The sequence below is a fragment of the Tamandua tetradactyla genome, chromosome 17 (genome assembly GCF_023851605.1).
Source record: "Tamandua tetradactyla isolate mTamTet1 chromosome 17, mTamTet1.pri, whole genome shotgun sequence".
Taxonomy (NCBI): domain Eukaryota; kingdom Metazoa; phylum Chordata; class Mammalia; order Pilosa; family Myrmecophagidae; genus Tamandua; species Tamandua tetradactyla.
Genome location: NC_135343.1, coordinates 38,374,078 through 38,446,166, shown reverse-complemented (window position 1 = coordinate 38,446,166; position 72,089 = coordinate 38,374,078). Strand labels below are relative to the sequence as shown.

Sequence of the window (72,089 nt, the reverse complement as noted above, 5' to 3'; positions counted from 1 at the left end):
ACCCAAATAGGCGTTCTCCAAGACACTTACTAGTTAGAATGTCAGAGGTCAAAGAGAAAGAGAGGATCTTGAAAGCAGCAAGAGAAAAACAATCCATCACATACAAGGGAAACCCAATAAGGCTATGTGTAGATTTCTCAGCAGAAACCATGGAGGCTAGAAGACAGTGGGATGATATATTTAAATTACTAAAAGAGAAAAACTGCCAACCAAGACTCCTATATCCAGCAAAATTGTCCTTCAAAAATGAGAGAGAAATTAAAACATTCTCAGACAAAAAGTCACTGAGAGAATTTGTGACCAAGAGACCAGCTCTGCAAGAAATACTAAAGGGAGCACTAGAGTCAGAACCGAAAAGACAGAAGAGAGAGGTATGGAGAAGAGTGTAGAAAGAAGGAAAGTCAGATATGATATATATAATACAAAAGGCAAAATGGTAGAGGAAAATATTATCCAAACAATAATAACACTAAATGTTAATGGACTGAATTCCCCAATCAAAAGGCATAGAATGGCAGAATGGATTAAAAAACAGGATCCTTCTATATGCTGTCTACAGGAAACACATCTTAGACCCAAAGATAAACATAGGTTGAAAGTGAAAGGTTGGGAAAAGATATTTCATGCAAATAACAACCAGAAAAGAGCAGGAGTGGCTATACTAATATCCAACAAGTTAGACTTCAAATGTAAAACAGTTAAAAGAGACAAAGAAGGACACTATATACTGATAAAAGGAACAATTAAACAAGAAGACATAACAATCATAAATATTTACGCACCGAACCAGAATGCCCCAAAATACGTGAGGAATACACTGCAAACACTGAAAAAGGAAATAGACACAAATACCATAATAGTTGGAGACTTCAATTCCCCACTCTCATCAATGGACAGAACATCTAGACAGAGGATCAATAAAGAAATAGAGAATCTGAATATTACTATAAATGAGCTAGACTTAACAGACATTTATAGGACATTACATCCCACAACAGCAGGATACACCTTTTTCTCAAGTGCTCATGGATCATTCTCAAAGATAGACCATATGCTGGGTCACAAAGCAAGTCTTAACAAATTTAAAAAGATTGAAATCATATACAACACTTTCTCAGATCATAAAGGAATGAAGTTGGAAATCAATAATAGGCGGAATGCCAGAAAATTCACAAATACGTGGAGGCTCAACAACACACTCTTAAACAACGAGTGGGTCAAAGAAGAAATTGCAAGAGAAATTAGTAAATACCTCGAGGCAATGAAAATGAAAACACAACATATCAAAACTTCTGGGATGCAGCAAAGGCAGTGCTAAGAGGGAAATTTATTGCCCTAAATGCCTATATCAGAAAAGAAGAAAAGGCAAAAATGCAGGAATTAACTGTCCACTTGGAAGAACTGGAGAAAGAACAGCAAATTAATCCCAAAGCAAGCAAAAGGAAAGAAATAACAAAGATCAGAGCAGAAATAAATGAAATTGAAAACATGAAAACAATAGAGAAAAGCAATAAGACCAGAAGTTGGTTCTATGAGAAAATCAATAAGATTGATGGGCCCTTATCAAGATTGACAAAAAGAAGAAGAGAGAGGATGCAAATAAATAAGATCAGAAATGGAAGAGGAGACATAACTACTGAACTCACAGAAATAAAGGAGGTAATAACAGGATACTATGAACAACTTTACGCTAATAAATACAACAATTTAGATGAAATGGACGGGTTCCTGGAAAGAATGAACAACCAACTTTGACCCAAGAAGACATAGATGACCTCAACAAACCAATCACAAGTAAAGAAATTGAATTAGTCATTCAAAAGCTTCCTAAAAAGAAAAGTCCAGGACCAGATGGCTTCACATGTGAATTCTACCAAACGTTCCAGAAAGAATTAGTACCAATTCTCCTCAAACTCTTCAAAAAAATCGAAGCGGAGGGAAAACTACCGAATTCATTCTATGAAGCCAACATCACCCTCATACCAAAACCAGGCAAAGATATTACAAAAAAAGAAAACTACAGACCAATCTCTCTAATGAATATAGATGCAAAAATCCTCAATAAAATTCTAGCAAATCGTATCCAACAACACATTAAAAGAATTATACATCATGACCAAGTAGGATTCATCCCAGGTATGCAAGGATGGTTCAACATAAGAAAATCAATTAATGTAATACACCATATCAACAAATCAAAGCAGAAAAATCACATGATCATCTCAATTGATGCAGAGAAGGCATTTGACAAGATTCAACATCCTTTCCTGTTGAAAACACTTCACAAGATAGGAATACAAGGGAACTTCCTTAAAATGATAGAGGGAATATATGAAAAACCCACAGCTAATATCATCCTCAATGGGGAAAAATTGAAAACTTTCCCCCTAAGATCAGGAACAAGACAAGGATGTCCACTATCACCACTATTATTCAACATTGTGTTGGAGGTTCTAGCCAGAGCAATTAGACAAGAAAAAGAAATACAAGGCATCAAAATTGGAAAGGAAGAAGTAAAACTATCACTGTTTGCAGACGATATGATACTATACGTCGAAAACCCGGAAAAATCCACAACAAAACTACTAGAGCTAATAAATGAGTACAGCAAAGTAGCAGGTTACAAGATCAACATTCAAAAATCTGTAGCATTTCTATACACTAGTAATGAACAAGCTGAGGGGGAAATCAAGAAACGAATCCCATTTACAATTGCAACTAAAAGAATAAAATACCTAGGAATAAATTTAACTAAAGAGACAAAAAAACCTATACAAAGAAAACTACAAAAAACTGTTAAAAGAAATCACAGAAGACCTAAATAGATGCAAGGGCATACTGTGTTCATGGATTGGAAGACTAAATATAGTTAAGATGTCAATCCTACCTAAATTGATTTACAGATTCAATGCAATACCAATCAAAATCCCAACAACTTATTTTTCAGAAATAGAAAAACCAATAAGCAAATTTATCTGGAAGGGCAGGGTGCCCCGAATTGCTAAAAACATCTTGAGGAAAAAAAACGAAGCCGGAGGTCTAGCGATGCCGGACTTTAAGGCATATTATGAAGCCACAGTGGTCAAAACAGCATGGTATTGGCATAAAGATAAATATATCAACCAATGGAATCGAATAGAGTGCTCAGATATAGACCCTCTCATCTATGGACATTTGATCTTTGATAAGGCAGTCAAGCCAACTCACCTGGGACAGAACAGTCTCTTCAATAAATGGTGCCTAGAGAACTGGATATCCATATGCAAAAGAATGAAAGAAGACCCATCTCTCACACCCTATACAAAAGTTAACTCAAAATGGATCAAAGATCTAAACATTAAGTCTAAGACCATAAAACAGAGGAAAATGTTGGGAGATATCTTATGGATCTTACAACTGGAGGCGGTTTTATGGACCTTAAACCTAAAGCAAGAACACTGAAGAAGGAAATAAATAAATGGGAGCTCCTCAAAATTAAACACTTTTGTGCATCAAAGAACTTCATCAAGAAAGTAGAAAGACAGCCTACACAATGGGAGACAATATTTGGAAATGATATATCAGATAAAGGTCTAGTATCCAGAATTTATAAAGAGATTGTTCATCTCAACAACAAAAAGACAGCCAACCCAATTACAAAATGGGAAAAAGACTTGAACAGACACCTATCAGAAGAGGAAATACAAATGGCCAAAAGGCACATGAAGAGATGCTCAATGTCCCTGGCCATTAGAGAAATGCAAATCAAAACCACAATGAGATATCATCTCACACCCACCAGAATGGCCATTATCAACAAAACAGAAAATGACAAGTGCTGGAGAGGATGCGGAGAAAGAGGCAAACTTATCCACTGTTGGTGGGAATGTCAAAAGGTGCAACCACTGTGGAAGGCAGTTTGGCGGTTCCTCAAAAAGCTGAATATAGAATTGCCATACGACCCAGCAATACCATTGCTGGGAATCTACTCAAAGGACTTAAGGGCAAAGACACAAACGGACATTTGCACACCAATGTTTATAGCAGCGTTATTTACAATTGCAAAGAGATGGAAACAGCCGAAATCTCCATCAACAGAAGAGTGGCTAAACAAACTGTGGTATATACATACGATGGAATACTATGCAGCTTTAAGACAGGATAAACTTATCAAGCATGTAATAACATGGATGGACCTAGAGAACATTATGCTGAGTGAGTCTAGCCAAAAACTAAAGGACAAATACTGTATGGTCCCACTGATGTGAACAGACATTCGAGAATAAATTTGGAATATGTCATTGGTAACAGAGTCCAGCAGGAGGTAGAAACAGGGTAAGATAATGGGCAATTGGAGTTGAAGGGATACAGACTGTGCAACAGGACTAGATACAAAAACTCAAAAATGGACAGCACAATAATACCTAATTGTAAAGTAATCTTGTTAAAACACTGAATGAAGCTGCATCTGAGCTATTGGTTTTTGTTTTGTTTTGTTTTGTTTTGTTTTGACTTTACTATTATTACTTTTATTTTTGTCGCTATATTAACATTCTATATCTTTTTCGGTTATGTTGCTAGTTCTTCTAAACCGATGCAAATGTACTAAGAATTGATGATCATGCATCTATGTAATGATGTTAAGAATTACTGATTGCATATGTAGAATGGTATGATTTCTAAATGTTGGGTTAATTTCTTTTTTTCCGTTAATTAAAAAAAAAAAAGAGAGAGAAGGGGTAATTGGAGCTGAAGGGATGCAGACTGTACAACAGGATTGGATATAAAAACTCAGAAATGGACAGCACAATACTACCCAATTGTAATGCAATTATGTTAAAACACTGAATGAAGCTGCATGTGAGGTATACGGTTTTTTTTTTCTTTCTATTAATGTTTTAATTCTTATTCTGTTGTCTTTTTATTTCTTTTTCTAAATCGATGCAAATGTACTAAGAAATGATGAATATGCAACTATGTGATGTTATTAAGAATTACTGATTGTACATGTAGAATGGAATGATTTCTAATTGTTTTGTTAATTCTTTTTTTAATTAGTAAAAAAAACTATAAAAAAACAAAACAAAACAAAAAAAAAAACGACGGACAGCGTGCACAGGTGGTTCACTGGTGAAATGCTTGCCTTCCTTGTGGGAGACCCGAGTTCGATTCCTGAACCAGGCACCCCTCCACAAAACCAACCAACCAACAATAACAAAACACCAGACGTACATTAATTAAAACGTGACACAGGGACGTGAAGCGCGCACGTGCTGTGGGAAAAATGGACCGGACCGGTTAGACTTGCTCAACACCGGGTTGCCACAAACCTTCAATTTGTGAAAAACGTAAAGCCTGTAAGCAAGAAAGCGAAATGCATTAAAACGAGTTACGTCTGTAGTGTTGCTGTCAGTTCAACCTGCATCGGATAAATAAACCGGCAAGAAGGAAGCTCACTGGTCACACTTAAAACTTCCCACGTTGATATCCACGGTGTTACGACGCGCTCACACAGACCAAGTGTTGGCAAACTTTTTCAGTCAAGGGTCCGAGAGTGAATACTTTAGTCTTTAAGCATCACATGGTCTCTGCTACAACTACTCAGTTCTGCCATTTTCATCTAGAGCTCCAAGCCAAGAGTATATATTGGACAGGTATAGCCAAAAGGCAAACGGGAGTGGCTGTGCACCAACAACACCTGATTTATCGACCCCCAAATTTGAATTTGATGTAATTTGTACATATCATGAGATATTATTACACTTTGACTTTTTTCCCCCACCATTAAAAAAATATAAAAATCGTTCTTAACTGTTTGGAAAAGTTTTTGGTAATGGCTTGTGAGGACGGTAGTACAACATTGTGAGTATAATTAACACCACTGAATTGTATCTTGAAACCGGTTAAAATGGGAGATATAAGTTGGATATATGTTGCCACAATAAAACTTAAAAAAAACAAAGTCATTCTCAGCTTGCAGGCTGTGTTTCACCCCTGGGCTTTGGGGGGCGACTCCCGATGTGGGCGTAAACTGTGAGGAATTGCTCTTCCAGAATGCTTCTGTCCTGTTAAAATTGCAGAACGACAAAGAGTTAGGAGGGTAATGATAACTCTCGGTGTTTATTGCCTATTTGCTCACTTTTAAAGAACTCCTTTCTTTTTTTCCTATGTTTGTCCTGAGACTATTTATTGAAGTATGATTTTATGCCTGATTAATCTGATGATAAAAGCTGTGGGTCTGAAAAAAAATTAGGTAACAGTTCTTAATTTCTTCAAAATGTCTATCTGAATCCCTTTTAAAACTCTCTGTTCATATTCACATATCTTAAAGCAATCCTTTAAAAGCAGAATAACATAATAGTAGCAATCTGCAGTATTTCTCCTGTTCCTAAATAGTTAAAAAAATAGTTTTAGATTAGAATTTACCAAGTCATTGAGTAATTATAAATTTCCTTTGAATCTATTCTTAGAAAAATTATTACTTATCACTGGCATAGTCAATATGTGGGCAATATGAAGGAGAAGGGCAGAATAATTTACAAAATAGTTATTATCCCAATTTTATAAAATGGATATTTTCTTTAGAAATAAAAACATTAATCTGGAGGTGGCTTCATGCTGTAAAAATGTTAGGATTCCTTATCTCCAAAGAACCAGTTTTATATCCTAATTGATTTCATTCTTCCCTTCACCTTTTGGGGTTATGTAAATAAGGCTCATTATTCATGAGAGTTATTTTATACTACTTATTTTATTGAGGCATAATTAACACAGTAAAATGCAGAGATCTGAAGTGTATATCTCGATCAGTTTTGAAAAATGCATGGAGCTGTATAAACCACACCCCTCAGCCCACAAAGCGACTTAGGCCTCTTTGTAGCCTATTCTCTCCCTCCCCTCCCAGCCCTCGAGAATAATTACTGTTCTGATTTCTTTCACCATGGATTAACTTTGTCTCTTCTAGAACATCATGTAAATGGAATCACTCAATAAGTACTTTCGTAGTTGCCTCTTTAGTTCAACATGTTTTTGAAATTCGTTCCTGCTGTTGTATGTTAGCAGTAGTCCATTCTTTCCACTGCTGAGTAGTATTTCGCTTTCTGAATATACACAGTTTGTCTATCAGTTCTTCCTGTTGATGACCATTTATTTTGTTTCCAGTGATTGACTATTATGAGTAAAGCTACTATCAAAATTCAGATATACCTCATTTTATAGACATATATTTTAATGCTTTTCAGTGAATTCCTAGCAGTAGAACAGCTGGATCATGGGGGGGGGGGGGTAATGAATAACTTTATGAGAAGCTGATGGACGTCTCCCCAAAGCGGCTTAATCATTTTTTAAGATAAAAGCTATATTAAATTATTAATTCACTCTTCATAGAATTCACCCACTTGAAGTAGACAATTCAAAGGCTTTTAGCATATTTAGAGTTGTGCAACCATCACCACAATCAATTCTAGAACATTTTCACCACTCCAAAAAAAAAAAAAAGCAGCACATACCCATTAGCAGTCATCCCACACCACTCCATCCTAAACAAATACTAACCTACTTTCTGTCTCTGTGGATTTGCTTATTCTGGACACTTCATATAAATGGAACTATACAATACATGATCTTTTGTGACTGGCTTTTTCCCTTAGCCTAATGTCTTCAAAGTTGACCCATGTTGTAGTGTATATAGACCTTTCATTCCTTTTTATGCCTAAATAATATTCCATTGTATGAATATATCACAATTTATTTATCCAATCACCAGGTGACGGACATTTGTGTTGCTTTCACTTTTTGGCTATTATAAATAATGCTACTGTTCTAGTTTGCTAGCCACTGGAATGCGATAAACCAGAAACAGAATGGCTTTTAAAAGGAAAATTTAATGAGTTACAAGTTTACAGTTCTAAGGTCATAAAAAATTGTCCCAATTAAAGCAAGCCTATAAAAATGTCCAAATTAAGGTACCAACAAGAGGCTGCCTTCACTCAAGAAAGGCCGATGAAGTTCAGGGTTTCTCTCTCAACTGGAAAGGCACATGGCAAACATGGCAATATCTGCTAGCTTTCTCTTCATGCTTCTTGTTTCATGAAGCTCCCCCAAGGGCATTTTCCTTCTTCATCTTCAAAGGTCTCTGGCTATGTGGACTCTCGTGGCCCTTGTGGCTCTGAAGGTTTTTCCAAAATGGTTCCTGTCATGGTCAGGTTCGTGTGTGAATTTGGCCAGGTGGTGGTGCCCAGTTGTCTGGTCAGGCAAGCACTGGCCTGTCTGTTGCTGTGAGGACATTTCATGAACTTAAATCATGATCACGTCAGCTGCATCCACAGCTGATTGCATTTGTAATCAACTAAGGGGAGTGTCTTCTGCAATGAGTGATGCTTAATCTAATCACTGGAAGGCTTTTAAGGAAGATTCAGAAGAGACAGTCACTCTTCCTGCTTCAGCCAACCAGCCTCTCCTGTGGAGTTTGTCCAGACCCTTCATTGGAGTTGCCAACTTGCAGCCAGCCCTACAGAATTTGGACCCTTACATTCCCAAGGTTTCCCAGCCAGCCTCTCCTGAGAGTTCACTGAGGACCTTCATCAGAGTTGCCCATTTGTGGCCTGCCCTACAGACCCTGGACTCTACACACCCATAGCTATGTGAGACACTTTTATAAATTTTATATCTACACATATCTCGTGCTGATTCTCTTTCTCTAGAGAACCCTAGCTAATACAGTTCCCTCTTAAAGGGCTCCAGTAAGCAACCCTACCATCAATGGGTGGAGACATACCTCCATGGAAATCATCTAATTAAAAGTTATTACCCACAATTGGGTGGTTCACATCTCTGTGGAAATAATCTAATCAAAATTCCAACATACAGTGCTGAATAGGGATTAAGAGAAACGGCTGCCTCCGCAAGATGGATGAGGATTAAAACACGGCTTTTCTGGGGTTCATAGTCCTTTCGAACCAGCACAGCTGCTACAAACGTTCATGTACAAGTCTGTATGGAAAAGGTCTCCAATTCACTTGGGTTTCTATTGAGAAGCGGGATTGCGGGGTCATATGGCAACTCTGTGTCGGATGTTTTGAGGAACTGTTGGCTGTACCACTTCACACTCTAGTTGTTCCACATCCTCACCAAACTTTGGTGTTTGTAGTCTTTTTAATTTTGGGCATTTTAGTGGATATGTGGTGTTTTAATTTGATGACATAAATGTTGAGCACCTTTTCAGATATTAATTGATCATGCTTTCATCTTCCTGTGCCAAGTGCCTGTTTAAGTACTTTAACCAATTTTTAATTAGGCTGTTTGTCTTTATATTAATAATATGCAGGACTTCTTTAAATATTCTGGATATAAGTCCTTTGTCAGATTTATTACACAGGGAATTTTGTAAAAGATTTTTAAATTAAGACATTTTGTGACTCTTCTATATATATATTCAATACTCAAAACAGAGATTTTATCTTAGGCACATTGGTCACTGATACCTTTAAGTAGGTAATAGTCTTTTGTTCACACATTACCAGGTGGAGAGTTTATATGGCATTACAATGTTACCACTTTTCAGATTTTGCTTGTGCTTACGTTTCCCATTCTTTTTCCATGTCTTCTTTTTTTATAGTCATTCAGCAACCTAGGTATACCTCTCACCTCAACCACTGACTAGGCAACTGTCCTCTAGTATTTACATGATCATCAAATCCCTAGACCTCTGGGCCTCAGTTTCTCTCTCTGTAAAATAGAGAGATTAAGCACATGACCTTAATCTAGCAATCCTACTCCTAAGTAATATACTCAACAAAACACATATATATGGTTACCAAAAGACAATTTCCAGAATGTTCTTAGCAACACTGGAGCAAAAACCCAAGTGCCCATCAATATTTAGGTGGATAAATAATCCATGGAATTTATTATTTATTACTAAATAAAAAAATGAAATACCATAAAACAATAGGAATAATTTACAACTATGATTAATAACATGGATCAACCTTACAAACAATGTGGAGCGAAAGAAATCAGACATCATAAGGTACATTCTTTAGATTTGTATTAACATACAATGCAAAGAACAGTCAAAACTAATCTATGAATCAGAAATGTAAGCATTCCACAGAGTGTGGAAGGAACAGAGAAGTGGTTTTCCTGCAAGCAGATGCCGTTGTTGGTCCATTAAAAAAATATTGATAAGGGTAGTCTAAAAGAAGGGAGCAGTGTTTATTATTTCAAAGAAAAGAGCATGAGAAATGTCAGTAAGCCAACATGAAACTCTGTCCTCAAAGAGAAAGGATGTGGGCAGGCAATGGTGCACAGTGGCAAAGTTCTCGCCTGTCATGACGGAGACACCTGGTTTGATTCCTGGTGCCTGCCCATGCAAAAAAAAAAGAAAGGATGTGAGAAAAGATTGTGTGGGCTATACCAAAATGTCTCAGAGTCCTAGAACATTGTTCACACAGTGGGTTTGACAAAAAACAACAGCATTAATCTATGAGTGAGAAGTCAGCATAGAAGCTTATCTCTGTGGGAGGGATGTAGAGCTGAAAGGAGAGCTCAAGGAAACTTTGGAAACATACTGTTTCTTGATCTGGATGCTGACCCATAGTTATGTTTAGTTCACAAAACTTCGCCAAGCTTGAAACATAGGATCCATGCGCTTTTCGGTATGTATAGTATACTTCAGTAACAAGTAAAAACTTCAGTAACAAGTAAAAACAAACGGTGCAAAGCCACTACACACCCACCAGAACAGCTAAAATTAAAAACAAAAAAATACTGGGGGTTACATAGAGCTATAGCAACATGAATATTCGTATGGCTGCTGATGGAATTTTTTTTTAAACTTTTAATTCTGAAATATTTGTAGATTTGCATGCAATTGCAAGAAATAGTGCAGAGAGGACCCTTGTGTCCCTCAGTTTCCCTACATGATAACATTTTTTTTCTTTCATATAGTTTTGCATTTATCATCACAATCGACTTTTTTTCTTTTTTATGAAAAATAACATACAAAAAAGCAATAAATTTCAAAACACATTGCAACAATTAGTTTTTGAACACATTTCAGAGTTTGGTGTGGGTTAAAATTTCACAAATTTAGGTTTTTACTACTAGCTGATCTAAGATACGGGAGACTAAAAGAAATATCAACATAATGATTCAGCAATTATACTCATTTGTTTAACACTATATTCTCTTTATAACTCCACCATCACCTGTGATCTTTCTCCCACTCTTTAGGAGTACTTGAGGTGCTAATGGAATTTTAACATGGTACAATCTCTTTGAAAAAGTTTGCTAGCTTCTACTGATGCTCAAAATGTAGGCAACACACACATACACACATATATATATGTAATTTTATGTATATAACCCAGCAATTCCATTCATAGGCATAAAAACTCAAAAGAAATGTGTTTGTATGGCCATCAAAAGATATGTTTAACAAGAGAGTCACATGAAAAAAAAGAATGAAATATCACCCCGCCCCCATACAGCATAGGGGGGGGAAAAGACACATTTAAGTGTTCATAGCAACAGTATCCATAATAACCCAAAGCTGGAAACTGCACAGATGCCCAGCCATGGTGGAATGAGCAAATAAATTATGGAATATTCATGCAACGGAATGCTGTGGTCAATAAGAATTAATGAACAACAGCTGCATGCAACAAAATCAAAGAACTTCACGAACTTAAAGTTGAAAACTCAGATATAGAAACCAACAATTCCATTTATAAAAAGTTCAAAAGTAGACAAAACTAATCACTGCGTCAGAAAAGAGGATAGGATTAACCTTAGGGAAGTTAGTTATTGGAACAGGTGACAAGGGGGCTCCTGGGGTTGTGATAATGTCTTGTTTTATGATTTGTGAGCATTGCAAAGGAGAGAGTACTTCGTGGAAATTCACCAAGCCCAATTAATCTGTGCATTTTTCTGTATGTATGTTACACTTGAAATACATATTGACTTTTGAAATAGTCTCAGATCTGAGAGCCAATCTGATTTCAACACCCTTCTGAATGCTATCTTATGTCTTTGAGTCAGAGATTACGATAATATAAAAAAGGGAAGTGCTGTTTGCTCCCTGCACAGTGCAGATATAATATACCCAGATATTCTAGAACAGTCTAGTGACAGCATCAATGTACAATAGCTGACTAGTTCAGGGGAAAAAATGCAACTTTGCAGTATCATATGGCTTTGACTGCATTTAGATAAATCATTAACAGGTGCTCTCCAGAACAAGGCATGTGGCAGACCTTGTAAATCAGGCCAAGGGAGCAAAAGTAAAGCAGCCAATATTTCTGCCTGATCATACAACAGAAGAGAAAAAATTGGAGGCCCCACGTATCCACAGTCCGGTTTTGGTTCTTGTCACTAAACACGTCTTTCCTCTTTGATCTCCCAGGGGGAAATTACCTTCAAGGAACGATTTGAAATTACCATAAAGAAAAGCCCAAACAATATATCCCTTTTGCTTTTCAGTGAACCCCTGGGAAACTTTTGAGGGAGTACTGATGGGTTGTTTGTTTATCTTCTACCACGTTGAAAAATAATCTAAAGTAAGTTTTAAATGTATTACCGTGTTTTTCTTTCTTTCTTCTTATTTTTAATGAACCTTTGGCCTCCCATAGCCCACAGCAAAGGCTGCGTCAATTATTGAATTTGTCCCACAGCTGCAACCAACAAAATGGATTATTTAGTGCCGAGAGCTCACTCAGCCGGAAGGGGGCGAGCAGACCCAGTAGCTCAGGATCTGTATTTGGTAGGCAGCCTTCTGCTTGCATCCCATTTGCGCCTGCTGTATTGCAAAGCCGGGAGCCAGCCCCAGGGTGGCTTCACCCGAAACTTTGAGCAGCTCCTCACCCAGCTCCTCACCGCTGAGTTAAGTGCAAATTCAAGGTTGGTTGGAAATGAACGATTCAGTTAAGGGGTGAATTGTGACTTTGCATGTTTTGGTCTTTGGATGGTCTGAAATCATATACGAAAAAGTTGTAGGTGTGTGGGTGGTGCGAGAATGACAATTTTTGTTTGGCTTCTTCACCTCCTCCATGCCACCCAGAAATGTCAAAAAGTATGTGGCTCTTGAGAGAGGTTCTGATGAGAACAAAGCATAGAGAGCTGACACCGTAGAGAAATACCAGTGCCAAAAATGTCTCTCTCGGATGTTTAAATTTAAACAATTGCTTTAGCTATTCTCCACATTCATCTCTAAACCCGGTGTTACCTGAAAAGAAACTAGAGTATTTTCAAGGACTACCACATTCTTCAAGTAATGCAGGAAAAAAGCCACAGATAAAAATCCTCATCTGATTGCGTTTTACAAAATGGTTAATGTTTTTTCTACTTCCCGTTAACAAAATGTCAAATGATAACTTATCTGCTAGAATTATTATTATTATTTAAAAATTTAGGATCTCACCGCTTTTTTGAACGAGTCATGAATCAGAAACCTCCCCATTCAGGAAGTACAAGGGCGGGAGTCACCCCCAGGGGGTGGAAAGGGGATGCTCCTAAAGGGTCAGCAGGGAAGCAAGGGAGGAAATGTTCTGATTGACTGATATTAAGTTTCTGTGTTTCATAGGGAAGTTCTTACATACTGAGAAGCAGACACACATTGATTAGCAGGGTATGTTTGTCCATTCTGATAGAAAGCTGCCTCTGTGGAACCAAAACTAGTTTTATCATCAAAACCTTGTAAGGTATGTTCCATTTTCTCAGAAACCCCCTGCAGGTCGATTTTAATATTCTGGACAAGCCCTTCCAGGAAAGGAGTCTCCTCCTGGCAACACCCAATGCAGTTGAACATTTTATTTATTTAACAGTGTCCTCCCTTTTGTTTCCAAACACTCTGGTCACCACCACTGACTTTTTTCCCCCTTGTCAGGAGCTTGAGTAGGCTCCGTCAGTTGTTGTGTTCCATTTTTCCTTTCTATTTGTTTTCTGTGTTTGTTGCCTTCCTTGGTTGCAATGAGGTTCATGGGTGGCTGTTCAGTTACACTGAAGAACCTTGGAGTGGGTTGGTGCGATGCCCCTATATATTCCAGAGTAATTGGGGTAGTGAATAAAAAAGTATCTGCAAAGTTCACTTGGAGGACTGGGGGAAAAGGAGAAAATACTCAACTTCCCCATTTGGAGAATTCCTGACAATCTTGCAAGCAGTGCGGACAACCAATTCAATAGGCTGAGCCCTCGATCTGGGGGGTTGCCCCTATGAAACTTATTCCTGCAAAGGAGAAGCAAAGCCTACTTATAATTATGCCTAAGAGTCACCCCCAGAGACGCTCTTTTGTTGCTCAGATGTGGCCTCTCTCTCTAAGCCAACTTGGCAGGTGAACTCACTGCCCCTCTGTCCTACGTGGGACATGACTCCCAGAGGTGTAAAATCTCCCTGGCAACTTGGGACAGAAATCCTGGGATGAGCCTAATCATGGGATTGAGAAAAACTTTTTGACCAAAAGGGGAAAGAGAGAAATGAGACAAAAAGTTTCAGTGACTGAGAGATTTCAAACAGAGTCGAGAGTTTATCCTGGAATTTATTCTTATGCATTATATAGATATCCCTTTTTAGTTTATGGTGTATTGGAGTGGCTGGAGGGAAGTACTGAAACTGCTGACCTGTGTTCCAGTAGCCTTGATTCTTGAAAACTATTGTATAATGATATAGCTTTTACAATGTGACTGTGTGGTTGTGAAAACCTTGCTTCTGATGCTCATTTTATCCAGGGTATGGGCAAATGAATAAAAAATAAGGATAAAAAAGTAAGGATAAAGAATAAATAAATAATAGGGGGATAAGGGGTAAAATAAATTGGGTAGATTGAAATATTAACTGGTCAATGAGAGAAAGAAGCAAGGGATATGAGATATATGAGTTTTTCCTTTTTTCTTTTTATTTCTTTTTCTGGAATGATACAAATATTCTAAAAATGATCATGGTGATGAATACACAACTATGTGATAATATTGTGAACCGATGATTTTGCACCATGTATGGACTGTATGTGTGTGAGGATGTGTCAATAAAAATATTTTAAAAAAGAACCTTGAATGGGGTTACTTCTCAGTTGAGTGGATTATAGGGACAGCCCTCTCTCCAAGTCAGGGTGTTTATTAATTTTATTATTTGTAGACTTGGGCCACTAGAGACAGTCCCATTTCTCTCTCATTTTCCTTTTTTTTTTTTTTAAATTTTTTTTATTAATCAAAAAAAAAGAAAAGAAATTAACACAACATTTAGAAATCATTCCATTCTACAAATGCACTCAGTAATTCTTAGTATCATCACATAGATGTATGATCATCATTTCTTAGTACATTTGCATCGATTTAGGAAAAGAACTAGCAAAACAGCAGAAAAAGATATAGAATGTTAATATAGAGAAGAGAATTAAAATAATAATACTAATAATATATATATATATAAAAAGGAAAAAGAAAAAAACAAAAACAAAAGATACAAACACACACACAAACAAAAAACCATATTTCAGGTGCAGCTTCATTCAGTGTTCCAACCTAGTTACATTACACTTAGGTATTATTGTGCTGTCCATTTTTGAGTTTTTGTATCTAGTCCTGTTGCACAGTCTGTATCCCTTCAGCTCCAATTACCCATTATCTTACCCTGTTTCTAACTCCTGCTGGTCTCTGTTACCAATGATATATTCCAAGCTGATTCTCGAATGTCGGTTCACATCAGTGGGACCTTACAGTATTTGTCCTTTAGTTTTGGGCTAGACTCACTCAGCATAATGTTCTCTAGGTCCATCCATGTTATTACATGCTTCATAAGTTTAGTCTGTCTTAAAGCTGCATAATATTCCATCGTAGGTATACGCCACAGTTTGTTTAGCCACTCGTCTGTTGATGGACATTTTGGCTGTTTCCATCTCTTTGCAATTGTAGATAATGCTGCTATAAACACTGGTGTGCAAATGTCCGTCTGTGTCTTTGCCCTTAAGTCCTTTGAGTAGATACCTAGCAGTGGTATTGCTGGGTCGTAATCCATTCTGCCATTCTATGTCTTTTGATTGGGAAATTCAGTCCATTAACTTTTAGTGTTATTACTGTTTGGATAATATTTTCCTCTACCATTTTGGCTTTTGTATTATATATATCATATCTGATTTTCCTTCTTTCTACACTTTACTCCATACCTCTCTCTTCTGTCTTTTCGTATCTGACTCTAGTGCTCCCTTTAGTATTTCTTGCAGAGCTGGTCTCTCGGTCACAAATTCTCTCAGTGACTTTTTGTCTATAAATGTTTTAATTTCTCCTTCATTTTTGAAGGACAATTTTGCTGGATATAGGAGTCTTGGTTGGCAGTTTTTCTCTTTTAGTAATTTAAATATATCATCCCACTGTCTTCTAGCTTCCATGGTTTCTGCTGAGAAATCTACACATAGTCTTATTGGGTTTCCCTTGTATGTGACAGATTGTTTTTCTCTTGCTGCTTTCAAGATCCTCTCTTTCTCTTTGACCTCTGACATTCTAACTAGTAAGTGTCTTGGAGAACGCCTATTTGGGTCTATTCTCTTTGGGGTGCGCTGCACTTCTTGGATCTGCAAATTTAGGTCTTTCATAAGAGTTGGGAAATTTTCAGTGATAATTTCTTCCATTAGTTTTTCTCCTCCTTTTCCCTTCTCTTCTCCTTCTGGGACACCCACAACACGTATATTTGTGTGCTTCATATTGTCATTCAGTTCCCTGATCCCCTGCTCAAGTTTTTCCATTCTTTTCCCTATAGTTTCTGTTTCTTTTTGGAATTCAGATGTTCCATCCTCCAGTTCACTAATTGTAGCTTCTGTCTCTTTAGATCTACCATTGTAGGTATCCATTGTTTTTTCCGTTTTTTCTTCTTTGTCCTTCACTCCTATAAGTTCTGTGATTTGTTTTTTTCAGATTTTCTATTTCTTCTTTTTGTTCAGCCCATGTCTTCTTCATGTCCTCCCTCAATTTATTGATTTGGTTTTTGAAGAGTTTTTCCATTTCTGTTCGAATATTCAGCATTAGTTGTCTCAGCTCCTGTATCTCATTTGAACTATTGGTTTGTTCCTTTGACTGGGCCATATCTTCAATTTTCCGAGCGTCATCCATTATTTTCTGCTGGTGTCTGGGCATTTGATCAGATTTCCCTGGGTGTGGGACCCAGCTGGTTGAAAGCTTTTTCTGTGAAATCTCTGGGCTCTGTTTTTCTTTTCCTGCCCAGTAGGTGGCGCTCGTGGCGCTCGTCTGTCTGCACGGCAGTCGGCCCGGGAAACCGCGCGTGGAGGCTGGGGTCGCTGGCCGCTGCGGCTTGGGAGAGTGCCGGTCCTAATTGCCCAGCTGGCCCGAAACGCCAAGCGTGACGGGAGGGCCCCGCTATCCAACGTTCCCAGTCAGACCGGGGAGCCACGTGCGTGGAGGGGACCCCAGTCGCCAGCTGCCCCGGCCGGGAAAACACGCGCCCCTTGGGTATCTCACCGCAGCAGATTCTCCCTGCCCGTTCAGCCGTTCCAGAATGGGGTACGCTGTCTTTTTGGTCTCTGTCGTGACTCCGGGAGCTGTTTCGTATTGTTTCTGTTTCTTTAGTTGCTTTTCTGGAGGAGGAACTAAGACCCGTGCGTCTTACTAAGCCGCCATCTTCTCCGGAAGTCCTCTCATTTTCCTTTTAATTAGCTATCTTAAGAGTGACCATCTGTCTTGAGCGTACCAAGGAATTTGAACAAAATCAATAAAAACATTTTGTACGAGAAATAAAAACATATAGACTGAAAATCACAATTCAAAGCCTAAATCCAAAGCAAACTAGTTTGTCCTCCCATTCCATTAAGCCAAGAAGTAGGCCAGGAAACAGGTCTGTCCACTGAAATGTTTGAGCCAGACTAATAACATGAAACCCCTTAACCGGGTTCTTTAAAATATTTGTTTATCACCATGCCAGACTTACTAACATAAATGCAGCATTGTTCACGGGCAGTCAGGGTACCCAGAGCCTGTGTGTTTCACAAGAACCTCAGCTGGGAGAACCTTAAATGTTTTTATAACTGCTTGCTCTGAGTCATATACACCTGGGACAGATATGATATGAGAGGCTGTAGCCCTCTGTTATGATAGATCAAGGAATTGGGGGGCATTGTCCCTCTTGTCAGTTTGAAACCTGCTGTACAAAAGATGCTATGTTAGCTTTCTGACTGGCATTTAGGGTAGACAATATACACAAGACCACAAGATCCATTACATAATTATTTTCAGTGGTACATACATTTCTTGTTCATCAACTAAACAGGAAAAATTTGAAGGCAAATTGCCCCAATTTAGATTTCCAACCTTATTCCTCTTAAAGAGCAAATTCTCCCCCAGTCCACACCACAATACTGATTTGTATCCTGTGCAATGTCTGCTAAGATTTTTTTCAAATCCATTTAAACATATATCATCTCTATATATTAGAAATAAATTTAAGACAATACTTGTATAGCCTTGGGGATGGGGAGATCTCCTTAAGCAAGCCAGCAGACTAAGACAAGTTTGAAAAAGAGAAAGTAGCATGTTAGTGATGGTGAGGTTCTGGGGTGAATTACGCCAGGTGATGGTGCCCAGTCATCTGGTCAAGCAAGCACTGGCCAAACCATTACTGCAAGGATATTTCTTGGCTGGTTAAAAAACCAGAAGGCTGGTTTGTTAAATCATCAGTCAGTTGACTGCAGCTGTGGCTGATTCTATCCGTGATCAACTAAGGGAGAGTCTCCCACAAATGAGATCATCTCCTCTGTTGGGTTTGATTCAATCAGTCAAAAGCTTCTAAGGGAGAAGAGAGAATGTTCCCTGCTTCTTCAGCCAACCAGCTTCATACATGGAGTGTGTCAGACCCTTCATCAGACTTGCCAGCCTCACAGCCTGCCCTATGGATCTGGGACTCGTGCATTCTCACAGCTGCGTGAGACACTTTTATAAATCTTTTATTTACAGGTATCTCCTGTTGTTTGTTTCGCTAGAGAACCCTGACTAATAAAACATTTGACTACATAAAAAATTAGATGTCCTCTTGCAAGGCAGAGAAACAAAGTGAAAAGGAAAATGACAGGCTGGGAGAAAATACAGTCGCTTCTCTTTATTTGCAGTAGTTATATTCTATAAAGTCATTGCAATGGGAAACCATTGCTCCTAAGAGAAAAACTGGGTTAAGCTCATGCTGGCCCTTGGTCATATCATTTTCATCAACTGATCAATATATAACCTTTTTAATGTGTGTTTCTGTAAAACACACTTTTATTAAATATATATGGTTGGTTTCGTTCACACTGAACTCATGGCCAACACTACTGTAACTTGTGATCTAACACGTGTTCTCTGGAAGGAGCATCAGAGCCTTCTTGTGCTTAAAAATCACTAGACAGCACTTCAGCATATGCTTTGGGGACCTTTTAAAGAGCGAAATCACAAAAGCACAAATGTGAAAAATGTGGCCCCAAATATATTGCGACAAGGACGTGTGGTCACATTATAAGAACTGAAACGAGAGGGCAGAGTATCTCCTTGTTTGATCTCATCTGGGACCATGTGCACTGTGTGTCTCAAATTTTTTTCTAATTGCAGTATTCTTATTTATTTATTAATTTTTTTTAATTTAAGAAAACAATAGACTTAGAACCACCACAAGTGGATGTCTTAACTTAGCCATATGTTTATTTAAATAAAGTATCCATATATTCATTGTAAAGCCTGTGTTTGTGCAGTTGAGTTTCATAAAAAAATTTAAAATTAAGGCAACAAGGAAAAAATCTACATATTTGGATAGCAAAGTTCTTAAATTCTAGGTATTAAAAACTGACTTAGATACCATTTGATGGACTGTCAAAACTGTGAATGTTCTCAAAATATCAAGTAGAAAGTTCTTACAAATATCTGCATTGCTATAGTAATGACCTATGTTACTAAATTGTTCCCTTATTTCAGAAAAATATGAAATACAAATATTTTTACAATTAACATATGGAAATCTTAACTACCTAAAATGGATATCTTAGTTAGCTTATCCATAGGCATATTTAAAAAAAAATCTAAGTAATCATCTAAAGCCTGTTTGTATAATATGTTTCATAAACCAATTTAAAATTAAAGCGGTTGATCTCAACCAGGACAGGGTGCCTCCAAGTTTTTGCCTCTCTGTGCATATCCCTGAATGGCCATAGAAAGCACTATGAATACTGATTTTGGTGTTATGAATTCATATTAGCAATGAGGTGAATTCTCAAGCACGTCATCCATGAATAATGAGGATTGATTTTATTTACACTTAATAGGACAGAAAAACGGTTAATATCCTAATTAATATAGATTCCTTTAAATTGATAAACAAAAGATGATGCAATAGAAAAATGGACCAATGACATGAAAAGGTGATTCACAGGAGAAGGAATTAGGAGAAGGTGGTCCGTCTCACAGGGAGTCAGGGAACTGTAATGAGTTCATGGATATAAATATATGCATGCAAAGGCATAAAAATTTATAATTTATGAGTGGTTGCCTCAGGACATGGGGGGAAGGTTCATGGAACTGGGATTGGAAGTAAAAGGGGGTGTCATCTTTATCTGAAATATTTTATTTTATTAAAATATATTAAAATATAAAGTCCATGGGGCAAAATAGTAGCAGTTATCAAATTTGAGTTTTGTCTTTTGGTGAACATATATTTGCATTTTTGTCGGGTATGTGCCTGGAAGTAGAATTGCTATGTTATAGGATATGCATAATGTTCTAGTGATATTCTTGGGTATTGGTAGCAGGGGTGTGTTCAGCTTATGAAAATTCACTCAGATATATACTTATGATATGTGCATTTCAATAAAAAGTTAAAAAACAACAAAATAAAAACTACAATGGGATACCACTACACACCCACCCAAATGGCTAAAATAAAACAGAAGAAAATACCACATATGGGTGAGACTCTGTAGCAACTGGGATTGCTCATATATTGCTATGGGGAACATTAATCAACATAATCGCTTTGGAAAATTGGCATCATCTACTAACAATGAAAATCTGTCTGTCCCTGGATCCAACAGTTCCATTCCTAGGAATACGTACCCCAGCAGAAATGTGTGTATGTGGTCACCAAAATACATGTTTAAGAATGATGTGGTACCATTTTTAAACCCTCAGATTGAAAAAAGATGAAAGAAAAAAAAGAACAAATTAACATACACTAAAGCTATATATACTTTATACAAATTACATCTACCTGCACTGCTTGGGAGGATATCTCTGAGAGACTAAGAAAGCAACCTATGTATAGTCCAACACTATTTTTATAAGAATGTAAAACAAAGACAAGCCCCCCCCCCTTTGGTGCATATATGTTTGTATGAGCGAAGAGAAAAGTGTGAAAGGAAGTAAGTCAATGTTTTGTATTGTAGGGGTGACATTAAATGGGGAATGAGGGAAGTGAGAATATCACCTTTTTCTTTATCAGCTCTGTATTGTCTGACTTGCTAAAACCAGCAGAAATTTCTATGTACATTTTAAAATTGAGATATATTCACACACAAAAAAATTGGCCACTTGAAAGAGTACAATTCAGTGGCTTTTAACTTATTCACAGGATTGTGCAACCACCGCCACTATCTAATTCCAAGACCTTTCTTCATCCTGGCCCCCATTTAGCAGTCTCTTCTATCTTCCCCTATTCTCAGCCCCTGGCACTAATCTATTTTCAGTTTCTATGGATTTGCTGATTATATACACTTCATATAAATGTAGTCGTACAATGTGTGGTCTTTCATGTCTGACTTTTTTCACTTGATACAATGTTTTCAAGGTTCATCTACGTTGTAGTATGAATCAGTACTTCATTATTTTATTTTATTTTTTTTTGCATGGGCAGGCACCAGGAATCAAACCCAGGTTTCCAGCACAGCAGGCGAGAACTCTGCCACTGAGCCATCATGGTCCGCCCAGTACTTCGTTACTTTTTATGAGCTGAATAACATCCCATTTGTTTGAATATACAATATTTTATTTAGCCATTCATCAGTTGATGGACATTTGGGTTTTTTCCACTTTTTGGTTAGCATGAATCATACTGCTCCAAACGTTCATGTATAAAAATTTTGTGTGAATGTATATTTTTAGCTATCTTTAAAAATTTTTATTTTGGTAACATATACAACATAAAATTTCCCATTTTCATCAGCTTCAAGTATATAGTTCAGTGGCAAAATGTTCGCAATGTTGTGTTGCGCTCACCACCATCCGGTGTTAGAACATCTTCCATCACCACAAAAGAAACTCTGTACCAATTAACATTATCCCCATTTCCCCCACCTCCCACATCCATGGTAGCATGTAATCCTTCTTTCTCTATTAATTTGCACATTCTAGATATTTCATATAAGTGATACCATACGATATGTGTCCTTTTGTGTCTGGCTTACTACAGTTGCCATGATTGTCTTCAAGGTTTATCCATGTTATAGAATCCATCAGAACTTCATTCTTTTTTATGGCTGACTAATATACTACATTTTGCTTATCAATTCATCAGCTAATGGGCACTTGGGTTGCTTCCATCCTTTGGCAATTGTTAGTTAATGCTGCTATAAATATGGGTGTACAAATATCTGTTCAAATCCTGGCTTTCAGTTCTTTTCTTGCTATAATTAGAAGTGGGGTTACTGGGTCATATAATAATTCTATGTTCAACTTTCTCAAGAACCTCCATATTGATTTTCACAATGGCTGCACTATTTTACAATACCACCATCAATTGATAAGGGTTCCTATTTCTCTTTAATGCTTCTTTAATGCTTGTTATTTTCCATTTTTTTTAATAGTAGCCATTCTTGCGGTTACGAAATGATATCTCATTGTAGTTTTGATTTGCATTTACCTAATGGCTAATGATGTTGAGCATCTTTTCATGTGCTTATTGTATGTCTCCTTTAGAGAGATTCTATTCAAGTCATTTGCCCATTTTTAAATTAGGTTGTTTGCTTTTTTTGTTGTTGAGTTTTAGGAGTTGTTTATATATTCTGGATATTAAACCCTTATCAAATATATGGCCAACAATTATTTTACCTTGTTCAGTCGGTCGTCTTTTCACTTTCTTGATATTTAGCTCTTATAATTAGGTCTTTGATCGATTTGAGTTAATTAATAAAGGCCTGAGGTATTGATCCGCATTCATTCTTTTACATGTGGATATTCAATTTTTCCAGTATTATTTGTTGAAAAAACAATCTTTACCCATTCAGTGGACTTGGTACTCTTGTTAAAAATCAATGGGCCATAGTGGGCGGGCCGCGGTGGCTCAGCGGGCAAAGTGCTTGCCTGCTATGCCGGAGGACCTCGGTTCGATTCCCGGCCCCAGCCCATGTAACAAAAACGGAGAAACAGAATACAATAAAACAAGAAAATGTTTAAAAATGTTTCCCTTTCTTCCTTCCTTCCTTCCTTCTCTCTGTCTTTCCTTAAAAAAAAAAAAAAAAAAAAAATCAATGGGCCATAGTATGTGTATGTGTATTAATTTGCAAGATGGCAGAATGCAATATATCTGAATTGGAACAGCTTTTATAAAGGGAGTTTAGTAAGCTACAAGTTTACACTTGTAAGGAAGTGAAAGTGTCCAAATTAGGCACCAAAAAGAGGTTACCTTCACTCAAGAAAGGCCAATGGGTCTAGAACACCTCTGTTAGCTGGGTAGTCACAAGGCTGGCATCTGCTGGTCCCTTGCACCTGGGTTCCGATGCTTTCAGCCTCTGTTCCTGTGGGGGTTCCTCACTTTGCATCTCTGGGGCTGGCTTTCATCTCTTGGCTTCCCCTGTCTCTCTCCAGGTTCTGGCTTGTTTAACATCTCATAACAACATCTGGTGGGCTCCAAGAATCTCCAGACATCTGTGTCTCTGTCCTCCAAGTGTTGGCATCTATGTCAGCTCTCTCTCTGTGGTTTCTGTTGATTTTCTCTCTGTTGGCTTTCTCCAAAATGTTTCCTCTTTGAAAGAATTCCAGTAAACTAATCAGGCCCCACCCTGAATGGGTAAAGTCACATCTCCATCTAATCAAAAGGTCATGCCTACAGTTGGGCGTGTCACATCTCTGTGTAGATAATCTAATCAAAAGTTTGCATCCTACAGTATTGAATCAGGAATAAGAAAAACAGCTGCTCCCATAAGATAGGATCAGGATTAAAACATGGATTTTCTGGGGGTACATAATAGCTTCAAACCAGCACATTCCACCCCCTGGACCCCTCAAAAAGCATGTTTTTACCACATACAATATACATTCACTATATCACAATATCATAAAAGCCTTAAACCATTTCAGTAACAGTTCAAATATAGTACAAAATTAAAACCAATACAAAATCTCATCAAAGTCTGTTACAGGCATGATCTGTCCTAAGGCAAAAAATTCTCCTCTGGGTCTGGACCTGTGAAACTCAGAACAAGTTATCTGCTGCCAATATACAAAGGAGGGACAGTCATAGGATACATGTTTCCATTGCCATAGAGAGAAATAAAAAAATAAACAGAGGTCACTGGTCCCAAACAATTCCTAAAACCTACAAAGCAAACTCCATTGGATTTCAAAGTCTGAGTCATTTATTCTCAGGGCTCAAGAAAGTGGCAGTGGACTTCCGGAGAAGATGGCGGCTTAGTAAGACACGTGGGTCTTAGTTCCTCCTCCAGAACAGCTACTAGGGAAGTAGAAATGATACAGAACAGCTCCCGGAGCCACGACAGAGACCAAGAAGACAGCGTACCCCATTCTGGAACGGCTGACTGGCTGGGAGAACCCGCTCCGGTGAGATCGCCGAGGGGCGCGGGCTTCCCCGGGCCGGGGTGGCAGGCGGCCGGAGTCCCTCCCTCCCTCCTTCCTGGGCTGGCTGGGAGAATTGGACAGTCAATCCCCTCAAGCTGCAGCGGCTGGCGCCCCCCCCCCCCAACACGTGGCCCCCTGGACCAGCTGGGAGAATTGGATCGGTGATCCCCAAGCCGTGGAGGACAGCGACCGGGGTCCCTTCCAAACAAGTGGCTTCCCGGTCCGGCTGAGAAGGGTGGATAGGCACTCCCCCAAGCCGCGGTGGCTGGAGCCCCCCCGCCACGCTTGGCGCCCCGGGCCAGCTGGGAAATTTGGACAGGCGCTCCACCAAGCCGCGGAGGCCGGCGACCCTCCCCGTGCACGGATCCCCAGGCAGGCTGGGAGATTCGGATTGTCACTCCCCCAAGCCGCTTCGGCTGGCGACCCCCCACTACAGCGGGAGTTTTCCAAAGTTAAAGGAGCCACAGCATCTTTTACTGGTGGGACCCGAAGACAGATGAGCACCACGAGCGCCACCTACTGGGCAGGATAAGAAAAACGGAGCCCAGAGATCTCACAGAAAACTCTTTCAACCTGCTGGGTCTCACACCCAGGGAAATCTGATTAAATACCCAGACGCCAGCAGAAGATAACGGATCACGCTCAGAAAATTGAAGATATGGCCCAGTCAAAGGAACAAACCAATAGTTCAAATGAGATACAGGAGCTGAGACAACTAATGCTGAATATACGAACAGAAATGGAAAACCTCTTCAAAAACCAAATCGATAAATTGAGGGAGGACATGAAGAAGACATGGGCTGAACAAAAAGAAGAAATAGAAAAACTGAAAAAACAAATCACAGAACTTATGGGAGTGAAGGACAAAGCAGAAAAGATGGAAAAAACAATGGATACCTACAATGGTAGATTTAAAGAGACAGAAACTACAATTAGTGAACTGGAGGATGGAACATCTGAATTCCAAAAAGAAACAGAAACTATAGGGAAAAGAATGGAAAAACTTGAGCAGGGAATCAGGGAACTGAATGACAATATGAAGCGCACAAATATACGTGTTGTGGGTGTCCCAGAAGGAGAAGAGAAGGGAAAAGGAGGAGAAAAACTAATGGAAGAAATTATCACTGAAAATTTCCCAACTCTTATGAAAGACCTAAATTTACAGATCCAAGAAGTGCAGCGTACCCCAAAGAGAATAGACCCAAATAGGTGTTCTCCAAGACACTTACTAGTTAGAATGTCAGAGGTCAAAGAGAAAGAGAGGATCTTGAAAGCAGCAAGAGAAAAACAATCTGTCACATACAAGGGAAACCCAATAAGACTATGTGTAGATTTCTCAGCAGAAACCATGGAAGCTAGAAGACAGTGGGATGATATATTTAAATTACTAAAAGAGAAAAACTGCCAACCAAGACTTCTATATCCAGCAAAATTGTCCTTCAAAAATGAGGGAGAAATTAAAACATTCTCAGACAAAAAGTCACTGAGAGAATTTGTGACCAAGAGACCAGCTCTGCAAGAAATACTAAAGGGAGCACTAGAGTCAGATACGAAAAGACAGAAGAGAGAGGTATGGAGAAGAGTGTAGAAAGAAGGAAAATCAGATATGATATATATAATACAAAAGGCAAAATGGTAGAGGAAAATATTATCCAAACAGTAATAACTCTAAATGTTAATGGACTGAATTCCCCAATCAAAAGACATAGACTGGCAGAATGGATTAAAAAACAGGATCCTTCTATATGCTGTCTACAGGAAACACATCTTAGACCCAAAGATAAACATAGGTTGAAAGTGAAAGGTTGGGAAAAGATATTTCATGCAAATAACAACCAGAAAAGAGCAGGAGTAGCTATACTAATATCCAACAAGTTAGACTTCAAATATAAAACAGTTAAAAGAGACAAAGAAGGACACTATCTACTAATAAAAGGAACAATTCAACAAGAAGACATAACAATCATAAATATTTATGCACCGAACCAGAATGCCCCAAAATATGTGAGGAATACACTGCAAACACTGAAAAGGGAAATAGACACATATACCATAATAGTTGGAGACTTCAATTCACCACTCTCATCAATGGACAGAACATCTAGACAGAGGATCAATAAAGAAATAGAGAATCTGAATATTACTATAAATGAGCTAGACTTAACAGACATTTATAGGACATTACATCCCACAACAGCAGGATACACCTTTTTCTCAAGTGCTCATGGATCATTCTCAAAGATAGACCATATGCTGGGTCACAAAGCAAGTCTTAACAAATTTAAAAAGATTGAAATCATACACAACACTTTCTCGGATCATAAAGGAATGAAGTTGGAAATCAATAATAGGCAGAGTGCCAGAAAATTCACAAATACGTGGAGGCTCAACAACACACTCTTAACAACGAGTGGGTCAAAGAAGAAATTGTAAGAGAAATTAGTAAATACCTCGAGGCGAATGAAAACGAAAACACAACATATCAAAACCTATGGGACGCAGCAAAGGCAGTGCTAAGAGGGAAATTTATTGCCCTAAATGCCTATATCAGAAAAGAAGAAAAGGCAAAAATGCAGGAATTAACTGTCCACTTGGAAGAACTGGAGAAAGAACAGCAAACTAATCCCAAAGCAAGCAAAAGGAAAGAAATAACAAAGATTAGAGCAGAAATAAATGAAATTGAAAACATGAAAACAATAGAGAAAATCAATAAGGCCAGAAGTTGGTTCTATGAGAAAATCAATAAGATTGATGGGCCCTTAGCAAGATTGACAAAAAGAAGAAGAGAGAGGATGCAAATAAATAAGATCAGAAATGGAAGAGGAGACATAACTACTGACCTCACAGAAATAAAGGAGGTAATAACAGGGTACTATGAACAACTTTACGCTAATAAATACAACAATTTAGATGAAATGGACGGGTTCCTGGAAAGACATGAACAACCAACTTTGACTCAAGAAGAAATAGATGACCTCAACAAACCAATCACAAGTAAAGAAATTGAATCAGTCATTCAGAAGCTTCCTAAAAAGAAAAGTCCAGGACCAGACGGCTTCACATGTGAATTCTACCAAACATTCCAGAAAGAATTAGTACCAACTCTCCTCAAACTCTTCAAAAAAAATCAAAGTGGATGGGCCCCAGCTGAGCTCATTAGATAGAACTACAAAGCTACTCAGGCTCCCACTGCCACAAGCAAGGGGCAAATTCAGCTGGTCTGAGAGACAAAGAGGCTGGTCATGTGAATAAGTTAACTCCCTCAAGGCTGTCCTTCCCCAGGAGAGCAGTGCAAAAGGACTGATTGTAAAAATGTACTACCTGATTGTGGCCCAATAATGATGTCTAAAGGGAGGACTGAAGAATTTCTCAGTAACTTCAGCCAAATTCTGCAAGTAAAATCATTACTCTTCCTCTGACATAGAATCTGACATCCAGGAGTGATATCTCTCTGACAACATGGGATATGACTCCCAGAGATAAGCCTGGCCCAGCATTGTGGGACTGACAGTGCCTTCCTGACCAAGAGGAGGAAAAGTAACAAAATAAGGTATCAGTGGCTGCAAGATTTCAAATAGATTTAAGAGGCTATTCTGGAGGCCACTCTTATTGTTATTGTTGTTTGCTGGAAAACATGAAACAGAAAATATGAAATTTCTGATCAAAATATGATCCAAAGTACAAAAGTTATTGAAGTCATCACCTCTATAAACAGGAGACAAAAAGTGGAGATCCTTGCACTTAGGTTGGAGTGGGAAAGATATCAGATGGGGCTAAGGTAGAGGTGACTGAGTCAAGAAAACAGAAATGGCAGTCTCTAAAATTGGTTTACTGTGGGAGAAGGACATAGGATGAGGGGAATGGAGGTTCTGATTTTTGATAAAGAATTGTGGATTTATTTACTTATTTAAACTATATGAATGTACACCTTGATTAAAATTAACATTCAAAAAGGAAACAAAAAAGTTAATAGATGGACTGAGTTGCAGAACAGAAACAACTGTAAGCCACATATGGAGCTAAAATTTTAATGCATTAAAAAGCATATAAAGTGTAGAAGAAACTTAAAATGGTGAATTGATTCTGATGATATAGCATCATTCTAAAACAGGTACCAGCATAACAGAATACAGATGAAAGAAGAATAAAATTAGACTGAAAAATTATTTTGATAGCATAAGGAAGGGCCCAGCATGTGCTGTGGTGTGGTGCCTGCAAAAGTTTCTGCTTAACAATTACACCCATTATCCTGCATCTAAGCAGCTACATTATCAAGAAGTTTACTTTTCTTCCTCTGATTCTGGTGACTTGCTTTGACCAAAACAGTACAACAGAAGAAAAATAGCGTCAGTTCTGGGTCCAATGTTCTGGCCTGGCATGTTCTATTTCCTTCCTCTTTCAGCCATGGGACAATACACAAAAAAAGTCCAGCCATCCTACTGGCCAGGCATTGAAGTCTGTCCATTACCCAGAAATTTGTTCCATCCATCCTATCAAAGACATCAGACTTTCGAGTGATCTCATGTATTCTCCAGGCTATCCTGGCTTTTCCATTAAACATTACACTTAACAGGAAAAAAAAAATCAAAGTGGAGGGAAAGCTACCTAATTCATTCTATGAAGCCAACATCACCCTCATACCAAAACCAGGCAAAGATATTACAAAAAAAGAAAACTACAGACCAATCTCTCTAATGAATATAGATGCAAAAATCCTCAACAAAATTCTAGCAAATCGAATCCAACAACACATTAAAAGAATTATACATCATGACCAAGTAGGATTCATCCCAGGTATGCAAGGATGGTTCAACATAAGAAAATCAATTAATGTAATACACCATATCAACAAATCAAAGCAGAAAAATCACATGATCATCTCAATTGATGCAGAGAAGGCATTTGACAAGATTCAACATCCTTTCCTGTTGAAAACACTTCAAAAGATAGGAATACAAGGGAACTTCCTTAAAATGATAGAGGGAATGTATGAAAAACCCACAGCTAATATCATCCTCAATGGGGAAAAATTGAAAACTTTCCCCCTAAGATCAGGAACAAGACAAGGATGTCCACTATCACCACTATTATTCAACATCGTGTTGGAGGTTCTAGCCAGAGCAATTAGACAAGAAAAAGAAATACAAGGCATCAAAATTGGAAAGGAAGAAGTAAAACTATCACTGTTTGCAGATGATATGATACTATACGTCGAAAATCCAGAAAAATCCACAACAAAACTACTAGAGCTAATAAATGAGTACAGCAAAGTAGCAGGTTACAAGATCAACATTCAAAAATCTGTAGCATTTCTATACACTAGTAATGAACAAGCTGAGGGGGAAATCAAGAAATGAATCCCATTTACAATTGCAACTAAAAGAATAAAATACCTAGGAATAAATTTAACTAAAGAGACAAAAAGCCTATACAAAGAAAACTACAAAAAACTGTTAAAAGAAATCACAGAAGACCTAAATAGATAGAAGGGCATACCATGTTCATGGATTGGAAGGCTAAATATAGTTAAGATGTCAATCCTACCTAAATTGATTTACAGATTCAATGCAATACCAATCAAAATCCCAACAACTTATTTTTCAGAAATAGGAAAACCAATAAGCAAATTTATCTGGAAGGGCAGGGTGCCCTGAATTGCTAAAAGTATCTAGAGGAAAAAAAAAAGAAGCTGGAGGTCTCACGCTGCCTGACTTTAAGGCATATTATGAAGCCACAGTGGTCAAAACAGCATGGTATTGGCATAAAAATAGATATATCGACCAATGGAATCAAATAGAGTGCTCATATATAGACCCTCTCATCTATGGACATTTGATCTTTGATAAGGCAGTCAGGCCAACTCACCTGGGACAGAACAGTCTCTTCAATAAATGGTGCCTAGAGAACTGGATATCCATATGCAAAAGAATGAAAGAAGACCCATCTCTCACACCCTATACAAAAGTTAACTCAAAATGGATCAAAGATTTAAACATTAAGTCTAAGACCATAAAACAGTTAGAGGAAAATGTAGGGAGATATCTTATGAAACTTACAATTGGAGGCGGTTTTATGAACCTTAAACCTAAAGCAAGAGCATTGAAGAAGGAAATAAATAAATGGGAGCTCCTCAAAATTAAACACTTTTGTGCATCAAAGAACTTCATCAAGAAAGTAGAAAGACAGCCTACACAATGGGAGACAATATTTGGAAATGACATATCAGATAAAGGTCTAGTATCCAGAATTTATAAAGAGATTGCTCAACTCAACAAGAGAAAGACAGCCAACCCAATTACAAAATGGGAAAAAGACTTGAACAGACACCTATCAGAAGAGGAAATACAAATGGCCAAAAGGCACATGAAGAGATCCTCAATGTCCCTGGCCATTAGAGAAATGCAAATCAAAACCACAATGAGATATCATCTCACACACACCAGAATGGCCATTATCAACAAAACAGAAAATGACAAGTGCTGGAGAGGATGCGGAGAAAGAGGCACACTTATCCACTGTTGGTGGGAATGTCAAATGGTGCAACCACTGTGGAAGGCAGTTGGTGGTTCCTCAAAAAACTTAATATAGAATTGCCATACGACCCAGCAATACCATTGCTAGGTATCTACTCAGAGGACTTAAGGGCAAAGACGCAAATGGACATTTGCACACCAATGTTTATAGCAGCGTTATTTACAATTGCAAAGAGATGGAAATAGCCAAAATGTCCATCAACAGACGAGTGGCTAAACAAACTGTGGTATATACATATGATGGAATATTATGCAGCTTTAAGACAGAATAAACTTATGAAGCATGTAATAACATGGATGGACCTAGAGAACATTATGCTGAGTGAGTCCAGCCAAAAACTAAAGGGCAAATACTGTATGGTCCCACTGATGTGAACGGACATTCGAGAATAAACTTGGAATATGTCATTGGTAACAGAGACCAGCAGGAGTTAGAAACAGGGTAAGATAATGGGTAATTGGAGCTGAAGGGATACAGACTGTGCAACAGGACTAGATACAAAAACTCAAAAATGGACAGCACGATAATACCTAATTGTAAAGTAATCATGTTAAAACACTGAATGAAGCTGCATCTGAGCTATAGGTTTTTTTTTTTGTTTGTCTGTTTGTTTGTTTGCTTGTGTCTTTCTTTTTCTTTTTCCTTTTCTTTTTTTTTTACTATTACTATTATTTTTATTTTTTTCTCTATATTAACATTCTATATCTTTTTCTGTTGTTTTGCTAGTTCTTTTCCTAAATCAATGCAAATGTACTAAGAAATGATAATCATGCATCTATGTGATGATGTTAAGAATTACTGATTGCATATGTAGAATGGAATGATTTCTAAATGTTGTGTTAATTTCTTTTTTTAATTAATAAAAAAATATATTGGGAATACATAAAATAGTTAATGTGAAATTTCTTATCGATTTATAAAAATAGGAAAATAAAATCATTCAATAAATCAGAAAGGTAAAATCACACACAAAAAAAGAAAGTGGCAGTCCCACTCTTTCCAAGAGCCTATGCAGTGGCCTTGCTCTCTTTCCAAATGCTGGAGTGAATTGCAACACTGGGGTTCGTTGGGAGGACCACCTTTTTCTTGGCTCTGCCTTCCGCATACATCAGGGCAGTACCTGAGATCTCTGCCATCTCCAGGGTACATGCTCAACCCCTCCAAATAATGCAGTGGCAGCCAGGCTACCCCCAAGCCCCAGTTTATGTGCTTCACCCTCTCTGAGGCCAGAGGTGGCACAGCTCTTCCTGAGCAACAAAGCAGAAGCCCACCATCTGCTTCTTGGGCAAACTCACCCTCTCCACATGTGTGTGTGCTCTCCTGGCCCCAGACCTTACATTCCAGGGTTCAGACTCTCAAGCCAATTTTCCTTCAATTCATCCCTATAAACACTGTCCAGATTGGCAGTGATTTCCTTTATAAAGATCCCTCAACACTCTTGTTGGTTTTCTATGCAGTATACTGGGATCATACCCATCAGATAATAGGACTTTCCACAGATTCTTTTTGGATAACTCCATCTCAAATCCTTGCCTGTCCTGTAATGGCTAACTACTTCCCTGGTTGTATAAATCCTCACATAGGGCCCTATCCACTGGGGTCTCATTTTCTGGAAGCCTAGAATTTTCCAGAATACCAATTTCTGTTTTCTTTGTACGCAAGAGTTCAGTTCTCAACTTTTTTCTTTCCTTTTGCATTTTACTATAAGCTTCAAGGAGCAGCCAGAATGCATTTTCCACATTTTGTTTGGCAATTTCTTCTGCTAAATTTCCAAGTTCATTGCTCTCAAATTCTACCTTCCATCCACAAAGAATGCTTTCCTTCCAGTTCACAATGACACATTCCTCATTTCTGTCTGAAGTCTTCTCAGAGGTATCTTTAGAGTTCACGCTTCTACCAACAGCCTCTTCAAAGCAGTCTAGGCCTTCTCTATCAAGTTCCTCACAACTCTTCCAGAATCTTTCCTTTAATCATTTAAAAAGTTGTTCTTTCAGAAAAACTTTCAGTAAAAGTTTACTGAAAAGTTTTTTCTTTCAGTAAAAGTTTACATTCAGAAAAATTCATTTAAGTTAGCTTCATTAATTGTTCTGATGAAACAATATGGCTTGAAAGTGAATCATGCCATAATTCTTTTGAATGTCCTTTAATCATTTAAAAAGTTGTACCAAAATGTTTGGTATTTGCAGACAACAGTAACACCCCGATTCTCTGGTACTAAAATCTGTATTAGTTTGCAAGCTGCCCAAATGCAATATACCTGAATTGGAACAGCTCTTAAAAAGAGCTGTTTTAATAAATTGCAAGTTTACTGTTTTAACCCTATGAAAAGGTCCAAATTAAGGTATCTGGGGAAAGATACCTTAATTCAAGCAAGGCCAATGGATCTAGAACATCTCTGTCAGCTGGGAAGTCATTTGGGTGGCATCTGCTGGTCCCTTGTTCCTGGGCTCCGTTGCTTTTAGCCTTTGTTCCTGTGGGCAATCCTCACGAGGCACAGTGTGCTTATTTCTGAACTCTCCATTCTGTTCCACTAGTCTGTATGCCTGTCCTTGTGCCAGTACAACAGTTTGATTACTGAAGATTTGTAATAAGTTTTAAAATTGAGAACTGTGAATGTGGCTTTTTGCCATTCCATATGAATTTTTTTTTTTTACATCCAAGAGGAATGATTTATTGTCTCAAGGCAGGACAGAAACTTAACAAGCAACGTGAATACAGAGATCTATTTAGTCACACCTTTTCACCTTTCACATATATGATATAGCAACCAACCTATCAAAGTAAAGCACATGTTGTTTACTTTCAGAAAAATCCATTTAAGTTAGCTTCATTAATTGTTCTGATGAAACAATATGGCTTGAAAGTGAATCATGCCGTAATTCTTTTGAATGTCCTTTACATAAACCTGTGGGCACACATTTTAAAAAATGAGTTATTGTACATCTTTGCATTTCTTAGGGCATGAAACAAGGGCGTATAGAAGGAACAGGTTCTGAGGAGCATCACATCTTCTTTGACAAGGCCGGCACAAGCATACTACATCAAGTAGACACACTCGAAGTCTGAACTGACCGACCGCTGTGGCCCAGGAACTCCAAGGAAAAGGTGATGGCGCTTCAGACAAAGGACCAAACACACGGTTTCTGTGTCATGTTACTTTTAACTCTTTTGCACAGCTCTAAGCACCAGTAACAGTTTGTTTTCTTTACAAACTCTTCAGCCTTTGGATTTTATATTCTGCTCCTTTTATTCCACTTTTTGAGGAGTGTGTGGATGTTTTTAAGGAATATGGTTGCAGTAAAACAGAGGGATCCAAAAGTGGTTAGTGGCCTTATATAATGCAGTTCTGGAAGTCCATTATAAAGATGAATAGAAAAGCCAGTGGGAGGGTTCCAGTCGACCCACAAACCACGTTTAGCTATGAGAAACATAATTGTGCATAGTTATTCATTCAGGGTGTGATATGTTCCCAGTTTACCAAAGAACAGGACTGTCTACTTTACTAAATCCAAGGCCCTTTTGCAGCTCCCAATGGGTATCATTAGAGGCCCAGGCTTCTCTTTAATAGGCATCAATAACTTTAAATGCCTATGAATTTTTTGGTATATGTTCAAGGTTGTTTTCTTACATGTTATGTCTTCGAGATCTCTGGAGTTCCTCTACTCTTTGTTTCTCTGCTGCTGCAGCTTTTAAATTTCCTTCTTCCAAAAATCTTTGATCTGGCCGGAATCATGCGTCTGTTGATGGAAGGAGATCCTTTAGCACAGAATCTAACTCATTGAACTCAATAGCAAATCTGGTGAAGCTGTAGTAGAGCTCATGGTGGGTTGGCATGGACCCCGGTCTCCAGATGCACTTGGCAGAAGGGGCCACACTGCAATAGAGCCCTCATGCCACTTTCCAAACAGCCAGTGCACCACCTTTCCCTCCTGATCCATCACAACCTCCTGGACTTCATTCATGTTAGAATTCCAATAATTTACCATAACAAATGTGAGTTTGCAAATGCAAATGCTGCTTTTGGTATTTCTGATGGTGATTTCTCCATAATGCCCTATCCATCTCCTTCCACTGAGGATGTTGTGTATGTACGTGGTGACTTTATTCCACATATAATAATCTCCATAATTTGGAAGCATGACACTCAGTGTTCCAACAGGTAGGATTTCCATTGACTTCCCCCAGAACTTGTTTTTCATTCCGTATGAATTTAATGATTGGCTATTCTACGTCTGCAAAAATGGCCATTGGAATTTTTATCAGGATAGCATTGAATCTACAAATTTATTTGAGTGGTATTGACATCTTAATATTAAGTCTTTTTTTTAAATTTTTTTATTAATGGAAAGAAAAAAAAAGAAATTAACACAACATTTAGAAATCATACCATTCTACATATGCACTCAGTAATTCTTAACATCATCACATAGATGCATGATCATCATTTCTTAGTACATTTGCATCGGTTTAGAGGAACTAGCAACACAACAGAAAAAGATATAAAATATTAATATAGAGAAAAGAAATAAAAGTAGTAATAATAGTAAAAAACAAACAAACAAACAAACAAAAAAACCCTATAGCTCAGATGCAGCTTCATTCAGTGTTTTAACATGATTACTTTACAATTAGGTATTAGTGTGCTGTCCATTTTTGAGTTTTTGTATCTAGTCCTGTTGCACAGTCTGTATCCCTTCAGCTTCAATTACCCATTGTCTTACCCTGTTTCTAACTCCTGCTGAACTCTGTTACCAATGACATATTCCAAGTTTATTCTCGAATGTCGGTTCACATCAGTGGGACCATACAGTATTTGTCCTTTAGTTTTTGGCTGGACTCACTCAGCATAATATTCTCTAGGTCCATCCATGTTATTACATGCTTCATAAGTTTATCTTGTCTTAAAGCTGCATAATATTCCATCGTATGTATATACCACAGTTTGTTTAGCCATTCTTCTGTTGATGGACATTTTGGCTGTTTCCAACTCTTTGCAATTGTAAATAACGCAGCTATACACATTGGTGTGCAAATGTCCGTTTGTGTCTTTGCCCTTAAGTCCTTTGAGTAGATACCTAGCAATGGTATTGCTGGGTCATATGGCAATTCTATATTCAGCTTTTTGAGGAACCGCCAAACTGCCTTCCACAGTGGTTGCACCATTTGACATTCCCACCAACAGTGGATAAGTGTGCCTCTTTCTCCTCATCCTCTCCAGCACTTGTCATTTTCTGTTTTGTTGATAATGGCCATTCTGGTGTGTGTGAGATGATATCTCATTGTGGTTTTGATTTGCATTTCTCTAATGGCCAGGGACATTGAGCATCTCTTCATGTGCCTCTTGGCCATTCGTATTTCCTCTTCTGGTAGGTGTCTTTTCAAGTCTTTTTCCCATTTTGTAATTGGGTTGGCTGTCTTTTTGTTGTTGAGTTGAACGATCTCTTTATAAATTCTGGATACTAGACCTTTATCTGATATGTCATTTCCAAATATTGTCTCCCATTGTGTAGGCTGTCTTTCTACTTTCTTGATGAAGTTCTTCGATGCACAAAAGTGTTTAATTTTGAAGAGCTCCCATTTCTTTCTTTCTTTCTTCAGTGCTCTTGATTTAGGTTTAAGGTCCATAAAATCGCCTCCAGTTGTAAGATTCATAAGATATCTCCCTACATTTTCCTCTAACTGTTTTATGGTCTTAGACCTAATGTTTAGATCTTTGATCCATTTTGAGTTAACTTTTGTATAAGGTGTGAGATACGGGTCTTCTTTCATTCTTTTACATATGGATATCCAGTTCTCTAGGCACCATTTATTGAAGAGACTGTTCTGTCTCAGGTGAGTTGGCTTCACTGCCTTATCAAAGATCAAATGTCCATAGATGAGAGGGTCTATATCTGAGCATTCTATTCGATTCCATTGGTCAATATATCTATCTTTATGCCAATACCATGCTGTTTTGACCACTGTGGCTTCATAATATGCCTTAAAGTCCGGCATCGCTAGACCTCCAGCTTCGTTTTTTTTCCTCAGGATGTTTTTAGCAGTTCAGGACAACCTGCCCTTCCAGATAAATTTGCTTATTGGTTTTTCTATTTCTGAAAAATAAGTTGTTGGGATTTTGATTGGTATTGCATTGAATCTGTAGATCAGTTTAGGTAGGATTGACATCTTAATTATATTTAGTCTTCCAATCCATGAACATGGTATGCCCTTCCATCTACTTAGGTCTTCTGTGATTTCTTTTAGCAGTTTTTTTGTCTCTTTAGTTAAATTTATTCCTAGGTATTTTATTCTTTTAGTTGCGATTGTAAATGGGATTCGTTTCTTGATTTCCCCCTCAGCTTGTTCATTACTAGTGTATAGAAATGCTACAGATTTTTGAATGTTGATCTTGTAACCTGCTACTTTGCTGTACTCATTTATTAGCTCTAGTAATTTTGTTGTGGATATTTCTGGGTTTTCTACGTATAGTATCATATCGTCTGCAAACAGTGATAGTTTTACTTCTTCCTTTCCAATTTTGATGCCTTGTATTTCTTTTTCTTGCCTAATTGCTCTGGCTAGAACTTCCAACACAATGTTGAATAATAGTGGTGATAGTGGACATCCTTGTCTTGTTCCTGATCTTAGGGGGAAAGTTTTCAATTTTTCCCCATTGAGGATGATATTAGCTGTGGGTTTTTCATATATTCCCTCTATCATTTTAAGGAAGTTCCCTTGTATTCCTATCTTGTGAAGTGTTTTCAACAGGAAAGGATGTTGAATCTTGTCAAATGCCTTCTCTGCATCAATTGAGATGATCATGTGATTTTTCTGCTTTGATTTGTTGATATGGTGTATTGCATTAATTGATTTTCTTATGTTGAACCATCCTTGCATACCTGGGATGAATCCTACTTGGTCATGATGTATAATTCTTTTAATTTGTTGTTGGATACGATTTGCTAGAATTTTATTGAGGATTTTTGCATCTGTATTCATTAGAGAGATTGGTCTGTAGTTTACTTTTTTGGAATATCTTTGCCTGGTTTTGGTATGAGGGTGATGTTGGCTTCATAGAATGAATTAGGTGGTTTTCCCTCCACTTCGATTATGTTGAAGAGTTTGAGGAGAGTTGGTACTAATTCTTTCTGGAATGTTTGATGGAATTCACATGTGAAGCCGTCTGGTCCTGAACTTTTCTTTTTAGGGAGCTTTTGAATGACTAATTCAATCTCTTTACTTGTGATTGGTTTGTTGAGGTCATCTATGTCTTCTTGAACAAAGTTGGTTGTTCATGTCTTTCCAGGAACCCGTCCATTTCATCTAAATTGTTGTATTTATTAGCGTAAAGTTGTTCATAGTATCCTGTTATTACCTCCTTTATTTCTGTGAGGTCAGTAGTTATGTCTCCTCTTCCATTTCTGATCTTATTTATTTGCATCCTCTCTCTTCTTCTTTTTGTCAATCTTGCTAAGGGCCCATCAATCTTATTGATTTTCTCATAGAACCAACTTCTGGTCTTACTGATTTTCTCTATTGTTTTCATGTTTTCAATTTCATTTATTTCTGCTCTAATCTTTGTTATTTCTTTCCTTTTGCTTGCTTTGGGATTAGTTTGCTGTTCTTTCTCCAGTTCTTCCAAGTGGACAGTTAATTCCTGCATTTTTGCCTTTTCTTCTTTTCTGGTATAGGCATTTAGGGCAATAAATTTCCCTCTTAGCACTGCCTTTGCTCGTCCCATAAGTTTTGATATGTTGTGTCTTCATGTTCATTCGCCTCTAGGTATTTACTAATTTCTCTTGCAATTTCTTCTTTGACCCACTCGTTGTTTAAGAGTGTGTTGTTGAGCCTCCACGTATTTGTGAATTTTCTGTCACTCCGCCTATTATTGATTTCCAACTTCATTCCTTTATGATCCGAGAAAGTGTTGTGTATGATTTCAATCTTTTTAAATTTGTTAAGACTTGCTTTGTGACCCAGCATATGGTCTATCTTTGAGAATGATCCATGAGCACTTGAGAAAAAGGTGTATCCTGCTGTTGTGGGATGTAATGTCCTATAAATGTCTATTAAGTTTAGCTCTTTTATAGTAATATTCAGATTCTCTATTTCTTTATTGATCCTCTGTCTAGATGTTCTGTCCATTGATGAGAGTGGTGAATTGAGGTCTCCAACTATTATGGTATATGTGTCTATTTCCCTTTTCAGTGTTTGCAGTGTATTCCTCACGTATTTTGGGGCATTCTAGTTTCGTGTGTAAATATTTATGATTGTTATGTCTTCTTGTTGAATTGTTCCTTTTATTAGTAGATAGTGTCCTTCTTTGTCTCTTTTAACTGTTTTACATTTGAAGTCTAATTTGTTGGATATTAGTATAGCCACTCCTGCTCTTTTCTGGTTGTTATTTGCATGAAATATCTTTTCCCAACCTTTCACTTTCAACCTATATTTATCTTTGGGTCTAAGATGTGTTTCCTGTAGACAGCATATAGAAGGATCCGGTTTTTTAATCCATTCTGCCAGTCTATGTCTTTTGATTGGGGAATTCAGTCCATTAACATTTAGAGTTATTACTGTTTGGATAATATTTTCCTCTACCATTTTGCCTTTTGTATTATATATATCATATCTGACTTTCCTTCTTTCTACACTCTTCTCCATGCCTCTCTCTTCTGTCTTTTTGTATCTGACTCTAGTGCTTCCTTTAGTATTTCTTGCAGAGCTGGTCTCTTGGTCACAAATTCTCTCAGTGACTTTTTGTCTGAGAATGTTTTAATTTCTCCCTCATGTTTGAAGGACAATTTTGCTGGATATAGGAGTCTTGGTTGGCAGTTTTTCTCTTTTAGTAACTTAAATATATCATCCCACTGTCTTCTAGCTTCCATGGTTTCTGCTGAGAAATCTACACATAGTCTTATTGGGTTTCCCTTGTATGTGATGGATTGCTTCTCTCTCGCTGCTTTCAAGATCCTCTCTTTCTCTTTGACCTCTGACATTCTAACTAATAAGTGTCTTGGGGAACGCCTATTTGGGTCTGATCTCTTTGGGGTGCGCTGAACTTCTTGGATCTGTAATTTTAGGTCTTTCATAAGAGTTGGGATATTTTCAGTGATAATTTCTTCCATTAGTTTTTCTCCTCCTTTTCCCTTCTCTTCTCCTTCTGGGACACCCACAACATGTATATTTGTGCGGTTCACATTGTCCTTGAGTTCCCTGATACCCTGTTCAAATTTTTCCTTTCTTTTCTGGATAGTTTCTGTTTCTCTTTGGAATTCAGATGTTCCATCCTCCAAATCACTAATTCTATCTTCTGTCTCTTTAAATCTGTCATTGTAGGTATCCATTGTTTTTTCCATCTTTTCTGCTTTGTCCTTCACTCCCATAAGTTCTGTGATTTGTTTTTTCAGTTTTTCTATTTCTTCTTTTTGATCAGCCCATGTCTTCTTCATGTCCTCCCTCAATTTATCGATTTCGTTTTTGAAGAAGTTTTCCATTTCTGTTCGTATATTCAGCATTAGTGGTTTCAGCTCCTGTATCTCATTTGAGCTATTGGTTTGTTCCTTTGACTGGGCCATATTTTCAATTTTCTGAGCGTGATCCGTTATCTTCTGCTGGCGTCTGGGCATTTAGTTAGATTTCCCTGGGTGCTGGATCCCACAGGTTGAAAGATTTTTCTGTGAAATCTCTGGGTTCTGTTTTTCTTATCCTGCCCAGTAGGTGGAGCTCGTGGCACACGTTTGTCTACGGGTTCCACCAGTGAAAGTTGCTGTGGGTCCTTTAACTCTGGAAAATTCTCGCCGTAGGGGAGGTTCGGCAGCCGAAGCGTCTTGGAAGAGTGCCAGCCGGCCCAGGGTTCCGAACGCGGGGAGGGTCGCCGGCTGCCGCAGCACGGGAGAGCGTCCAGCCGAATTACCTAGTCGGCCCGGGGCGCCAAGCGTGGCGGGAGGGCGCCAGCTGTCGCAGCCCGGGAGAGAGCACTGTTCCCAGCCGGACCGGGGAGTCACGTGTTTGGAAGGGACCCCCCGGTCACTGTTTTCCGCAGTCTGGTGATTTCTGACCCAACTCTCTCAGTTGGTCTGGGGGGCCTCGCGTTGTGGGGGCGCCAGCCGCCGTGGCCTAAGGGGACCGCCTGTCCAATTCTGCCAGCTGGCCTGGGAAGGAGGAAGGGAGGGACTCCGGCCGCTTGCCGTCCCACCCAGGAATGCCTGCGCCCCTCGGTGATCTCACCGGAGCTGGTTCTCCCAGACAGTCAGCCGTTCCAGGATGGGGTACGCCGTCCCTTTGATCTCCGTCGTGGCTCCGGGAGCTGCTCTGTATTGTCTCCACTCCCCCAGTAGCTGTTCTGGAGGAGGAAGGGTGAGGGTGGCAAGGCTGTCGAGGCCGGTGGCGGAGGAGCCGGTGAAGGCGGAAGAGGGGAGAAGTGGGTGGGCGGGTCGGCTGCTGTGGGGCGTGGGCGCCGCACGGCGGGCCGGCGGACAAAGAGAATATTAAGTCTTTTAATACATTAACATGGGATGTCTTCCCATTTACTTAGGTCTTCTTAGTTTTCTTTCAGCAATGTTTTGTAGTCATTCATGTAGAAGTCTTATACATCCTTGGTTAAATTGTCTCCTAGATATTGCATGATTTTATTTGCTGTTTTAAATTGCTATTTTCCTGATGTCCTTTTTGGATTATTTGTTGCTGGTTTGTAGAAACACCACTGATTTTTGTGAGTTAATCTTGTACTCACCGCTTTGCTGAATTCATTTATTAACTTAGTAGCTTTCTTGTAGATTCTTTGTGATTTTCTATATATAAGAACTTGTCAGCTGTAAATAGAAATAGTGTTACTTCTTCCCTGCCGATTTAAATTCCTTTTATTTCTTCTTCTTGCCTAATTGCTCTGGCTCGAACCTCCAAGAAAATGTTTAATGATGAAAATGGGCATTCTCATCTTGTTCCTCTTCTTAGTAGGAAAGCTTTCAGTCTTTCACCATTGAATGTGATGTTATATATGGGTTTTTCATTTATGCCTATGGTACTTTGGAGGCTTATGTACCCCAGAAGATTATGTTCTTAAAGCTAATTCATTCCTGTAGCTATAAACCTATTGTGGGTGGGATCTTTCTGTCAGGTTATTTCAGTTGAGGTGTGCCCCAGGTGGGTCGAGTTTTATATAGGAGGATGAAATAAAGAGAGAAACAGAGAGGAAGCTACTGAAGCAGAAGCTGAAAGTCACAAAGCCCAGAAGAGAAGAAAGGGACCAGGGGACCCTACCATGTGCCTTGCCATCTGACAGAAGAATCTAGGTATCATGTTGATGATGGCTTGATTTGGGAATTTTTGTGGCCTCAGAACTGTAAGCTTGTAAGCTTATAAATTCCCATTGTTAAAAGTCAATCCATCTCTAGTATATTGTATTTCAGCAGTGTTAGCAAACTAAAACAGATGTGGATACCAGAAGAGTGGGGTGCTGCCATTTGCAAATACCAAAATGATGGAATAGCTTTTAAATGGGTAAGGGGAAGGTTCTGGAAGAATTGTGAGGTGCTTGACAGAAAAGGCCTTGGTGGCTTTGAAGAGACCATTGATAGAAATATGGATGCTAAAGGTACTTCTGATAAGTGCTTAGATGGAAATGATGAATGTATCATTGCAAACTGTAAGAAAGGTGATCCTTCTTGTAAAGTGACAGAAAATTTGGCAAAACTGAATCTGGTGTTGGATGGAAGGTAGAACTTGAAAATGATAAGCTTGAATATTTAGCTGAGGAGATTTCCAAACTAACTGTGGAAAGCGCAGCCTGGCTTCTCCTTGCAGCTTGTAGTAAAAAGAGAGGGGAAAGGGATAGACTGAGAACTGAATTTATGTGGGCCCAAAGAAACCAAAAAATATATGGTTTGGAAAATTCTGACTTCTAGAAAGTGAGTCCTCAGAGAATAGTACTTCATGAGGGTTGAACTGAACATGGATCCAGTCAATCAGGATTGGAAATGCAGTTATCCAGAAAGGAATTGTGATAATCCACTGCCAGCCTGGACTAAAAGGACAGAAAAGGAACAGGTTGAAGGAAAAATTACTTCAAAGGCAGAACCATGGAAGCTGAGGTCTGGAGCAAAGGAACGTTGAGCAGAGAGAGTGGACCCACCAATGTATCAGGAAAGGGTGAGGATGCCTTGGAACTTACAGATGGTGAGCATGAAATTTCCTCGCAGCAACAGGCCAGTGCTTGTTTGACCAGACAACTGGGCACCATTACCCGGCCAAGTTGACACATAAATCTAACCATGACAACCTTGCTTTGGTAGTGATATCTTAGGTATAACACCAAAACCAAAAACAACACAAAAGACTTCATTAAAGTTAGAAACCTTTGTGCATCAAAGTACACTATTAAGAAAGTTAATAGTACAGTATTAAGGAAAGACAACCTTAATATGGGGGGAAATAATTGGTAACCATATCTCTGATAAGGCTTTACTATCCAAGAAATATAAAGAACTCCTAAAATTCAATGATAAAAACAGAAATAACCCAATTTTAAAAATAGACAAAAGATATGAATAGGTATTTCCCCAAAGAAGATATGCAAATAGTCACAAACTTTTTTGAACATAGAATATGTTAGATAGAATAGAACATAGAATATGATCCAGGAACCCCACTTCTAAGAATATACCCAAAAGAACTAAAAGCCAGACCATGAACAGATATTTGTACACCAAGGTTTTTAGCAGTGTTATTCACAATTTCCAAAGGATGGAAGAAACTCAAGTGCCCATCAACAGATAACTGATTAAGCAAAATGGATATATACACATGATGGAAAAATAAATGAAATTTGATACATGTTAAAGTATGGATGAATCTTGGAGATATCATGTTAAGTGAAATAAGCCAGACATACACAAAAAACAATTATTGTATGATTTTGCTTATATGTAATACTTGGAAGAAGTAAACTTCATAAAGATGAATAGTAGTTTATAGGTTCCCAGGGGCCAGAGGGTGGGGTAGGAAGAGGGAGTTATTGCTTAATGGACGTAGAGTTTAGGTTTGAAGTGATGAAAAAGTTTGGAAATGGGTATTTACAATATTGTGAATATAATCAATACTACTGAATTGTATACTTGAAAGTGATTAGAATGGGAAATATTGAGATGTATATTTGTTACTGCAATAAAAAGTTTTTAAATTAATAAATATCTTTAAAAATCTAATTGGTTTTATGTCCGGGACTTCTCGCTCAGCGTCAAGCCCCCGGCTGGCGAAGGGGACAGAGGAGAGAGAGACAGACGCAGACAAACCGACTTGAATGGCAGACACGAATCCGTAACACGCGGCGGTTGTGAGCACAGACCTTTACTGGAGCTAAGCTTGCATTCTTTGTAACAGGTTCCGCGCGGGCTAAAATACCCCACGGGGGAGCAACCTCTATGCGGCCGTCAGGTACGGCTCCCTGCGGGTCGTCTCGCTTTCCCCGTCCGGGTAACGCCTTTATATACAAAATCCAAACCCAATGGGCTAACACCACGTATACAAGGGTGATTGGTAGACAGGGTTGGCGGGCGCGTACGTCATACGCGGAGGCAGGATGCGGGCGCCATCTTGGCTCACTCGATGGGCGGGGGGAACTCTAGAGCAGGCTGCGGCGTGTCCACTAGGCCCGACCCGGGAGGCGGCTCTCCACATCTCCCCCTTTTTTATTCATTTTGACCCAGTGTCTCCATTGATGAGTGAGCTCCCGTGGGCCACTCAGGCCCACTACAGGTTTTGGTGCTTTGGGGAGTCTGGACTAGGCTTGCTAGGCACCAACCAGAATGCCTCCTCATATAGAGACCGGAGAGCCCGTGAACTGGAAACAACGTGACTCTCCCTGCAGTGCTTCGCCTCGCAACTGGGTTATGTAGGGGGGCAGGAGAGCGGCAACCAGAGCCGAGAGCGTCATTAGGTGTCTCTGTGCAATGGCCGGAGTCTAGTCTGGCCAGGACCATGACTCCGCCGTAGAGATCATCCTTTAGACAAAAATTATGACTTCTGGTGCCGCCTTTTACACCCGGGACACGGCCATGGGCTTTGCAGCAGATCCTGTTTTCGAGCGCCCCGCCCTGAGTGGCCGGGACGGGTCATACAGTGAGGGGAAGGACTGGGTAGCGGGACGGTCGTTGCCAGGAGCATCAGGGGCGAGTGACATAGCCAACATGGTAGTGACACGTAATTGCTGCTGTGTCTGGAGCAAGCGTTCTAACAAACATTTAACAGTGACTAATCCCACTAATAGTCCCACCGCTACGAGAATCCAAGTAGTCAAATTGGGCCAAGAGAACCAAGAGGTGACTCGGTTCCACAGACTTTGTACAGTCTCGCCCAGTTTGGAAAGGTCGAAGGCAACGGGGGTTAACTTGATCTTCCCAAGCACTTTAAGGTCTGATTCCACCTGTTGGGAGAGCGGGGGGTATTAAAACTGGTCCCCCCTTCTAAACAGTCGAAGGGTGACCGGCGTTTTCGTTGCCATCTCGTCAGTCGCCGCCGTCATCAGCAGAGTTGGAGGCCTGATCTGATGGTTCAGGTTGAAGGCTTGTTGGTTTTTTGGGCAACAGCTCCTTGGCCTCCTCGGGCGATGTCACGGTTCTCACCAGTCTTTCCGGAACCCACACTGGTTGACGTCCTGGCTCCTGGGGAAAAACACAAACAGAGCCTCTGGCCCAGCTGAGCACTGGGTCAGGGCCTTGCCATTGTCCTGACAGGACATCCTTCCAACGGACTAGACCTCTATGTGGAGGACTCGGAGTAGTGTGCTGAAGAGCAGGTGTCATTCCTAGTGAATTTTCATTTAAAAAATTATATGTAAATAAGGCTACAGACAGTTGAGCCTTCGGGGACAGGCCGTGGCCTATTCCCCCTTTCTGTTTTTTGAGCAAGTCTTTAAGAGACCTGTGTGCTCTTTCAATGATTCCTTGCCCTTGAGGGTTGTAGGGGATACCATGTTTTAATTGCACTTCCATATTTGCACAAAATCTTTGGAAGGCTTTGCTGGTGTAAGCGGGTCCGTTGTCTGTTTTTAATATTTTCGGCTTACCCCAAGCTGCCCAAGCGGCAAGGCAGTGTGCAATTACTTGGTGGACTCTTTCTCCTGATTCGGCAGAGGCAAATAAAACTTGAGAACAAGTATCCACTGACACATGCAGGTATTTAACTTTACCATACTCTGAGTGATGGGTGACATCCATTTGCCAAATGTCTCCCGGGATGAGACCTTTAGGGTTAACCCCAACTGAAGGGACTGCTCTTAGTTCTACACAATTTCCGCACGCTCGGACTATATCTCTAGCTGTCGCACGTGGTATATTAAACCGCCTAGCTAGGGCTAAGTCTTTGGTTTTCTTTGTATTTACTTGTAAGGAGCTGGCTAGCATGGCAGCTAGACCTGCAGCAGTTAACGGGCTGCCAGCGTCTCTACAGAGACGAACCCACTCCGTCATGCTCTTTCCCTTGTTTTGTACCAGGATAGTTTTACACTCTTTATTGCATTGTTCAAATATCATTTGTTTGACTGCGGTCTCTGCTACTCCTGGGTCTGAGAAAATTCTCTCAGCCGCAGTTTGCATTCTGGCTACAAAATCCACGAATGGTTCAGTGGGGCCCTGGTGTATGCTACTGAGTGAAGCTTGAGCCTCTCCCTGGCCTGCCAACTTTTTCCAGGCGCCTATGAAACAGCGGAAAATCTGTCCATAGACTTCTTGAGGGAACCCTGTTTGATTCTGGGAATGGGCACCTTTCCCCAATAGCATATCTGCATTCCACCCGCCACGTCTCCCCGCTGCGTTTTTTGCGGCTTGTTCCTCAGCCAACTCCTCAAACCATGCTTTCCAATCTATGTATCGGCCTGGTGGCAAAGAAGCACGGGCCAACTGATATATATCTGCGGGTGTGTGATTCAGGGCGGAAAGGTTTTCAACCATATTCAATGTAAAAGGGGCATTGGGGCCATACTGATGGACGGCCTGCCTCAACTCCTTTAAGACTTTGTAATCATATGACTCATACTGATTATTACCTTGGGGATTGATAATAACCGGGTACATTTCTGAAGCTGGTTCTGGCTTAAGCGGTTGGTAACCGCCCAGCACACCGAAAGGTCTAAAGGTTGAAAAAGGAATCCAATTCCAGAAATGCCTCCCTCTATTGTTTGATGACGTGGGACCCTGAGGGCCTGCGTACGCAGGCGGGGGGCACAGCTGTAACTGCCCCTCCCTAGACCAGCCTGTAGGGGGTTCCAGGTCTCGCAAAGGAGGGCCACTGTAATTACCTGATTCGGCCACCAGAGGGAGCCCGTGGTGAGGGTTTTTGGCGAGATCACCAAAACCATTCACCGGAAGCCGCCGCGCCCCTGCAGCAGGCGCTGGCGGGGCGGAAGGCTGCGTGGGTGAGACAGGGGGCCTCCCCCAATCGATCAGCGGAGGCGCGTCTGCACCCTCGGTCTCATCACCATCTGACTCTGAGTCAGAGGTGTCTGAACTAGTGCTTGACTCTGGCGGCTTACAAGTGGGCGGCTTACTTTCACAGGAGCCGTCCGCTAAAAGGGTCTTTAAGGGAGCTAACAAAGGTGAACTTCCTGACTGCCCCATGCTTGCAGTCGGCACTGGACCTTAACCAATCGGGGAGCTCTCCCGACTCACTGGGGCTACCTGAACGCCCACAGCCCTTAACTCTCACGTAGCAGAAAGCACTTACCCTCTCACGTTGATCAGGCGCGGAGGTTCCGCCGTGAACCCGAGGAGCACGTCTTCACCAGCTCGGGGAAAGGCAGCAGAAGAAGGTTCCCCGTACGGGCCACCACTTGTCCGGGACTTCTCGCTCAGCGTCAAGCCCCCGGCTGGCGAAGGGGACAGAGGAGAGAGAGACAGACGCAGACAAACCGACTTGAATGGCAGACACGAATCCGTAACACGCGGCGGTTGTGAGCACAGACCTTTACTGGAGCTAAGCTTGCATTCTTTGTAACAGGTTCCGCGCGGGCTAAAATACCCCACGGGGGAGCAACCTCTATGCGGCCGTCAGGTACGGCTCCCTGCGGGTCGTCTCGCTTTCCCCGTCCGGGTAACGCCTTTATATACAAAATCCAAACCCAATGGGCTAACGCCACGTATACAAGGGTGATTGGTAGACAGGGTTGGCGGGCGCGTACGTCATACGCGGAGGCAGGATGCGGGCGCCATCTTGGCTCACTCGATGGGCGGGGGGAACTCTAGAGCAGGCTGCGGCGTGTCCACTAGGCCCGACCCGGGAGGCGGCTCTCCACAGTTTTAGTCACATAGTTTTACAAAGATTTATAAAATTCTTTTGGGAGGGGGGTGTCTTAATTTGTTTTCCGTTTTACTATTCCTTATGTTCATTTTCTATTGCTCCTGCAATAAATTATTGCACACTTAATCACTTCAAACAGCACAAATTTATTATCCTACATTTCTGTAGATTAGAAGCCTGACACAGATCTCACTGGGCCAGGATCTAGCGCAGCAGGGCTGTATTTCTTTCTGGAGGCTTTAGGGGAAAAATCTGTTTCCTTGCCTTTTCTGGCTTCTCGAGGCCGCTCACATTCCTTGGTTCATGTTTCCTTTCTCCATCTTCAAAGCCAGCAATGTTGCATCCCTCTGACCATTTTCCCATAGTCACCATCTTTCTCTAACTCTGCTTTTCATCCTCCTTCTTCCACTTTTTAGGAAGATTTGTGATTCTACCAGGCCCGCCTGGGTGATCCAAGATAATCTCACTGTACTCATTTTAATTGGTTACAACCCTAGTTCCCCTTTGCAATGTAACATAATGTAGTGGTTTGGGAAGGGCCATTGCTCTGCCTTCCACATTGTCCATCACAAACTTTGATTTATGCAAATGTTGGTTAAATGAGTCGCTTTCACATCACATTGAAAATAAGCAGTGGGGCTGGGGAAATGACACAGGTATTTTAATTTAGTCTGTGGCTATCTACTTGTCTCAATTTTCATTCGGCAAACATTTACTTAGATCATATGTCACACAACTTTATACTCTTCATAAAAGCTGTTTAGACTTTACCAGTTTGTTTGAGTCTTGAGTTAAGGCTCTCCAAAATTTTTAAATGTTTAAGTTATTTTAAAAGAAAAGTTGGGCATTTCCTCCTGCCGCTGCCCCCACCACCACAGCCGCTGTAGGTGAGCTCCAGGGCCCTCTGCGCTGCTGAAGGGAAGCCGCTCTGGCCTGGCGAGCCAAGTCATGTGGATCTGGAGGTGATGCCCCAGTGACCTCTGGAGATCGAGCCGTGGGAATTCACAGAGGTCTCCTCTAAGCCGTGACCTCATCCTTAACCTGACTCAGAACGGGATCAAACTGCTGTTTGATACTTGCAACCAGAGACTTGAGGCAACTGAAGTATATGACTTGACTGAAGCAAAATGAAAACATGGTGGAGTGCATTTTAACTCTCAGGCCATGGTTTCCACTGTCGAGCAGAGCGGCCAGTCTTTCGGTATAAGTCATCCTGGAGTGTACAACTCCACCAAGCAGCTCTTCCATCTCAGCTTCAGAGGACTGTCTTTCTCTGTTCAGTTCGACTCATGAACTGAGGCTCCTAATTTTGCTCATGGCCTAGCATCTCTCCGGATACCCCACAGAGTGACTGTGAAACAAATATACATCTACTGAGGAAACAGCCAGGATACCTCCGGTGACGGTCCTGAGCTGGTTTCTGGACAATGTGTCTGCTAACAGCATAGCTGTCCTTTGAGATGGAACTAGAACATCAGGTTTGCCTCTTTATCTACTTGCTATAGGTTGTAGACTCAGCCTATTAGCAGATGCCAAGATGCAGGTATTTGAACGTTCAACATATTTTGGTGATTCCTGCAAAAGTGCTCTTGGCATGTTTGACTCTCCACACAAGATCTTCTATGAATCAGAAGAGAGAAAAATTCATTCTCCTTCCCCTTGTAAGCCAGTTCCATCCAAGTGCAATGATGACTTCTTTAACTACTTCATTCTCAGGGTGGATATCCCCACTGACACAGATACACACAAAGTGAAGAAGCTTGTCCTACACACCAGTTATAATTTTAACATTTATCACCACTACAGGTTCAAGATCCCAATAGCCATAAAGAAAGAAAATGCAGATGTTCAGTGAGAAACATGCCCGACCTTCAGGAAGTGGGACAATATCCAGGAGCTCCTGGACCACCCTGTGAGAAGTCCTACCCGGGTCATCCTTCCAGACAACACCACCCACTTGGCTGCACATTCTGCTCTGGGCCTCAGTGGATGCCCTTTGAGGTCATACAGAACAACTACACTGTCTCAGTGACCCTGTGTGGCCCTCTGAGGCCTGGTGCTCACCTGAGCACAGCTGACCTGCCCTAGGAACATCACCACCCATGCCCCTCTGCCCAGGGAACCATGCCTCATGTCTTGCTCAGTAGGCTTTGGGTGCCACCCTGTAGGTTTTCATGGACCCCTTGCCGATGTTGAAGGGCTGTTGTGATGCTCTGAAGCAGGGCTTGGGCTCGGTGCTGTGCCATGGAGTGAGGAACCCGGATGTTCCTCTGTCTGTCTTCAGCCTGCCGGCACCAGACCACAATAAGATGCACAAACTCTGAGCCTTGATACCTGGACCCGGGAGTTTTAACTAACACATAAGGAGGCAGTGTCCTGTCACCTTGATGGCAGCCTTGTCCCTGACACATTGGGAAAACTTGGGATTCTTCCTGTGGCTGAAGACAAAGGACAAGGACAAGTGGTCCTGCCTTTGACCCCACATTACCACACGACACTTAAAGCAAGTAGGTAGCATGTCTATATCATCCTAGGCTGTGACATTTATGCTACATCCACTTTAGTAACCGTGGCCAGGGTGGGCCACCTGCCTTCTCCATTCCTTCTTTGCATGTGCTCCCTGCTGGCCCCAGTAGGCACACCCAACTAGTTGAAACACAGCTTTCTACCATCTACGTAGGCACTCAGGCCTGGTTTCTCACCCCTCTTAGAGCTGCCTTCAGGGTCGTCTGTGCCTCTATTCTGCCCCAACCTGCACACTCCATCCTATTTGCCTTTTTATTATTTGATGTCAATGTTTAAGCCAAAGGCATCCTCCCTTTGTTGTATTTCAGCATCTATCCTGCACTGTGGGCTGCCTCCCTGCCTCAACCCTGGGCCACGTCCCTGGCCAGGCTCATTCATGGCTCAGGATCTCTGGTGGCTCCAGGAGGGCTGGGCTGCTAAGGGAAGTAGCCTATGTGCTTTCAAAATAGTCATCCTGGCTGCTGCTTCGTCGGGGGTCATGATGGGGAGCAAGATGGCGTCTGCCAGCAGGGTCGTACAGGTAGTCAAGCCACATACTCCATTAATAAGGTTCCCTGACAGGACAGACAACCCTAAACTCAGTGTATCAGAAGCTTTGAGATCAGCGGGAATACCATCTCACTCATCTGCAATTTCACAGCATTCTGTGGGAAGTAAATCACCAGAGTTGCTGATTCATCAGGGTCCTCCAGATACTGCAGAAATAATAAAATCATTACCTCAGAAATACAGAAGGAAACCTATGTCTCAAGAAGAAATCGAATTTATCCAACGTGGAGGTCCAGAATAATCACTGACAGGGCTACTGTTTATCATCAAAGAAAATAATTATCTTTACAATAAAGGGATTTCCAAATGACAAATGATCTATTGTACATTAAACAACTTTAATAAAATATTCTGTAAAAAAATGAAAGAAAATTTAGATGGATACTTGTATCTCCTAATTTATGTATCTTGGTCAGCTTCTCCACAGGTTTACCTAAGTATTTATAAGCTTTATAATTATTAATGTTACATTTTTAAATGCTATTCTATTAACTTACTCTTATCAAGTTTTACTCCTGTTGAACTATTGAAAGCACATGATGTCTGGTAAAATATAGGTTTCACCTAATTTCACTTTTCTTTCAGGTGCTGTTTAGGGATGGAAAGAATTTATCAGACAGAATTGCTGCTGATTAGGATCAGTGAAATAATGACTCCATTATTTGTTCTCAATTCTTTAATGTTTTTACATTGACAAGGTTATTGGAGTATAACTGGCTTAATAAGCATATGCTATTTTCTTTTTTTAACATGGGCAGGCACTGGAAATTGAACCTAGGTCTCCAGCATGGCAGGCAAGAACTGCCACTGAGCCACCATTGCCTGCCCAATAAGCATATACCATTTAAAGGATAAAAATATAGCCAAGGTGAAACATGACTTTGTGGTATTGAGACTGGGGAGATAATGCAAAAGATTATTACTTGTAATCTACATTCAGAAAAAATGTGAAAGAATGTAAAATGGAAAATAAATGAAGAGTTTAGTGAATATAGCATAGGAATAAGTGTTTGACTGGAAATTGCAGTTGGTAGGTGTTAAAATGTCATTTTCTGTGGTTTATTTTTAGTGTTTTGATTGTGATCATGTATGCAAATTGTGATAACCCAGTAACTTTCTCAAACTTAATGTATGAAAACCCCATAAAATCAACCTAAAGATTTACCTTATTAAAGCAATTTATGAAACTTATTAATAAGAAAAAAAAAAATAGTCATCCTCTTGAAAAGAGAAATGTATCGTGTCCCATTTTTAATATTTTGGCCTAACAACTTATGATACATAGATGACAATTCTGTGAGTTTTTCAAATGTGTGTGTGTAGAAACTTTTGTAAATACAATTCTTTTGTAATTAATTCATGTACATCCTCATCATGTATAGTTTAGTGATAAATGCACAGGGGACATGCCCCAGGCCCCTGTGTGTTTCCCAGGCTTGAGTGACACTCCGTGACCTTGTGACTGACTGGTGTCTTCCAACGTGGGCCAGGGCCTGGCCAAAGAACCCCTGACACACACATGTCCCATTGTCATGGACATCCAGGACTGTTCCCTATCACCCTTAGCCCCTGCCAACCCACCACCACTCCAAATAAAACACCTGTGACCTCAGCAACAGCCCACATGTGCTGTGGCTGGGATGCTTGCACTAAAAAAGAGAATAAAGGCTAATCATGGCTAATTATTTATGGGCTGCCAGCACAAAGGTTGCTAAGAAGTGAAGACCAAAGTTATTCAGTGACAGGGATTGTGATGCTGAGGCAGAGAGGCTGGTGAGGTTGGCAGAAAAGGAGCAAGGGACGGAGAATGCAGTTTAGATCGTCCTTGCAGAAATGCTCCCCAAATCAAACTGACCTGAGGGCTTTTGCAAGAAACAGATGGTATCCCATCTATTTTAGATGCTTTGTTACTGAAGAGGAGTTTGAGATAAAGGGGAATTTATCCATGGGCAGTCAAAAGGGAACTCAATATGGGTCAAAAGAAGAAACGTAAACTTGTAGAAGAGCATGTACAAAGCTCATTCATTTATTCAGTCATTCAACCAGCAGAAGCACCCGGCGCTGTGCTGGGGGCCAGGAACTCTGCTACAGGCAAAGGCTCAGAAGCCCTCACTAGGATCCTGGTTGGGTGCTGCCTGCAAGAGGCAGGGTGGGGCTGAGGTCTCTGCACCCCTCCAAACCCACAGCCTAACAGCAACAACCTCCTTCCCTGGCCTCTCCAGTGATCTGAGTGATTTTCTCCAGCCCCTACCTTCTAAAAGGCTTGGCTTTTCCCCAACCTTTCCCCCACCCCACTTCAGGATAATCTTCAAACCATATTAACCTCAGGAATCCATTTCCCAGACTGAGCTTTTAGAGTACCCTCATGGGGATAAGGCAGGGGCCATATGCAGGGCTGGAAGAAGTAAGGGGAGAGGCAGAGTGGGGAGAGGGCTAAGGAACTCCAGTTCCTGTCCCCCTAAGAGGGCAGGTCAGAGAAGTGGTTGAAAACCTGGTTCTGGAGCCCCAGACTCCTGGGGTTCAACTCATGACTCCCCCACTTGCCATCAGAGTAACCTCAGAAAGTCTTTCTCTGTGCCTGTTTTCCCACCCATAAAGTTGGTGAATGGTTGCAGGACCTACCTCACGAGTTTCATTGTGAGAAAAAAAAGTAGTTAACTGCTCAGAGGAGCACCTGGTTCATAGGACACCCACTAAAAGGAGAATATGAGGAGCTCTGCCAATGTGACCTCGAAACAGGCTTGCTCAAGTCTCCTAATTCTTTTTTTTTTTTTTTAATATGGGCAGGAACTGGGAATCGAACCCGGGTCCTCTGGCATGGCAGGTAAGTGTTCTTGCCTGCTGAGCCACCACGGCCCACCCTCCTAATTCTTTTCTGCAGCTCCATTCCTGGTCAGTGGGTAAATCTTGGACAAAACTCAACATATTCAATTTCCCCAAACATATTCAATCTCTCCAATTCATAGTGACAACACTGTCTACACTCATATTAAGTGGAAAAAAGGAAGTTTGCCTCAAAGGAACAGATCTGCAAAGATTTCTCTGGGCCAGTTGTAGATAACCTCTGGAGGTTATTATGCAGTGATTTCATTCCTCTTTTCACAACTTTCTGCTTCTAGCCTTGGCTCCGGGGGCCTACCCTGCATAACAAAGCCCATTTCAGTTCCTTTCAACAAGACACATCCTTTGGCAAACCTCCCAGAATGTGGAAGCAGCTCATTTAAAAATAGAACCCTTTTTACTTTGGTTCTTCTACGCTTAGTATATGGTATACTAAGTGGAAAAATATAGTCATCACAGTTCTTCCCTTATTTTCTTCTCTTCCCTCAATCCTTCCTCTTCTTTCTCTGGGTCTCTTACCTTCCCCTTTTCTTTCCCTTGTGCTTCTTTAAATCCCTCTCTGTGGCTCACAGTGGAGCTGATAATAGGGTTCTTGACCAGATTAAAGCAGGTCTGGGAAATAGTTCTTTCTTTTCTGAACTTGGGGCTTGGCTGAAAAATTAAAGAGGAGAGGTTCTTGGATGAAGAATCAGAGCTGGAAAGAGAAGCAACTGACCCAGGAAAGGGTATAGAGACATTCCCCCCAGCCAGTGAATTCTTTGCTGGAGCAATCACTCTCCAGCCTCCTGGAGACCAAGCCAGACTTAGTTTCCCTTAGACTCAGAGTAAAATGCAAGATGCCGGACCCAAACATTCATCTGGTCTTTGATCCAGTGTTCTTTTATTTGGGATTTCTAGCTGCTGGTGACATCAACTATTTTATAATTTATTGTAAATTGCCTGTCTGATCTTGATTCCACATATGATTTATTTTGCTGTTATTTCCTGAGTCATGAAGGGAAGTGTTCCATCGTTCAGGAAGCCCAAGAATAGACGTTATGCTTGACCCCTTATCAACCTCTATCTAAAACTAATCTTTTCACACTTATATCCACTGACTAGGTACAATGTGGCATTTGCTCTGAGGCTACAGATACCCTATTTATCTCAGTTGTGGTTAGACTTCAAGGGAAATAAAATATTTTCAGTGTTTAACCACCATTTTTTTGTGTGTAGGCAACTGTGAGTCTTAAGGGTGGGGGATGGGCTGCAGCTCTGCAATTAAAAAAAAAATCAAAACCATCATTCAACTTCTTTTCCTTAATTAACTTCTGAATTTGATTGCTCCATTTGTTTGGAGATAGTCATGAAAACTGAACTGACTTTTTTACCGATTCAGATGGAAATGTTACGTCTTTATGGAGTCTGTAGCCCTGGCTTATTAGATTGCTTGTTTAAAACAACCAGAGGGAGTTACTCCCTTCCTTTCATGACCACCTCAGTCATAAGCAGACCAAGGAAAAAACAAGTTGGTTTCACACGTGTGAAAGGAAGAAGACGTATGTGCATGAGCGTCTTTTGCATCTGCCTCTTTACACTTTGGTAAATTTAAGCAATCAAGAAGAGAATATCTGCTGGGTTGAGAATATCTCATTCTCTTGGCTTTTCTCCTCCCTTGGTAGCTGCTCCTTCTGGATCTCCTGTGCTGGTTCCTCCCCTTCTCCCCACCTCTAACACTTAAAAGATCTGAAAAGGTCTTTGTCACTATCTGCATCTATTCCCTCCCTAGTGTCTACAGCCTTGGTGGACTTTACATTCCATCCATTTATGCAGGAACTCTCACATAGTTCAGTTAATCAACCAACTACCAAGCAAGCAAACAAAAGCACAGAGAAAAACGAATATAGAACAATTATGGCAAAATGTTAATAATTGTTGAATTGAGGTGGAAAGTATATGTACTAAGAAAAATGTACATGTCCGCATGTTTGAAAATGTTCCATTGAAAGAATGGAAAGAAGTAAACAAACTCCAGTGATACGCTGACAACTCCCAAGTTATGGCTTCTGCCCAGGTCTCTCCCTGAACTCCAGGCTCAGGTATTTAAGAGCCCACTGCCATCCTCGTTTAGATGTCAATGGTAATATTGCTAAAACTGTACTCCTGATGGTCCCCTCAGACCTGCTCCCTCAGTGGTCTTCCTGACCTCAGTTAAAGCCAACTCTTTTTTTTTTGCAATTGTTCAGACCAAAAATGTTGGAGTCATTTTGACTCCTCCCCTATCTCTTCCAGCTCACGTCCAGTACTTCAGGAAATCCTGCGGGTATTTTCACCACTGCCTTATGCCCGGATCTGCTTAGATCGTTGCAGCGGTTTCCACCTCATCCCCTATACGTTATTCTCAACAGAGATGCAAGAGAGAACTTGTAAAATGAAAGTCAAATTGTGTTTCTTGTTTACTCACAAGCAGAATCTCACTCAGAGTCAACAAGGAAGGGGTGGAAGGCAAAATCCCTCAGTAGCCCCGGGACTTGTTTGATCTCTTGCTCTGCCTCTGGCCCACTGGGCTGTAGCTTCTCTGCTTCCTTGATGTTTCTTGAATGTACCAAGATGTTCCTGCTTTCCTGGGACTCTCTACTGGCAGTCAGTAGAGAATCCTCTTCCTCCAAACATTTACACCTTTTAAAGTCTTTGCTTAAAGTCACCTTCACAACAAAGCCTTCTCTTAAAATTGCCGCCTGTTCCTCCACATACACACACTTCATCTAACCTTGCTCTTACTTCCTCATGGCACTTGCAGCCTTCTAACACACCACTTATACTTTATGTCTAATGTCTGTCTCCACCAATAGACCATCATCTCTGTGTAGACAGTGATTCTTGTGGTTGATTTTTTTTTTTTTTACATTTCAAAAAAAATTATTTATGAAACATACACATTCTTACCATATGATCATTCTATTCTTGTTACATAATCAATAACTCATAATATCATCACATAGTTGCTTATTCATCTTCATGATCATGTCTTAGAACATCTGCATCAATTCAGAAAAAAAAAAGAAAACAGAAGAAAATCCATACATACCATACCCCTTACCCCTCCCTTTCATGATCACTAGCATTTCAATCTACTACATTTATTTTAACATTTGTTCCCCCTATTATTTATTTTTAATCCACATATTTTACTCATCTGTTGATAAGGTAGATAAAAGGAGCATCAAGATGAATATGCAACTATGTGATGATATTGTGAATTACTGATTATATATGTAGAACAGAATGATCATATGTTAAGAATGTTTGTGTTTTGGGCCACGGTGGCTCAGCAGGCAAGAACGCTTGCCTGCCATGCCAGAGGACCTGGGTTCTGTTCCCGGTGCCTGCCCATGTAAAAAAAAAAAAAAAAAGAATGTTTGTGTTTCTTGGTTATCATATTTTTAAATAAATTTAAAAATTAATTTAAGAAAAAGGGCAGCAAACAAAGGTTTTCACGATCACACAGTCACACTGTGAAAGCTATATATCATTATACAATCATCTTCAAGAAACATGGCTACTGAACACAGCTCTACATTTGCAGGCAGTTCCCTCCAGCCTCTCCATTACATCTTAACTAAAAAGGTGATATCTATTTAATGCATAAGAATAACCTCCAGGATAACTTCTCGACTCTGTTTGGAATCTCTCAGCCATTAGCACTTTATTTTGTCTCATTTCACTCTTCCCCCTTTTGGTCGAGTAGGTGATTCTTGTGTTTTGCTCACTGTTATATGCCATGTGCCTGAAACTGTGCCTGACCCATAGAAGGCATGCAAAAAATATTTGTGGAATGAATTAATCGAATAAATAATTACACTTTGCTTGTATTTCTTGAGCAGAGAACCTATACTGCAAGTATTAATTGGCCATAAATTTAATCTGGAATCCTGAGCGATACTTTCCTCTCACTTCTGTTGGTTCTTTATTTTCTTACTACAATAGTACTAAGCTGTCTGTGTTTGTGAATGGCCTCCTCTGTGAATGATTTCATTGTTTTGTTTTTTAATTCTGTATGTTGCAATTCTTGGAAGAAGTATTAATTCAACTGTTAGTTGATTTCACTTAGCACTTCTCAAAGTGAAATGACAGTACTCTGAGAATCAGTGTGAGTTAAAGTCAAAATAAAAATAATACCCTTTGAACAGTCAGAATTTAAATAAGAGTCCTGTGGGATATAAAGGTGCACCTTTGATATCCATTCTTGTCAAAACTCACCCAACATCCTCTGTATTCAATGACAAATCAGATTCTTTCTAAATTTTATTAGTTCCTTGGACCAGTAAGAAAACTTTGTTTCAATAACATAATAGATTTCTCCCATCCTTTCTTGACTGAATCCTTAAATAGCAAAAGCATAGTCATTATGCTCCCAGGAAGAGCTATTTATATAGTGTAACACCATGCTTGCCTATGGTAATTGCGCTACTAGAAATAGTCTATTCTAGACGGTGACCTCCCCTGCCTTTCTTTCTTGGTTGACTATATTCATAAACATGCTAAATGCCAGTCTTAGTTTTTCAGAATAAATCTCATCTTTGTTGAGTCCAAAAAATTTACCTTATCTTTTCTACTCCAACTCTTTCTTTCTTATCATGATGTAAAAACTAGTGAAAAAAGAATATAAGACATTAAATCAAAATGAACTGTTCAGAAGTAAGTTGAACAGAGGTTTAAAAGAACGTCTTAGCCTGCCCCAATCAAGATGGTAGAGGGATCCATCCTCCCACAGGGCTCCATCCCCCACAGAAGCTTCAAACAACCAAGAAGAACTGGCAGAAGCATCTTTCTCAAGACTCCAGAAAGCAGTTAAAGGATTGCAGTAGCACCAAATCAAGAAAAAGGTTGCTTAAAAGTAGTAGGATCTCATGCCACCATGGCCGGCCTCTTCCCTACCCCACACCAGATTGGTACGGAGCCAGCCTGTGCTCCCAGTGTAGATCCCTGGTCCAGGTTCCAGAGGAAGTCAGGGTGCCCTCATACACATAGCTGGAGCTTGTATGTCGGACCAATCTGCCTGGTGGTGGCCTAGAGGACCCACTACCCCAGTACTTGCCTTGTGTGAGAAGGTGGCTCATTGAGCTCCTCTTCTGGATGTTGTGGGAGAGTTGTCAAGTTGTGCTGCCTAGAGCAAGGAATTGCTGGCTATAGGACATTCACTAGGGAAGAGCTGGCATTTGTAACCCTATAAATGGGGGAATTCCTGGGGCCACATATACATGCCCAAAACAAGACCTGTGCACAGAAAGGGTGGCCTAGAGCTATTCTCTAAACCCATTGTATGGATAAATCCTGAAGTAGAGCAGTTGCACATGTCAGTCTGCAATGATTGGGAAAGGTGTTTTCTTTTTCACCTTCTTTTTTTTGTTGTTAGCTCCTGCATTCAAGGAAAGCTATACCATAACACCACTTTGGATACAAGCTTAAGGAACAAAACACTTCAGAGTCTAAATTCCAGCACTAATACATGAACGTATCAACACACCCAAATTTCAGCAAAAGATTACAAAGCATAAAAAGAAACAGGGAACAAAGGCCCAGACAAAGAAGATTAAAGCTTTGGAAATCATCAGACCTAGGGTATGCCAGAGAAAGACTAAAAATGGCTCTAAATATGTTCAAAGAGCTAATGGAAAACATGAACAAAAAGCCAAAGGAAATCAGGAAAATGATAGGTGAACACAGAGAAACTATCAATAGAAATGAAAAGGAGTCAAAACAGAGCTAAAGACCAGAGTGACAGAAGAGCTGGCAGAAGAATCAGAAAACTTGAACATAAAACAATTGAAATCATTTGGTCTGAAGAGCAGAAAGAAGAAACAATAAGGAAAAGTAAACAGAGCCTGAGGAACCTGTGGGACACCATCAAACATAACAAAATATGCATTGTGGGGATCCCAGAAGGAGAAGAAAGAGAGAAAGGAGCTGTGCCTGTTTGAAACTTATGTACCCTAGAAAAGCCATATTCTTTAATTCTGATTCAATATTGTTGAGTGGGTTCTTTTTTATTAAGTTGTTTCCACAGAACTGTGACCCACCCAATTGTGAGTGGGATCTTTTTTTTTTTAACTTTTTTTATTGTGTAATATAACATATATATGTATAAAGCAAAGAAAGAAAATAATAATAATTTTCAAAGCACTCTTTAGCAAGTAGTCATAGGACAGGTCCCAGAGTTTGTCATGGGCTACCATCCATCATGTGAGATTTTTCCTTCTAGCTGCTCCAGAACATCGGAGGATGGAAGGAATATATACATATTTTTTATCATCACAATCAACTTTTTTTTCTTTTTTGTGAAAAATGACATATATACAGAAGGCAATAAATTTTGAAGCACAGTGCAACAATTAGTTGTAGAACAAATTTCAGAGTTTGGTATGGGTTACAGATTCACAATTTCAGGTTTTTACTTCTAGCTGCTCTAAGATATAGAAACTGAAAGAAATAATGATTCAGCAATCATACTCGTTTCTTCAACCCTACCTTCTCTGTATAACTCCACCATCACCTTTGATCTTTCTCCCACTCTTTAGGTGTATTTCTAACTTTTTCATGTTAGAAGGGGCTGTTGATAATAAGGGGTAAGGAGATGGAAATAGCTGATGTTCTGGAAAGGCTGGCCTCTCTAGGTTTCAGGATTTATCTGGTCCAGGGTCAGGATTTATCTGGTCCAGGGATGCGTAGGACCTTTTGATTAGGTGGTTTCTATGGAGATGTGTCTCCACCCATTCAAGGTGGGGTTGCTTACTAGAGTCCTTTAAGAAGGAACCATTTTGGGAAAAGCTTCAGAGCCAACAGAGAGAGCCCATATATCCAGAGCTCTTTGGAAATGTAGAAAGAAAACACCACCCAGGGCAGCCCTTTGAAGAAGCTGGGAGAGAAAACTAGCAGATGTCCCCATGTGCCTTCCCAGCTGAGACTTCTCAGTCTGATAGCCTCTAGATAAGGGAGAGGGCCCAACCCATTTTTAGGGAGGAGAGCTGGAAAGCTACTGTGCCAGTTTGAAAGGATGTACATACCCTAGAAAAGCCAGGTTTTAATCCTAATCCCATGTCGTAAAGGTAGGCATTTCTTCTAATCCCTATTTAGTACTGTACGTTTGAAACTGTAATCAGATCATCTCCCTGGAGATGTGACTCAATCAAGAGTGGTTGTTAAATTGGATTAGGCCTTGATTAGTTTACTGGAATCCTATAAAAGAGGAAACATTTTGGAGAATGAAGGAGATTCTGAGAGAGCAGAACAACATAGCCATGAGAAGCAGAGAGTCCACCCACCCGTGATCTTTGGAGATGAAGAAGGAAAATGCCTCCTGGGGAGCTTCATGAAACAGGAAGCCAGGAGAAAAGGCTAACAGATGATGCCAAGTACACCATGTGACCTTCCAGATGAGAGAGAAACCCTGACTATGTTTGCCATGTGCCTTCTCACATGAGAGAGAAACCCTGAACTTCATTGGCCTTCTTGAATCAAGGTATCTTTCCCTGCATGCTTTTGATTGGACATTTCTATAGACTTGTTTTAATTGGAACATTTTCTTGGCCTTAGAACTGTAGACTTGCAACTTATTAAATTCCCCTTTTTAAAAGCCGTTCTATTTCTGGTATATTGCATTCGACATTAGCAAGCTAGAACAGCTGCCTTCTTAATCTCAAACTAGAAGGACACCCTCAGGGGATATCTCAGAGGGCTTCAAAATGTGTTTCCTCAGAGGGATTAAATGGAAAACAAAAAATAAGAGGGCAGATGTAAACCCTAACATATCAATAATTATATTAAATTTAAGCACTCTAAAGATACCAAGTTAAACACAGAGATTGGTGAAGTAGGTAAGAAGAGCATGACCTAATACATGTTATCTACAAACAAACAAACAAAAACAAAAACAAAAAACCCACACTTATAATATAACCATAGAGATACGTTAAAATGTGTTTCTTCCATTAAGTGATGTAGAGGTCAGGCTTGACAAATTTCAAACATATCGTGAATCAGGCCTTGATTCCTATCCTGGGGAATCCCCAGGAAGAGTGGGGTGCTGTCTTGGTGGGGTGGCACCAGAGGAGTACCAGGGCACTAGAAATGACCTGCGTTGCATTCCTAGGATCTGTGCCTTCTCTCGAAGCCCTGAAGGACTGATGGCCTGGAAAGAAAGAGGCTGGTGGGAAGCCCTGGAGGCTGAGGGGCTGAGGAAGGTGGGGCATATGGCTCTGCTGAAGAGCAACGCATCTTCTGGTCAAAGGGTAGGGAAAGGGCTCGTTCCACCTTCCCCCCAGTTCCAATACTGCAGAGAGAGAGGCCGCTGGCAAGAGAGGGAGATGAGCAAGGAAAGAGCAGAGAAGACCGAAGTCATCATTCCCCCTTGGAGTAGAAAACATATCTCTAAGGCCAGGTTCTGAGTTTTGATTATACAAGAGATTAGATATTCTGATTTCTGAATTGAGACCGCATTTGATGCATAAACTGACTATAGGAAAAGCAAGCATAATACTACCTATGGCTGAAGAGTGAGCAGAGGCATCACAGGCCAGCTAGAATTTTCTACTAGTACAAGGAGAAGAGGAACTTCGCCAAATAAAAATGACAGCAGGAGACATATTAGGAATTACTGTAATTTTTAAAGCCTAACAATGGTATTGTGCTGCTCTGAATCTGTGGTGGACCTCAGAAAAGCCATGCCCTTTGATCTTCATTCAGTATTGCTGGGTGGGAGCATTTTGATTGTTTCCATGATGATGTGACCCACCCAATTGTGGGTGGTAACTTTTGATTAGATGATTTCCATGGAGGTGTGTCTCCACCCACTGAAGTTGGAGTTGCTTGCTGGAATCCTTTAAAAGAGGAAACATTTTGGAGAGAGTCCCTTTTGGTAGAGCCATGTGAAACCCAACAGACGCCACCATGTTCGCCTTGTGCCCTTCCAGCTGAGAGAGAAATGTTGAACGTCGTCAGCCTTCTTGAACCAAGGAATCTTTCCCTGGATGCCTTAAATTGGACATTTCTATAGACTTGCTTTGATTGGGACATTTTCTCTGCTGTAGACCTGTAAACTGGCAACTCATTAAATTCCCCTTTTTAAAAGCCATTCCATTTTTGGTATATTGCATTCCGGCAGCTAGCAAACTAGAACAGGTATCCTGATAATGTTTTTTAAAAGAGTCATTATCTTTGAGAGATAGATCCAGAAATATTTCTAGATGAAGTGATATGAAGTCTGTTATTCACTTCTGGATAATATTGTTGAGGGGAATAAATTGGTGGGGGCCAAGATGAAAAAATTTGGCCATAAACTGATGTGATGGGGTCATGGGGATTACTACACTATTCTCCCTACTTTTATATATTTTGAAAATTTCCATTACATAAAGTTAAAGAAAAAGAACAGCGGAAGGAAGAAAGAAAATTAGATTCTGATTACAATCCATGCATGATGCTGGCCAGCCTGACAGTTCCACAGATAAATTAGAACTTGTTGTGCTGAGGGCTATATCTAAGATAGGAACAAAGGGCAACACAATCACCTAGTGTGAGAGTCGAAGTTAGTTTTACCCAGGCAAGCTAACTTTGCATTGGGTCTAGAAAGTTAAGTAGGAGTTGTTGGACAGAAAGCAGTGGCATGACATTGCAGGTGGAAGCAATCAGCATGTTCAAAGACACAGAACTGTGAATAGACAGGGCGTGTTCAAGAGCAGGTGGTAAGGCTGGTATGGGCAGAGTGAAGGGTGTGTGGGTGCAGGTTGGGGAAGGAATAGAGCACTGACAATGAGATAGACTTTGAAAAGCCTTGTATACTAGGCTGGGGAGTTTGCATTCTTTCTTGTAGTAGATAGAAGAGAATCTGCAAAGACTTTCAAACAGGAGAGTTACATGATTCAGTAAGATTATATTTTAGAAGAGAGAGCCCTGGTGACACAGAGAATGGAAATTTCCCCCCTGGGCAGATAAACCCAGTGGCAGGAAGACTGATAGGGAAGTTGTTGCTGCAACACAGTGCACACAGGAAAGGGGATCAAGGCTCCGAAACAGGTCTGCCAGAGCTCTTGGCGTTACTTTGTCCTGTCTTCTAAATAATTACCCTTCCTCTCTGACTTTCACAAGCATCCCAGTCACTCCTCACTGGAAAACCCACCTGAACTCTAGAAACTCTTAACCACAAATCCAGCACCTAGAAAATCCAGAAGCTTACAGGAGAAGTAAATTTGGCCATAAACTGATGTGATGGGGTCATGGGGATTACTACACTATTCTCCTTACTTTTATATATTTTGAAATTTTCCATTACATAAAGTTAAAGAATAAGGTTACTCAGTAAACTGTGCTCGACACCTCTCTCATTTTCTAGTATACTACTAGGGGCTAGGCACACAGCAGGCAATTAATAACTGCTCCTCTGGGCAGTCACATTTTATGTCTTCTGATGTAATACAAAGAGATACAAATATCACCTGTGACATATACTGGCCAAACATGTTTAGTGGGAATTCATTAACCTTTTGGATCTAATTTGTGGTTTATAGGATATACAAGGGGGAAAAAAGAAGATACACAAGATCAAGCTAATATACGTATCAAGCAAGCGATCAGACAAAACCAGAAGTTGGGGCAATTGGCCTCGTCTCTTTAATAAGTCAGCCTGGGCTAGACTAAAGAGATTTAAAAGAACAGAATAACCAGATAAAATGGAAATCCTGGATTCAATGCTCTTGAAGAAAGCAAATGATAAAAGATGATTTGGGAAATGGGTAGTAATCGAAATAAAGTTTAAAGTAGAAAGGGGAGATCATTAACTGACAAAAAGCAAGTATATACAAATGGATATGTACAGTCCAGTCTAATTTGGCTGCACATTACAAAGAAAAAGATCTAGAAGGACATGTACTAATATGATGATGATCTCTATGTATTGGGAATATGACGTTTTATTTTTGCTTTTTGGAATCTCAAATTTTTTGGTTATTTTTTCCTTGATATTGCTTATCTGTTTTTCAATTTTTTGTCACTGCCCATGTACTGCTTCTGTAACAATGAGCTTTTCTTTTTTGCATGGGCAGGCACTGGGAATCAAACCCGGGTCTCAGGCCTGGCAGGTGAGAACTCTGCCTGCTGAAGCCACCGTGGCCCGCCCGAAAAGAACATTCTTTATTGGTTTAATGGTGAGAGAAATTCAACTTCCTAACAATATTCCTAAGTTAATTATTCATTACAATTAATGAATGTTGCATCAAACAATGGCTAATAGCATATGGTTAGCATGCACAGCAATTACGTTTTTTCTTCACTCTATATTCCAACCACTTTATTCACTGTTACACATTTTTGACCATTTAATGAGTACCTGTTGATTATTATGTTGAGAGTAAAAGTTAAAAGTTAGAAGATTTGGACTTCCTTTTCCTCTAGCTCTACAATTTGAAGACAAAGTCATATGTTTCTGTCCTCTTTTTCATCTCATTCTGTGGTTGAGAAACTTACTGTTTCCTGATTTTTAAAGTGATTATTCGTGGGCAGTGGTCTGTTGTTATTTCTACTTCTAATATTTCTGTGGAGCGGAAATAGCAGTGAACTTGGGGAGAGCATACTTAAATTCCTGACCTAGCTCAATCACTAACTATCTTAGTTTTTCACATATTGAGATGAAGAAGCAAGATTAGATAACATCTACGGTTATTTCCACCTCCAAAATTCCATAAAATATTGTTTTCTTAAGTATTCCCTAAAATGAGATTCTCCAAGCCCAAACAACAACAAAATCATATAGATATGTGTATGGAGATATGGAGAGAGTATGTGGTTTTAGTCGGTAGCAGTTTATATGAATGGCATCCCATAATTGGCATATGATGCCTTATAAAGTAGAGACCAAAACCAGAAATTGTAGTTATGTTTTACATTTCCAGGTCAAATAAAAGCAGTAAGTTGCCTCTAGTTCTACTGATGGTCCAATAGATTACAAAAAACTGCAGACTCAAGCAGACATCCAATAAACGTGGTGATGTATAAGGTATCCTATTTTCCATCACAAAGACATACAAATTCATAGTTCAGGCTTGATAATCTTGACAAATATAAGGTGTCTTTCTTTTCTTTTATTTTCATGGACCTTATGGTTCAAATGCCAGTCTTGATATTTTCTGGTTATGTGACCTTGGGCAAGTTACCTAAGCTTTCTAAGCCTCAGGTCTCTCGTCTGTAAAATGCCTGACACAGGGTGGCCATGAAGATTAAATTAGGTAACATGTATAAAGGGTCTAGTCCAAGATTTTCTCAACCTCCATGCAACTGACATGTGGGGCCAGATCATTCTTTTGGGTGTTGGGGCTGGGGCTGAACTGTGCATTGCAAGATTCACTCAGCATCCTTGTTCTCCACCCACTGGATGCCTAGCATCCCCTTCCGCAGTGTTGACAATCAACAATGCCTCCAGACACTACCAAATATCCCCTGGGACAAAATTGCCCCAAATTTGAAAATCACTGGTCTAGCCTAGTGCTTGGCCCATTAATGAACATAAGCCTTCATTCACCAAGAGCTGTATCAAGCATCTAGTGTTGCATAACAAACCATCCCAAAATTAGCAGCCCAAGACAGCAAACATTTATGCATCTCAAAATTCTGTGGATTGGTGATTTGGACTGGGTTGAGCATTGGTGGTTCTTCTGGATTCTTATGTGTCTGTGGTCCACTAGGGGAAGGCAGTCTAGGATGGCCTTAACTGGAAGGGTCATGTGGTCTCTCACCCCCCAGCAGGTTAGCCTTGGCATGTTCACATGAAGGCTAACAAGGTTACCAGCCAGTGCAAGTCCCAGGACTGACCCAGATTCAAGAGGTAGAGACAGAGACTCCACCTCTAGAGGGAAAGAACAGCAAAGTCACATTGCAAAGCGGTGTGCAATACGGGGAAGGAGGAAGGATTGCGGCCAACTTTCCTATTACGACAGTAATTATGTAATTTCCAACAAGCCCAAGCCTTGTCAGTTTTTAAATTATGAATGGAAGATACTATTGGGTCAAAGAAAATGAAATATTGATCAAGAGAGAAAACCAGAAACATTTCAGAATTAACCAAGTAAGAAATCAATCAACGTGTAGATGTGTGATATTTTTATCAGTAATGATATTTAAACTTTATAACAACCAAGTACTTCACAGCACTGACCAATCAAAATAAAAACCTTCTACAAACAATCAGAAAGGGATTAGCAGGACTCCCTGAACATTTAGCCCTCCCTTTCCACCTCTTGGATAAAAAAATCAATACACTAATTTCAATAATAAAATTAAATTGATTAATACAATATTATCTGGCTCCCAAAGCAAAAGTTTCAGAAAGGGTTTTTGAATGCTTTTTTTTTTCTGCTTATTTTTGATAGTCACCATTTTTGCCAATAACCCTACTAACCATGAATGATACAGTTTAATATTTCATTTTAATTATCATCATTATACTTTATTTATTTATTTTTTTGCATGGGCAAGCACTGGGAATCGCACCTGGATCTCCAGTATGCAGGCGAAAACTCTGCCTGCTGAGCCACTGTGGCCCACCTGTAATTATCATTTTAACATATAGAAATATAAATAAAATTGTCAAGGTTGGAGTCAAATTCTTGTTCTAAATATATTTCTATATGTTCACTTCTGTGCCAGTTTGAAATTAGGTACCCCAGAAAAGCCATGTTCTTTAATCCTGATTTAGTATTGTTGGGTGGGATCTTTTTGATTAAATTGTTTCCATGGAGATGTGACCCACCCAATAGTGGGTGGGACCTTTTGATTAGATGGTTTTCATGGAGATGTGTCTCCACCCATTATAGGTGGGTCTCTTACTGGAGTCATTTCATAAGAGAAACATGTGGAAAAAGCTTGAGAGCTGACACAGATAGAGACTTTTGGAGATGCAGAAAGAGAACATCCCCAGGGAAGCTGTTTGAAACAAGAAACCAAAGAACCAGCAGGTGACAGCCACATGCTTTCCCAGTTTGGCCTACCATGAGTCAAAGTATCTTTTTCTGGATGCCTTAGTTTGGACATTTTGTGGCCTTATTAAGTTGAACTTGCAGCTTAATAAATTCTCTTTATAAAAGTCAACCCATTTCTGGTATATTGCATTCCCACAGCTTTAATAAACTAAAACAACTTCCAACCTCATTTGCATTTTTTCATTTTTCTCCTTCATGTTTTTTGCTCCTTTTTCTTTTTCTTCTTATTTCTCAGTGAAGATGATTTATCAGAAGCAATGAATATGTATTGAATGTCAGCTGTATGTATGGCTTTATATGCATTTTTCTTCATTTTGGTTTATACTTTATCAAAGTTATAGATGCATATAGTTTTTTATCTTAAATATTTTCTTTATCTTAAGTCAATTATATCATGAATTTTTTTCTTTCTGATTTTCATAGATACCATACAATTGCACATGTTGTATATTGGGCAAAATTACAAATGAAAATTAAATCCTGTCCTTATTTACTCAGCACACATTGGCATATATACACATATTTTTTAAAACTTTTGCATGAATAGGATGCATAACAGCAGAAAAATTTGAATAGTTTCATAACAAGTACCTTATGTATTATATAAAGAATTCAAAATGTTTCAATGTGAGCCACACCCTAATGTAACAAAGAATACATATATTTTTAAGATTTCTTTGTTGTGAAATATAACACATATACAAAAAAGTGATAAATTTCAAAGTAAATTTTAACAAATGGTTATAGAACAAATTTCAAAGTATGGTATGGGTTACGTTTCCACAGTTTCAGCTATTTCCTTCTAGCTGCTCTAAAACACAGGAGACTAAAAAGAAATGTCAAAATAATGATATAGTAGTCATACTTACTTGTTAAATCTTATCTTCTTTGTTACAATTCCTCCTTCTCCCTTGATTCTACTCCCAATCATTAGGGGTATTCCGGCAATGGCCATTCTAACTTTCTTCATGTTGAAAAGGGGTGTTAACATTATGGGGTAAGAGGATGCAACTGGTTGAGCTCTTGGAAAGACTGGTAACTCTGGGTTTCAGGGCTTATCTTGCCTAGGAACCATCTGGACGTTTTAGGTTTCTGAAAAGTAAACTTAATGAGTGAGACTTTTCTAGAGTCTCAGATAGAACCCTAGATAGTCTCTAGGGTTTCTGAGAATACTTTTGGTCGGAGCTTGGCATACCATGGTAATTAGCAATATCTGGCTAAAGCTTGCATAAGAAGAACCCTCAGAATAGACTCTTGACTCTGCTTGAATAATCTCTTAGACATTGATACCTTGTTTTGTTACATTTTTTTTCCTCCTTTTGGTCAGGTAGGCATTGTTGATCCCACAGTGCCAGGGCCAGGCTCATCCCTGGGAGTCATATCCTACATTGCCAGGGAGACTTACACCCCTGGATGTCATGTCCCCTGTAAGGGGGAGGGTAAAGATTTTACTTGCAGAGTTGGGCTTAGAGGGAGAGAGAGAGAGGCCACATCCATGCAACAAAAGAGGTTCTCTGGAAGTAACTCAGACATAATTATAGGTAGGCTTAGCTTCTCCATTATGGAAATAAGTTTTATAAGAGCAAGTCTCAAGATCAAGGGCTTGGCCTATTAACTTGGGAGTCCCTAATGTTTGAGAGAATGTCAGGGACTTCCCAGGTGGGAAAGTTTAATAGTTCCATAATTTTTCTCCAGTCCCTCGAGGGACTTTGCCAATACTTTTTTTTTTTAACAGAATATGAAAAAATTTTAATGTAGATGTAGGATTCTTAAACACGAAGGAATAATATCCATAAAAGGAGCAAAACTTTATGAAACAAAAGTAGGTAAAAATTAACTAAGAACAGGTAGTATGAAAAAATTAACAAGAGAATTTCATAAAATTAAGATATAGCAGGTGAGCTTTACCAGTCCACTAGCATCCAAATCTAAATTAAACCATTACTTTTTGTAATTTAAGGTACTTTTTAAATTTTTAAATTTAAATAAAAAATTTTTAAATTTTTGTAATTTAAGGTACTTTTTCTTAAGGGTCTTGAAAAGTTTACTTTAACTTTTTAGTTTTGCTTTTCTGCATTTTTGGGAAGAAATTATATAGCAATATATGTAAACTTGTGTGATTAAAGACCTCTTAAAATGATCAAGATCCAAAATATTTGCTGGTCATGAAATGTAGCTCTGCTCTTTTCTCTTGCATTTAGAGATTTCATGTCCATTCTTCACCAGTAGCCAAAGTGATTTTTTTTGTTCTGTTCATTCAGTTCTTAAAAAGTTTAATGGTTTCAAGCTCGGTACTGAAAAAGCCTAAAATTCATTTGCTATTTGGAAGTAGTGCATCTGCTCATATTGTGTATAAAAGGTTTTGTTTCTCCCATTGTGAGTTATGGCTGAAGCAATCCTCTCTAGGAAGGTCAACCTTCCAGGGCTGCCCAACATCCCAAATGGTGGAGAAGTTGAAGCCCCACTCACAGCACACTGTGCCAATGTGGCAACTCCTCTCCCCTTTCCAGGCATTTTGAAGTGTGTGGCAACCCAGAACCATCTATTCTCACCCAGGCCTGGGCAGCTCAGTGGCCTCACTATTGCAAAAGTGTTCTAGGGCCTCCCAGTTCTGTGAAAGCTCATATCTATTATGCATGGCTGTGTGATCCTACCATTCTTTAAGGAGATATGTTTTTTTATGGATGCAAAATTAGGATTATTTATTTATAATAAAAAAATGAAATCATATCAAATGACAAATATAAGAAAGCTGACAATTATACAATAAACACTATAAAATTCAGAAAAATAGCCTAATATTTCAGTAACTGCCTGACAACCTCCTGTATTTTCCCTGTGTACTTTCTGATGGCCTCTTTTTAAAAAATATATTTTTATTGAGAAATCTTCACATGCATATAGTCCATACATAGTATCCAATCAGTGGCTCATAATATCATCACATAGTTGTGTATTCATCACCATGATCATTTTTAGAACATTTGCACCACTCCCGAAAAATAAATAAAAAGAAAAAAGAAAAAACACCTACATCTATACCCCTTACCCCTCCCTCACATTGACCATTAGTATTTCAATCTACCCATTTTTTCCCTTATCCTCCCCATTATTTATTTATTTATTTTTGTCCATATTTTTTTACTCATCCACACTCTGGATGAAAGGAACATCAGACATAAGATTTTCACAATCACATGGTCACACTATATGATATAAATCATATATCACATATGATTTATGATATAAATATGATATATGATAAATCATATATGATATAAATAAAGCTATATTGTTATACAATCATCTTTAAGAATCAAGGCTACTTTGACAATACTTTTTAATTATATGCCTGTTCTAGTTTGCTAGTTGCAGAAATGCAATATACCAGAAACAGAATGGCTTTTGAAAGGGGGAATTTATTAAGTTGCAAGTTTACAGTTCTAAGGCCATGAAAATGTCCCAATTAAAGTAAGTCTATAAAAATGTCCAAATTAAGATACTAAGAAAGGCTGATGAAGTTCAGGGTTTCTCTCTCAACTGGAAAGGCACATGGTAAACATGGCAACGTCTGCCAGCTTT

At 39.7% G+C, this 72,089-nt stretch overlaps 1 protein-coding gene and 1 pseudogene across 1 annotated transcript; both read left to right on the top strand.

Annotated features, from left to right (window-relative positions):
• Positions 1–49,235: 49,235 nt before the first annotated feature.
• LOC143661136 (phagosome assembly factor 1 pseudogene) lies at positions 49,236–50,676 on the top strand (annotated as a pseudogene).
• A 901-nt stretch (positions 50,677–51,577) lies between these two features.
• LOC143661580 (alpha-ketoglutarate dehydrogenase component 4) lies at positions 51,578–51,977 on the top strand. The gene has a single exon (XM_077135094.1). The coding sequence runs from the start codon at positions 51,593–51,595 to the stop codon at positions 51,902–51,904; it is 312 nt and encodes a 103-aa protein (XP_076991209.1). The 5' UTR covers positions 51,578–51,592; the 3' UTR covers positions 51,905–51,977.
• Positions 51,978–72,089: the final 20,112 nt, after the last annotated feature.

Coding starts and splice junctions, on each gene's coding strand:
- LOC143661580 (XM_077135094.1), top strand. CDS start 51,593: ATGATGGGGAGCAAGATGGCGTCTGCCAGCAGGGTCGTACAGGTAGTC.